The 59,025-nt window shown below is 32.2% G+C and overlaps 3 protein-coding genes, 1 long non-coding RNA gene and 1 pseudogene across 8 annotated transcripts in view; all 5 read right to left on the minus strand.

Moving 5' to 3' along the window:
- The window catches only part of LOC112492216 (elongation factor 1-alpha), an 11,520-nt gene extending 1,071 nt beyond the window's left edge, over positions 1-10,449 (minus strand). The window contains exons 1-4 of one of the 5 annotated variants that reach the window (XM_048478162.2): positions 10,281-10,449; positions 10,047-10,092; positions 694-1,051; positions 1-155 (exon numbers count right to left, since the gene is read on the minus strand). The exon at positions 1-155 is cut by the window's left edge and continues 1,071 nt beyond it. In XM_048478162.2, the coding sequence (XP_048334119.1) occupies positions 1-155; positions 694-1,044 (506 nt within the window). In that variant the 5' untranslated portion in view covers positions 1,045-1,051; positions 10,047-10,092; positions 10,281-10,449. Of the gene's footprint in view, positions 156-693; positions 1,063-9,369; positions 9,629-9,756; positions 9,910-10,046; positions 10,093-10,280 lie in introns of those variants that run through there. The other 4 variants (XM_048478161.2, XM_048478163.2, XM_060815968.1 and 1 more) reach the window with 4 other exon arrangements.
- Positions 10,450-25,484: 15,035 nt separating this feature from the next.
- LOC125423563 (protein RETARDED ROOT GROWTH, mitochondrial-like) lies at positions 25,485-27,131 on the minus strand. Its single transcript, XM_048478167.2, has 2 exons — positions 26,253-27,131; positions 25,485-26,108 (listed from the first exon to the last, which is right to left on the minus strand). Exons 1-2 carry the CDS (start codon positions 26,543-26,545, stop codon positions 25,919-25,921), a joined length of 483 nt encoding a protein of 160 aa, XP_048334124.1. The 5' UTR covers positions 26,546-27,131; the 3' UTR covers positions 25,485-25,918.
- Positions 27,132-29,980: 2,849 nt separating this feature from the next.
- Positions 29,981-31,202, minus strand: LOC125423578 (uncharacterized). The gene is made up of 2 exons (XR_007242293.2): positions 30,923-31,202; positions 29,981-30,746 (listed from the first exon to the last, which is right to left on the minus strand). It is a non-coding gene; the product is annotated as an uncharacterized LOC125423578 (long non-coding RNA).
- Positions 31,203-38,059: 6,857 nt separating this feature from the next.
- Positions 38,060-39,864, minus strand: LOC107422490 (elongation factor 1-alpha). The gene is made up of 2 exons (XM_016031944.2): positions 39,415-39,864; positions 38,060-39,094 (listed from the first exon to the last, which is right to left on the minus strand). Exons 1-2 carry the CDS (start codon positions 39,862-39,864, stop codon positions 38,060-38,062), a joined length of 1,485 nt encoding a protein of 494 aa, XP_015887430.2.
- Positions 39,865-40,721: 857 nt separating this feature from the next.
- LOC107422489 (protein LIGHT-DEPENDENT SHORT HYPOCOTYLS 4-like) lies at positions 40,722-58,397 on the minus strand (annotated as a pseudogene).
- Positions 58,398-59,025: the final 628 nt, after the last annotated feature.

The following is a 59,025-nucleotide window of genomic DNA, read 5'->3' on the forward strand; positions in this document are numbered from 1 at the left end:
GGAGACGTCCCAGCCAGGTTGTTCCCTTCCGAACCTGGTATGGGAACAAAATAGATACTGGCCTGGTCGAAGCCAATCTTCCCCAAGGAGGAAGAGGTTGACTTTACAACTTTATCATACCTCTCCTTTGAGTAATCGGGATTGGTTGCATCCATCTACGAGGAAAAAAAACATTAAAAATAAAGACCACTCAAGTATTATGGAACAACTATATATTTAGCAATTGTTCAAGAAATAGCAGCTATTTAGCCCAAAAAAAAAAAAAAAAAAAAGAGATAATTTAACCTCAAAGTTCCTTTTTTGTTTTTTAATGGAAAAAAAAAAAGTAAAATCATTTATACTTTAACCTCGACATAACCTATTAGAATAAGCAAAAAAATGTAGAACGGTTACAAATAATTAAAATCACAAAATTGAAATTAAGAAACATATACACCAATATGACATGCGCGGATTTCAGTGAAAAAAATATGACACCCGGGGAGAGGACATAGAACCCGCTAGTTCTTTGCTTGAAACCATACCACTAACATATCTTCCAAAAAAGTGAAAACCCCCTATAATTTCACAAACAAAATATCTAATACACTTGCCAATAGTTGCAGGAGTCAACACACCATTATCCTTGAAATGGACACTTAATTTTACCAAGTTTAATCAAGAAAAATAACATTAAGAGAGTACAGTAATCACCTTGTCAACGCAACAGATAATCTGCTTGATACAAAGCATATGAGCAAGATACGCATGCTTATAGGTCTGTCCAGGAAGCTCATAAGTCTCTCCATTCATGGAAGTGCCAACTTCAAAACTACTAACGGTGGAATCAACAGTGAGAATGGCACAGCCAGCCTGTAAAATGCCTTTAATCATGTTCTCATTAAAGTAAGGATGCCCAGGAGCGTAAACGAGAATGCATTGGTACTTGTCCTTCTCAAACGCCTCCCCCTGAACAGCCTTGGCGTTCTCCAACAAAGTCTCGTTCATCTCAGCAGTAATGGGACCGATGACCATAATGTATCTTTTGGCCTTCTCACTACCCATTATTAACCTGAAACTGAACTGCAATAGATTACTAGGAAATTCCCGATCAGATGCATGAAATGACAAGCTCAGAATTATCTAATCCGAATATGAACGGATAGAAATGAGGCCAAGAGTAGGGGGTAAAAAACTGCAACACAGTCATATATGAGCCCACAATTGCAAAATACATTAATATAAATAGTAATAAAAATATTTCTTAGGAAACTGCAGAAAATTTTAAATCTAACCATCATACCGATTATTCATTTAAAAAAAATATATCTATATATATTGAGAGTTAATGTGGACATGGATAAATGTATTTTCAACTTATTCACGTAAAAGTTCAATTAGAGTTTATCTAGAGTTAATTTTGCTTTTTATATAACTAATATTGTGACACATGTATGACCATGATAAAAACTCTGGAAAAATCCAAGAGAAGCCTTTTGAACAACAAGCCTTTTGGCTTGTGTAAGAAGCTGTAGAAATTATGTATGTGAGCAACAGATATAAAAAAATAGAGAAAACAAGAGAAAACTCTTCCTCCCTACTTCAATAATTAAAATTCTTGCAAATATTTGTTAGACTTTATATATAAAAATTTATATGTGAGGTTGTTGTGATGTACATCTTGTTGTGTGATTAACTTTCATTATAGGTACACCTTGCTGGCTAAACAACCAACATTTTTGGTATCAAACCATCTATCTGGGTTGAAGAAATTTGAAAAAAAAAAAAAAAAAAAAAACAAAGGTGGCCTTTGAAATTTAGCCATAATCATAAGTGGTTCATGTATGAGATTCCAACAAATTTTAATATCAACTTTTAATGGGGAAAATTATGACATTTGGTGTGTGAAGATGAAAACTTCATTTGAATAAGTTGGATTTTTGGTGTGTGAAGACGAGAACTTCATTTGAATAAGTTGGATTTATGGGACATGGCAGAAAGTGGGTTTTTCGAACTTAAGATAGAAAATTATTTGACTAAAGCTCAACAAAAAGAGCTGAAGGAAAATATATCTAGTAATGCAAATGTTTCGTCCATGTCATATAGAGCTGTATTCAACTTAATGTTTTCCCAAATTATGAGATCCAAGAAGGCTAAGGAAGCATGGGAAATTTTAGAATAAGAATTCTTAGGTGATTCAAAGGCTAGAACTGTGAAACTTAAAACTCTTAGGAGAGGGGTTTGAAAATCTAAAGATGAAGGAAAATGAGACCGTAAATGAGTTTTCAGCTAAATTGATAAATCAGATGACAACTTATGGTGAAGAAATTTCTAATAAAAAGAATGTAGAGAAGATATTGATGAGCTAATTGCCGTAGAAATTTGATCCAATGGTTGTGAAGTCCCACATCAATTGGAAAGGGGAACGAAGTACCCTTATAAGGCTGTGGATACCTTTCCCTTATGGACACGTTTTAAACCCGTGAGGGTTGGGTTGTAAGAGGACTTCTCAATGCCAAAACGGACAATATTCACATGCGGGTGGTCTGGACTGTTACAGTTGGTATCAGAGCTAGTTACCCGGGCCAGTGGGACTGGCAGGTGAAGGAATGGGACCCCTAACCACTGAGAGGCCTTTTAAAACTGTGTGGGCTAGGCCCAAAGCGGACAATATCTCATGTGGGTGGACTGGGCTGTTACAGTTGGTATCAGAGTCAAACCCGAATTGGTGTGCCAGCGAGGATGTTGGGCCCCAAAAGGGATTATTGTGAAGTCCCATATCGGTTGGAAAGGGGAACGAAGCATGCCTTATAAGGCTGTGGATACATTTCCCTTATGGACACATTTTAAACCTATGAGGACTGAGTTGTAAGAGGATTCTTCAGTGTCAAAGTGGATAATATTCACGTGCGGGTGGTTTGGACCATTACAATGGTGGCTGTGGTGGAAGGGACAAAAGATATTGCTAATTTGAGTGTTTTATGGGCTAATGAGATCCTTGAAACATTAGAGCAAAGGTTGTTAAGACATTATGAGAAATCAGTATAGAATGTCTTTGATTTAAGCTCAATATAGACTCTAAAAGCAATGAAAATAGAAGCATTGACCAAGCATGGAAAATAGAAGTAGAAGATTTGGTACAAGAGATAGAGGAAGAGGTTTCATTGATAGAAAGAAGAGTAAAGAAAGTTCAACTTCAAAGTGTAAAATATGCAAAAGAAGCAGCCATAATGAGAATAACTGTTGGTTTAAAGGAAAGGCACAATGCTATAATTGCAAAAAATTTGGACATTTGGCTAAGGATTGTAGATTTAAGAATACATAACAAGTTGGTTTTGCGCTATGGAGAAAGAGAAGGAAGGAGGAACAAGCTTATTCTATATATGTCAAACTGGTTCAAATGAGAAGAATAAAGCATGCTAACCAAGTAGTAGTTGGACAAGTAATGATAAAACAAGATGGTTTTTGGATAATGGTTGTACAAACCAAATGATTGCAAATGAAGGCATTTTTCATGATTTGGTGGCTTTTCAAAATTCCCGATTGAGACTTGGCAATGGTGCCTTGGTGGAGGTGAAAGGAAAAGGGTCTATTGTTGCTCAAACAAAGAAAGGATCTAAGTATATTAGAGATATCTTAATTACTCGTTCCAAACTTGGACCAAAACTTGTTGAGTGTTGGACAACTTGTGGAGAATGGTTAATTGTTGAAGTTTTAAAATAAACATTACTCCATCTTTGATAAAAGTAAGGAAAGGCAGCTTGTGTTGTGGCATATCTTAAAATGGAAAATCGAAGCTTTCCATCTAACTTTAAGCGGCTAAAAAATTCAGCTTTGAAGGTAGATGTGATGGGAAATGCATGGCTTTGGCATTGGAGATTTGGACACCTTAATTTGGAAAATCTAAAGCTACTTTCTTAAAAGAATATGGTGAAAGGGTTTTCAAGAATTAGAGACAAACATGAAGTGTATGAAGGATGTGTACTTGGAAAGCATCATCAACAACCAATTCCCAAAGAAGTAGCTTGGAGAGCTAAAAAGACCATTGGAGTTGATGCATACGGATGTTTGTGGAACAATGCAAACAGCATCTCATGCATAAAACATGTATTTCAAAATTTTTATTGATGATTTTACAAGGATGACATGGGTTTACTTCCTAAGGTAAAAGTTTGAAGTATTCACAAAGCATTCATTTTATTAAGATATGGGGGAGTGATAGAGGTACTAAATATACCTCAAAAGAATTTTGAAAAGTTCTGTAAAGTAGAAGGCTTGAAAAGACAACTCACAATTGGTCATATCTGACAACAAAATGGGATATTAGAGAAAATCACAAAGTAATGGAGATGGCAAAATCTATGTTGTTTTAGAAGAATACAAAAAGAAGCTTTTGGCAAGAAGCTGTTTGCATAGCTGTATACTTGATAAATATGTCTCCAATAAAAGCCTTGTTGAACAAGACTCCATATAGAGCATGGAGAGGGAAGAAACCATCTGTCAATCGTCTAAGGATATTTGGATGTGTTTGTTATGCTCAACTACTAAAATAAATAAATAAAAATAAATGTTGGATGAAACAAGTGAGAGGCATATTTTTTTTAGTTATAGCTCAATGTCAGAAGAGCAATAAGTTATACAACTTGAAGAACAACAAAGTAATCATAAGTTGATATGTCATATTTAATGAGAAGACAAGTTAGAATTAGGAAACACAAGAAATTGACAAGAATATTGATGTCCCAATTTTTATTCCAAAAAAATCAGTAAATGAATAAGAAAATGATGAAGAATGTGATGAAAAATCAAGCCAACCAAGCTCAACAACGTCATCTTCAAACAACCCCTCAAGTTTGAGTTCATCACCAAGCTCAACACTAAAGAAAATGAGGAGTATGAGTGCTATTTATGCAAGATGTAATTTCTGCATTGTAGATTCAAAAAATTCAGAATTTACAGTTGTAATCCAATGGCTACCCCTTTCATGTGCAATGAAAAATTAATGAAGGGTAATGGTGAAAAAAGAGTAAATGAAACTCATTATAGAAGTCTTATGGGAAACTTGCTCTATCTCACTGCTACAAAGCCTAATGTCATGTATGTAGCAAGTTTGCTATGAAGGTTCATGAGTAACCCTAGTTAAATATGTTATGGAGTTGCAAGAAGAATGTTAAGATATATTCAAGGCACTTTAGAGTTTGGAATCAGATTTGAAAGAAAAGAAGAAATAGAATTGATTGGCTTTAATGATAGTGATTAGGGAAGATGTGTTGATGATATGAAGAGCACACCCGGACATGTATTTTCACTCGATTTAGGAGTTTTGCATGGTCATTGAAGAAGCCAGAAAATGTAACTCAATCTTCATCCAAGAAGCTGAGTATGTATCAACATCTCTTGCATCTTTAGAAGTAACTTGGCTTAAAAGAATTTTAGAAGACATTGGTGAAAAACAAGTTGAAGCTACTCAGTTGTATCGTGCGAAAAAATCAGCAATAGCAATAGCAAAGAATGTTGTTTTTCACAAGAGAACAAGGCACATCATAATTCAACATCACTTCATAAGAAACACAGTCGAAAATTGTGAAATTTAAGTTCAATACTGCATGTTCGAAGATCAAATTAATGACATTATGACCAAAACTCTTCCTAATGACAAGATTCAAAAAATAAGTTGAAGCTACTAAGTTGCATTGTGAGTACAAATCAGCAATAGTAACAGCAAAGAATGTTATTTTTCACAAGAGAGCAAGACACATCAAAGTGTAAAATTTGCAAGAGGAGCAGCCATAATGAGACTAATTGTTGGTTTAAAGGAAACTCTTAATGCTGTAATTGCAAAAAAATTGGCATTTGTCTAAGGATTGTAATTCAAGAATACATAACAAGTGGAGAGAGAGATGGAAGGAGGAACAAGTTTATTCTATACATGTCAAAGTGGTCCAAATGAGAAGAGTGAAGCATCCTCTGAAGTGTATGAAGGATGTGTACTTGGAAAGTATCATCGACAACCATTTCCTTAATAAGCAGCTTGGAAAGCTAAAAGACCATTGGGGTTGGTGCATACAAATGTCTGTGAACCAATGCAAACACCATCTCATGCACAAAACGTGTATTTCAAAATTTTTATTGATGATTTTACAAGAATGACATGGGTTTATTTCATGAGATAAAAATTTGAAGTATTAACTGTGTTCAAGAAATTCAAGATGCTGGTTGAAAAACAAAGCATTCATTTTATTGATATATTGAGGAGTGATAGAGGTAATAAATATACCTCAAAAGAACTTTGGAAAGTTCTATGAAGAAGAAGGCTTCAAAAGACAACTCATAGTTGATTATAGTTCACAACAAAATGGGATACTAGAGAAAAAGAATCAAAAAGTAATGGAGATGGAAAAATCCATGTTGTTTGAGAAGAATATAAAAAAGAAACTTTTGGCAAGAAGCTGTTTACATAGCTGCATACTTGACAAATACATCTCCAACAAAAGCCTTGTTAAACAAGACTCCATTTAAAGCATGGAGGGGAAAGAAACCATCTATCAATCATCTAAGGATATTTGGATGTGTTTGTTATGCTCAACAACAAACAACAACAAAAAAAAAAAAAAAAAAAAAAAAAAGAAAAAAAAAGAAAAAAGAAAAAAAAGAGTCAAAAGTTGGATGAAACAAGTGAGAGGTGTATTTTTGTTGGTTATAGCTCAATGTCAAAACAGCTATAACTTATACAACTTGAAGAACAATAAAGTGATCATAAGTCGAGATGTCATATTTAATCAGAAGACAAGTTTAAATTGGAAAACAAAAGAAATTGAGAAGAATGTTGATGTCCCATTTTTTTTCCTCCCCAAAAAAATCAGTAAATGGAGAAGAAATGATTAAAAAAAGTGATAAAAAAATTCAAGCCAACCATGCTCGCCAAAGTCATCTTGAAACACCCCCTCAAGTTTGAGTTCATCACCAAGCTTAACACTAAAGAAAATGAGGAGTATGAGTGATATTTATGCAAGATGTAATTTCTGCATTGTAGATTTAGAAAGCTTTGAAGAAGCTACCCAAGAAGAGTATTAGAGAAAAGCCATGGAAGATAAGATAGAAGTCATTAAAAAACAAAATTTGGAGTTAGTTAAAAGACCAAAGGACAAAGAAGTTTTTTGAAGTTATTGGAGTCAAATAGATCTATAAGGTGAATTGTAATGCTAATAGCATAGTGCAAAAAAACAAAGCAAGATTGGTAACAAAAGGGTATGCTAAAAAACCCATAATTAACTACCATGAGACCTTTACTTTGGTTGTTAGATTGGACACCATTAGACATCTAATTACACTTGCATCTCAAAAGGTTGGTTATTAATCAACTTAATGTGAAATCAACTTTTTTGATATTCATTTTCAAAGAAAAGGAAGAAAGGTTATACAAGTTAAAGAAGGCTTTATATGGATTCAAACAAGTTCCAAGCGCTTGGTATGGAGATATATCAAGATGATGTGGGAAGTTTTTATTTGCCAGAAGAAGTATACTGAAAAAAAATATTAAAAAGATTTCAGAATTTACAGTTGTAATCCAATGGCTACCCCTTCCATGTGCAATGAAAAATTAATGAAGGATAATAGCGAAAAAAGCGTAAATGAAACTCATTATGGAAGTCTTGGGGGAAACTTGCTTCATCTCACTCCTACAAAGCCTAATGTCATGTATGCAACAAGTTTGCTGTGAAGGTTCATGAGCAACCCTAGTTAAATACATTATGGAGTTGTATAATGAATGTTATGATATAATCAAGGCACTTTAGAGTTTGGAAAAGAAAAGAAGAAACAAAATTGATTGGCTTTAATGATGGTGATTAGGAAGGATGTGTTGATAATATGAAGAGCACATCTGGATATATATTTTAGCTGGGTTTAGGAGTTTTTGCTTAATCATCGAAGAAGCAAGAAAATGTAACTCAATCATCATCCAAGAAGCTGAGTATGTATCAACATCTTTTGCATCTTTAGAAGTAATTTTGCTTAAAAGTATTTTAGAAGACGTTGGAGGAAAGCAAATTGAAGCTACTAAGTTGAATTGTGAGAACAAATCAACAATAGCAATAGCAAAGAATATTGTTTTTCACATGAGAACAAGGCACATCAAGGTTAAATATCACTTCATAAGAAACACAATCAAAGATGGTGAAATTTAAGTTTAATACTGCAGGTTCGCAGATCAAATTGATGACATTATGACCAAAGCTCTTCCTAATGAAAAGATTCAAAAAATAAATTGAAGCTACTAAGTTGTATTGTGAGAACAAATCTGCAATAGCAATAGCAAAGAATGTTGTTTTTCACAAGAGAACAAGGCACATCAAGATTAAATATCATTTCATGAAAAGATGGTGAAATTTAAGTTTAATATTGCAGGTTTGAATTGCAAGTTCAAAGATCAAATTGATGGCATTATGACCAAAGCTCTTCCTAATGACGAGATTCAAAAAATAAGTTGAAGCTACTAAGTTGTATTGTGAGAACAAATCAGCAATAGCAATAGCAGACAATGTTGTTTTTCACAAGAGAATAAGGCACATCAAGATTAAATATCACTTCATAAAAAACACAATCGAAGATGGTGAAATTTAAGTTTAATATTGCAGGTTCGAAGATCAAATTGATTCCTAATGACAAGATTCAATACTCTGTAGCAGCATTGGGAGTATGAAAAATGCACACTAGGAGGGAGAATGTTGAAAGTCAATGTTCACATGGATAAATGTATTGTTAACTTAACTATGGTAATGTAAAAGTTGATTAGAGTTTATCTAGAGTTAATCTTGCTTTTTATGTAACTAATGCTGTGACACATATATGGCCATGATAGAAACTTTAGAAAAATTCAAGATAAGCCTTTTGATATTGGCTTATGTAGAACCAATGGAAAATATGTATGCGAGCATCAGATATCAAAAAATAGAGGAAACAAGAGAAAGCTCTTCCTCCCCTGTATTTTGATATTGCCAATATATGCCTCAGTTTCAATCTTTTACTCTTTGCATATATTTTTCAGACTCTACATGTAAAAAATATGTGTAAGGTTGCTGCTTTATATATATATATATATATATATATACATCTTGTTGTGTGACTAACTGTGACTGCAAGTCACACCTGGCTGTCTAAAGAGCCAACAAATTAATTAAATCAAATCAAATCACTAAAATAGTCAAAACTAAAAATGTCAAGTTTTTATTTGACCAAATTAACTGGTGTTATAATTTAGAAGGAGCCCTATGAAAAAAGAAGCTTCAAATTCAAAAACCCATAACATCTAAAACAAGCACAGCCAAAAAAATAAAAACAAAAAAGCAAAAATCCACTGTCACATCAGGAAGGAGAAGTTAAAAAACGAACATGAATGAAACATCTGGCAGACTATACTAAGACAAAACCCATGCAAGCCAGAAAAGGGTAACCGGCCCGGCCTCTTATCCAGGTCAGTGGCCACCCTGATGCCTCGCTCACAACCTACTGGCCGACCTGTTCTCCTTAGTCAAAGGTGGAAAAGGTGTCACCATCTCGCAAACGTATCTTAAATCGGTTACCCTGCGGCGGGCGGCTTGCCGGTTGTGGTATCGTGGCCGGCGGCCGGAAATTAGGAATGGGTTTATGCCTGATATTCGGGTCGGATATCAAAATCCGAACAGCATGCTCCAAAGTCCCAAAAAAAAAAAAAAAAAAACAAAACAAAACAAAAAAAAAAACAAAAACAAAAACAAAAAACAAAAAAAAAAAAATTACCCAACCAGCAACAGCCGCGTTACTGGTTACCCAAACAGCCAAAGGAACGAAACCAGGTCCGGCTAACCGATCCAGTTCAGGGCAGAATTCTTACTCTTAACATATTCTGACGGGAAATAAATTCATTTTCCCTAATCATATATTCCATTATCAATGTGTGTGTGTGTGTGTGTGTGTGTGTGTGTGTGTGTATATATATATATATAAATAGAAATCTTTTCGAAAAAGCAAAACTAATATAGCAATAATAAAAAAGAGCCAAATAGACGTAAAAAGAAAAAGAAAAATACCAATCCAAGCAAAAATAATATGTGAATGGGCCAACACCGTCACCTTCTGAAATCAAAAGATCAATATAACAAAATTTAGAATCAAAACCATGCCTCTGAACAATATGAAAACGAAAAATTCGAACTAACGTACAAAAACAAAGAAAAAACTCCAAATTCAAAAAATCTGTAGCATCTTAATTAAACAAGCAGAAAGCAAAACAAGTCAAATGAGATTAAAAATGTCTGGCTTACTTGGAATCCTTGCTTCTTGTTGTTTTTGAGGAGAGAGAGACTTGAAGATAATGCACTGCGAGAGAGAGAGAGAGAGCGAGCGATACACTTTGTATATAGCTGCTGTGTTTTTTGTTTTCTAATTTGTGGCTAGCGGCCTTATATATGGAGAAATTTTTATGTAGACGGTCAAGATTTTGGTAGATCTGATATGTGGAATCTTTCACTCCCGTTAAGCACCCCTTTTTATCTGAGAAAAAAAAGTTTATTAATTATGTGGCACGTGCACTCTGGCAAGTGTAATAAGCCCCTTTCTTGCTGTAATCGTCTCTTCAAGATTTTTTTTATTATTATTATTATTAATTGGGAATTTGGAATTAGGAGATTTTTCTAAGTTGATATTATTTTTCCATTTCTTCTGTGCTGTTGGTAGCTTCTAAAGCATATCAAAGAAAGGTCTTGCCAAAGAAAATGGAAGGGTGAGGTGTATACTGCTTGTAAACTGTTTTAAACGAAGAAACTTTTTTTTTTTTTAAAAATTTTTTTTTTCTCATTTTTCATGTACACTACTCTTTGTCTTTGTGTGCGTGTGCGTGGCTGAAAAAAAAAAAAAAGAAAAAGAAAAAAAAAACTTTTTTTTTTTTAAGGTTATGGTGGCCATATATGTGCCAGAATTTTTGTGAGATTGTAGAGGAACTTATGAAATTGGAGGTGATGATGGTGAGAAAAAAAAATGAAAAAGCAAAAAAAAAAAAAAAAAAGTTATGGAGGAAAGGAGAGAATATGCAAGCAAATTGGAAGTCTCTTATGACAACTTGACTAGTAAGTTTTAAAATTTTCGGCTTGTGTGTTAAATGACTAGATAACAGAGTTAAAACGTGCAATTGGACAACAATAATTTGAGTGACGCTTGCAGCGCGCCCTATAATATTTTTCATTAATTATGAATAAAAAAAAAATGTTCATTGATTTAACAAAAAAAAAGGGAGTTGATAATTTTCAGCATAAAAACAAAGAGTTGATTAATTTAACTAAAAAAGATTTGGGTGACACTTTGGGCACCACCAATTAAATGTAACTGTAAATGATTTTGTTTGATATTTCTTTTATTTTTTATTTTTTTTAATCAGAAGAATACAGATGAACTTGACCAAAGATTACCGATGAAGAAAAAGGGTAATACTCACTTGAAAGTCCAAGTTCTGCACTTGTGTCAGCCAAAAATACAAATCAAATAAAAAGTTAATAACCAAAAAGGCCGGAGAGTTTCAAAGAAAAAAATAAAATATAAAAGTAAAAGAGGCAATTTTAATGAAAAAAAAAAATATATATATATATATATATATCTTTCACATTTAATGTTATCGTTAATTTGGCTAAAAACAACAGCAAAGGAAGTTTTAAGCTGGAAATTTTAATGGCTGCTATAGGCGTCGTGGGAGAGAAAACTGCAATAGCAGTGGGAGGGTTTGGAAAAATATTTAAAAAAAGAAAAGGATTAAAAGAAAAAAATAAAAATAAAAATCATTTACATTTAATTGATGGGCTCCAATAAAAAGATAAGAAAAAAGTTTTTTTTTTTTTTTTTTTGGGCGCGAAATTGTTGATGACATGTCAAATGTAGTTAGAAAACGCAGAGGAAGGCAATGGCAATAACTAACAAAGAGTTGACAGGTGTAAAAAAAAAAAAAAATCTCTGGAAAAGTTAGAAAGGTGGGGTTGAGATTTGAGAAGGAGGAGGAAAAGACAGAAATTACGTGGGAGTCTCTCAAGCTTAGTAGGTATAAGATTTTTCCCCTCTAACAATTTGCAAATAAAATTTCCACGTTGGGGCTTTGGATAGGACCGAAAGAGAATCTTTGTTGGATTTTAAGAAAGAGAAAGAAAAAGAAATCAATAGATTGTGAAATTCATATACTATTGGCCGAGTGAGAAGAAATCAGAGGAGAAGTCTTCAGATTGATGGTTAGTTTTAAGTTTCAGGTTAGGAGACATTGATACACGTTAAAAAAAAAAAAAAAAATGAATAACGAGTGAGATTCCTTTTTTTTTTTTTTTTTTTTTTTTTTTTTGACAAGAATGAAAAGAGAGATTGATGTGCAAGAAAATATTTCTGGTGCAAGTGGAGTATATACACCCTCCATAATACACACATGCATATTAAATTTAAAAAGCATGTATATTAAAAAGAAGAGTATATAGTTCGGTTGCAGTGAGAAAGAGTTAGACAAATAAAAAAAATAATATTTATAGTCGATATGGCTCAGAGTAGCAGATGAAAAAATACTTGGAAGTGGCACCATTATGTATTATCATTCAATAGTTCTCTGATTTATTAATTGAAAATTTACAAACATACACAAAATGCAATATTATAGTCCATTTATTAGAATAATGACGAAATCGAGTAGAGTTAGTTTTTTTTTTTTTTTTGGTCTTTTTTTATAGAAAAATATGATTTTAGTAAATTGGAACATATATTTGAACTAATCGATTTAAAATAAATAAACATGCTGCTTTTTTTTCTACGTGAGGTAAAAGGAACAAATAATCTTCAAAGTTATGTTAGGGATTAATCAAAGAAATTAAATGGAAAATTAGAAAAAAAAATGAATCTATAATTAAAATTAAAAAAAAAATTAACTTCTCTACAACGAATTAGGCATTATAATGCTAAAAAGTTATTGATAAATATTTGTTACGATCCCAATTTTCATTTTTAAAAAAATATATATTTATTAGATTTAATTTAATGAAATTGGTTAGTGATAGTTAAAGTAATACTCTCAGCTTCTAGCCATTGTTGTCATATGGTTAAGTGTTACTAGTTTATGGGTTTTTTAATGCCTAATATGTAGGGATTCTTGATGTCATGTTTTTCTATTTAAGATATAATAAATGAATGTAAAAGAGGTACTTATGATTAATGAAATCATGGATCATTGATTGATCTAATAGGAGTACGGACTCTCTCGAAAAACCTATTCTATCCATCCACTTAATTTTATTTTCTATGTTTTTAAATAAGAAAGAGGTAGGTTTATAACTTTTAGTATCAAGGTTTGATAATACTATAAAGTTTATAATTAACAACAAAAATCTGATTTTTGTTTTAACGTGTAACATATAGGTTAGATTAAGATGTGCATACATCTAATACTGATAATTGATTAAAATTGCCGAATCAATGCCCATATAGTTGATTGACGAATTTTTATTTTAAAATAATATATTTATTGTTTTATTTATTATATTCTTTATTTAAGAGAGAACAAGTAAATATAAAAGTGGTGTTTGTGAAATTGTTATTATGACATTGCAGTATTGATTAATATAGTGGGAGGTAGAGTTTTCTCAAACAACCTTTTGTATCTTTCCATCTAATTTTATTTATTTATTTATTTTTCTATGTTTTCCAATTACAACTAGTAAGTTTATAACAATATTATAGTCATATTAAGAGATTATAATTATAAATGTCTGAAATATTAAAAAAACAATAAATGAGAAAAATATTAAAATACGCAAAATTGAAAATGAATTTGAAGAAAACAGTTATAGACTGTGGGGAGAATATGGGTTGAGAAACCTACGAGGAAATCTCGATTGACACCAATTCCAGTTAAGACTCAATTTTCTGACATTGGATTGACATACTTTCCATTTTAAAAAAGAAAACTTTAATGGCAAGTGGTGAGACCAACCAATAGCAGTTTGATAGTCCAAATCTTCACGTTTAACTGTATGGATAATTGTTGAGGAAGCGGCACTCCTCATCTCTTTCGGCTACACCATATAAAGCTTCGAAACTCGTGCGAGTGGGACTACCGTCCGTGAATTTTCACGGCGGCTGGCCGTAGATGTCCGAGTTGTTGTTCCTAAATGACGCTATTGTCCTTAGCCTTTTAAGACTCTGGTCAGGACGGTAGGACTGGTACATCTCCCCAATAAGGACATTCTTGGAAAAAAAAGAAAGGAAACGATGTTTTTGCCGTTAAATCTAACGGAACGATATAGGCCCCATTTCACGCAATTTTCTTCCTCAGCTCCGCCCACTCAACTGGCGTCCAATAAAAAAAAGGCTGGTAGTTGGTTTATTTTTTATTTTTTATTTATTTTTACTCTTTTTAGTTTATAATACCAAAGAGAACTGCACGATACTTGGATAATTTCGCTTTTGAAGGTATATGTAAAAATAGGTTTAATTTTGAGCCTAAATTCCCTTTCGACAATTCAGACCGTTAATGTTACTTTCTAGATTGAACTCAAGATATCCCTTTCCAATTTATCAGAAATAAATTATGAGTTAAATTGTGAAACCATTAATTTTATTATTTTTATATATATCGTTTAAGGAAAAAAAAAACGCAATTATGAAAAAAAAAATGTTCAAGAAAAAACAAAAAATTTATCAGTCAAACTTAAGTGTTCAATTTCTTTCAAAAAAAAAAAAAAAAAAAAAAACTTTAGTGTTCAATACGAACGGCCATACCATTGTAGCCTGTGCCATATATCTTTCAGAACTTGCTAAGAAAATAAGAAGTGTGGCAAACTGCTTATATGGTAGTGACTTAGCATAATGGTCACAGAATCAAAGAGTGGGTGATTCTCATCTCTCACCGACCTCAGATTCAGAGGGATTGTAATTTTTCGTTGCACAACATTGACGTCTGACATGGAAATGGTGGAACCTATTAAATTATTCGATTTTTTTTTCTTCACATTTTTTACTTTCTTGCATATTTTCACACGCTACAAATGCATTAATTTCTATACATTATATAGATGTCAAAATATCAAAAAAATAATAAGAAAATTAATAGGTTGCCATATCACCTAACATAAATTAGCAATTATGTAGGAGAACATATCTTTTCTCTTTTTTTCTTTTTTTTTCTTTTTTGGGTGGGGAGAAGGAGAACATTTCTTACACAAATGCACAGTTTAAGATATGATCTTGGTCATTTACTATGGAAATATTAAATATTATCACATCCCAATTAAGATTTTAAATTTAATTCATTATTTGTATTGTTATTAGAATTTTTATTTTTTCCCAAAACACTGAAATGTATCATCCTATATTTGTCACCTTATCATAATTTTTATTATAATTTTAGAGATAATTCTATAAACAATCAAAGTTCTAAAAACTTTAAACATTTGAAGGTAGATATTTTGTCTCATTTTTCCTGTTTCAATTACTGTTTTAAAATCTTAACTCATATTAAAAAATAACTATTTTTTATTTAAATTTATTTTGTTTCTTAGTTCATATTTTTAAATGAAGTGGTATAATAGCATTGATAGATAAGGATGAAGACTGAAAATAAGATGGAAGATCTACATCCTAAACACTACTCAAACCGTTAATGTTAATGGTTTAACCAATAAAAATTGCACAATGACCAAAAATAAATAAAAAGGAACAACAAACAAACAAACAAACAAACAAAAACAAAAAAAAAAAAAAAAAAAAAAACCATTATATACTTAATGGCAGAACAACTCAGGTAGGGTCCGTTGGGGCACGTAGCCCATTGAAAAACACTTCAAAAGATTTAGTATATACCTACACATATGCCACCCTGAAAATGTAAATTATAGCTGCGCCAGTGCCGCATGTTGCCGCTTACAAATTGCCAATGCTTCATGTTAGCAACAACAACAAAAACAACAAAAACTAAAAATAAAAAAGCTGCTTTTTTTTTTCTTAATTCATTATATATTTTTAATTGAATGCTGCTCATACACCTCAACTATTTTTAAAATATATACATATATATATTGTTGGTTATGTGATTCAAAGAAGTCAAAGCTGGAGTTATTTTTCTGCATAGTTGCTGTCATCAAAACTATGTCGTTTCAACCTTATATCATTAAACAAAACTGTGAGTTTTGGCTTGGTGGTTTAAAGAGAAGCTGGCAGTCACGTAAAGGCTTTCCAAGAGTCCTAACAGCAATAGAGATATGCAGCAATAGTTCTACAGCAGCAACAGTTCTGCAGCAGCAACAATTCTGCAGCAACCGTTTTCTTTGATGTTAATATTATTTAAGTTCTTTTTCTCTTTCCCTTTAAGTTTTTTCTCTTTAGTATTCTCTTGGATGAGAGTTGTGAGGTGAGAAGGGTTGTAAAAGGGGATTTTGGGTCTGGTATATGGGTTTTAGGTGGAGCTTCTAAAACAAAGAAAGAGAACTAGATAAGCTGTAAAATACATTCAGTTATAGTGCATTTGAACTCCTTGTGGAGCTCCGAGGACGTAGATTCAATCTTGAATCGAACCTCGTAAATTCTGTGGTGTTTTGATCTAGTTTATTATTTAATTTCTTGAATGTTTGTGTTGTTGAAATTGTAACAGTGGTATCAGAGCAATACATTCAAGGATTAGAGAAATTAATTCCTGCCTGCAACGTGTTTGATAAAATTCCTAAGAAGCAACTTATGGGTTCAAAAGTTGAACTTGAAGTATTCAATGGCAAAGGGGATTTTCTTCTCTGGAGGCAAAAGATGAAGGCTATTCTAGTCCAGCAGAGAGTGGCAAAAGCACTAGACAATTCCTTCCCTCCAGAACTGACCGAATCACAGAAGAAGGATATGGATGAGATAGCTTATAGCACCATAATCCTCCATCTTGCAGATAGTGTTCTGAGAAAGGTAAATGATTCAGTTACTACCTTTGCTCTTTGGAAAAAATTAGAAGAATTATATTCTATAAAATCTCTTCCCAACAAAATATATCTTCTAGAAAAATTCTTTGGATTCAAGATGAATCCTTCTAAGGATTTAGATGAAAATCTAGATGAGTTTAATAGGTTGTGCTTGGATTTAGCAAACTGTAATGAGAAGTTTTCAGATGAGCACCAAGCTGTGATTTTACTAAATTCAATTTCTGAAAGCTGCAAGGAAGTAAAGAATGTAATTAAATATGGGAGAGAGGTTCTAACTACTGAAATTGTAATAAGTTCTTTAAGATCCAAGGAATTGGAGATGAAAATTGAAAAACAAGAAAGTATACATGGAGAAGGACTTATTACTAGAGACAGAAAAGGTAGTAGAGATTCTGGAAAGTATAATAATAATTGGAGAAGCAAATCTAGAGGGAAGAGTAGATCTAAGTCCAGAATAGGAGGAAAAAGATGCTTCTATTGTCAAAAAGAAAGGCATTTTATCAAAGATTGTTACAAAAGGAAGAACAAAGAAAGCAGAGAAAATAGAGAAAGATCTGAGGAAGATGGAGATGCTGCTCTAGCCAGCAATGAGAGTGAAATTGGTGATGTTCTTGTTGTATCAACTGATCAAGCAAGTCAAGAATGGATACTAGACTTAGGCTGCACCTTTCACATGTGTCCAAGAGAGGATTGGTTTAGGAACTACAAAAGGATCAGTGGTGGACAGGTTCTATTGGGAAACAATATGGCTTGCAATGTGGTTGGGATAGGCAATATCTCAATCAAAATGGCAGATGGAGTGGTTAGAATATTGAGCAATGTGAGGCATGTACCAGATTTACAAAGAAATTTGATTTCTGTTGGGGTATTGGATGAAGCTGGATACTCTTGCAAATCTGAAAATGAATAAATGAATATTTCAAAGGGAGCTTTAACAGTTATGAAAGGTATCAAGAGGAATGGACTATATGTTCTTCAAGGGCAAACAATAATATGCTCTATGGCAGCTGCAAGTTCAGAAACTCATGATGAAACACAACTATGACATAGAAGATTGGGGCACATTAGTGAAAAGGGGCTTCAAGTACTGAACAAACAAGGTTTCTTTGGAACAAATAAGATCAGTAAAATAGAATTCTGTGAGTATTGCATTTTGGGGAAGCAACACAAGTTGAGTTTCAAGCTAGGCTCACACAAATCAACCTCAATCTTGGATTATGCACATGCAAATTTGTGGGGACCTTCAACAACACTAACTCATGGAGGTAATAGGTATTTTTTATCTATTGTTGATGATTTCTCTAGAAGGGTTTGGTTTTTTCTTTTAAAGCATAAAAATGAAGCTTTTACAAAATTTAGATTCTGGCATGCTTTAGTGCAAAACCAAACCAGCAAGAAACTCAAAGTTTTAAGAACTGATAATGGTCTTGAGTTTTGCAATTATGAATTTGATAATTTTTGTGAAGAAAATGGCATCTTGAGACACAAAACAGTTGCATATTGCCCTCAACAAAATGGTGTTGCTGAGAGGATGAATAGAACCTTTTAGAAAAGGTTAGATGTATGCTCACTAGTTATGGTTTACCAAAGCTTTTCTGGGGTGAGGCTATTATGACAGCAGCATATTTAGTTAATAGATGCCCTTCAACAGCTATTGAGTTGAAAACTCCAGAAGAAAAGTGGAGTGGTCACCTAGGGGATTATACAAAATTGAAAATTTTTGGATGTGCAGCTTATGTACATCATAATGATGGAAAACTTGAGCCTAGGTCTATTAAATGTGTTTTTCTAGGCTATCCCGAGGGAGTTAAAGGATATAGACTATGGGTTAGAGACTCAAAAAGCTATAAAACAATTATTAGTAGAGATGTTTTGTTTAAGGAAGATATAATGCCTTGTTTGAGTGACCAAGTTGCAGATTCTAGTAAAACGCCTACTAAAAATACGGTACAGTTTGAGGTGGAGCCTTATAACCAGCCAAGTAGTAAAGAAACTCAAAGCCAGTAGGTGAAACAGGTGAATTTCAGGAAGTACAACCGCTGGAAGTAGTAGATGTACCTCAAGGAGAGACAACACCTCAACAAAATCAAAGATCTGTCATCTCACAGCAGTATAATCCACTACAACATTACCAACTTGCCAGAGATAGAGAACGAAGGGTGGTAAGAACCCCAACCAAATTTAATCCTTCTGATTATAATATGTTTGCTTTGGTTTCATATCAGGATCTTTCAGAAAATGAACCACAGTCATATACCGAGGCAGTAAGAGGTAAACAAGCTAAGCAGTGGCAAAATGCCATGTTAGAGGAGTTAGAATCTCTACATAAGAATCAGACTTGCTATAGGTTAGACTAAACCAAAAATGACTCGAATTGTAGTCATTTTTACCACTGGTGAAAAAATCTCATCAAAGTCAATTCCTTTCTTCTGAAGAAATCATTTGACCACCAATCGGGCTTTGTGTTTCACCACTTTTCCGCTGCCATCTTTCTTGAGCTTGAACACTCATTTATTCTTTAGTGCCTTTTTTCCTGTTGGAAGCTCAACCAACTCATAAGTATGATTTTTCTGCAAGGATTTCATCTCATCTTGCATTGCTTGCAGCCATTTTTCCTTCTCTTGATGAGAAATAGCTTCATGGAAACTCTCTGGCTCCCCCTCTTCAGTAAGCAGAATATACTCAGATTCTGGAAATCTCTTTGATGGAATTCGGCCTCGCTCAGATCTCCGAACTTGTAAACCACTGGTTTCAGGAGGTGTACCATCATCTGACCGCTGTGATGGCCCTGCAGCTGCTTGAGAGGATTGAGTCTCTTCTGCTCAATATCCCCTTCTTCCTCCTGGTCTGCTTCTGGTATATCTTCATGCACCTCATTATCTTCTGTGGCTATTTATGCTGGTGCTGAATTAGGACAAAAATTCTCGACACTAGAACTACAATTAGGAGACATTCTGGGCTTTTCAATGTCTTCCATTGTCTGGTTTTCATGGAATACTACATCCCTGCTTCTAATAACCTTCTTTGTTTTCGGGTCCCATAACCTGTATCCGAATTCTTCATCTCCATATCCTATAAAGATGCATGGAGTAGATCTTGCATCTAGCTTCTGTCTGAGCTCCTTGGATACATGTACATAAGCTAAACAACCAAACACTCTTAAATGAGAGTAGGAGGGAATCTTACCCAACCACATTTTCTCCGGAATTTCAAAATTCAACGGTACTGACGGTGATCTGTTGATTAAATAGCAGGTGGCACGAACAGCTTCTCCCCAGAATGGCTTTGGCAGCTTAGCCATACTGATCATACTTCTGACCTTTTCCATAATGGTTCGGTTCATTCTTTCGACTATTCCATTATGTTATGGGGTGCGAGGGACCGTCTTCTCATGTCGAATGCCGTGTCTTCTGCAGTAGGCATCGAACTCCTTGGAAGTATACTCGCCTCCATTATCTGAACGGAGACATTTCAGCTTCTTTCCTGTTTCACGCTCTACCATGGTATGAAACAGTTTGAAGTAATCCAATACCTGGTCCTTTGTTTTCAAGAAATATACCCACACCTTCCGTGAAGCATCATCAATGAAGGTCAGGAAATACTTGTTGCCACCTAATGATTCCACCTCCATGGGACCACAAATATCAGAGTGCACCAGACTAAGCAACTCTGATCTTCTCGATGCAAAGGAACTGAAGGAGACTCTATGTTGCTTACCAAACAAGCAGTGATTACAAGGATCTAGCGTAGCATCCTTGCAAACAGTGATAAGCTTCTTCCTTGTCAAAGTGGACAATCCTTTTTCACTCATGTGACCGAGTCTCTGGTGCCACAGATTTTGAGATGCCTCTCCTTCTGCAATATTGAGGCTATCTGCACATATCTTCACATGAGTCTTGTACAGCGTTCCACAAATATGTCCTCGGGCGACAACTATGGCACCTTTCGTCATTTTCCATGTGCCTTTGCTGAAGTAGTTGTCATAGCCTTGCTTGTCTATGGCTGCTCCCGAAAGTAGATTAAGCCGAAGATCTGGAACATGACGGACATCCTTCAAAGTGATTGTACAACCAGCATTCGTTTTTACCTGAATATCACCAGTTCCCATAATCTTTGCGAAACTGGAATTTCCCATCTTTACCGTACCAAAGTCTCCTGCTTTGTACGTTTTGAAGAAATCTCTGTGTGGAGTGACATGGTAGGATGCTGCAGTATCGACTACCCACTCAACATCTTGGGTTGTTATATGAAGGCATGTCTCTTCTTCGGTGGAGCAGAGCACCACTTCTCCTGTAACAGTGACTAGTGTCTCTCCATCCTTCTTCGGCTGATTACCTTGGAGTCTCTGCTCTCTCAACAACTTTCTGCAGTTCTTCTTCATGTGACCCTCCAGGCCACAATGATAGCACTTATATGATGATTTTCTGCCGTCTGTAGATCTGCCTCTGCTCTTGCTCCTACCTCTCCCCCTATCACGACCACCTCTTTGCTGTCTTCCTCTCTCTGTGACGAGGGCATGTGACTGATCCATGCCAATGTTCTTTCTCCTGGCCTCTTCATTAAATAGGGCATCCTTAACCATAAACATAGTAAGTTTGCCATTGGGGGCCGAATTGCTGAGAGAGACTACCAATGTCTCCCAACTGTCTGGAAGAGAGCTTAGAAGTAGGAGGGCTTGATCCTCATCCCCTAGTTGATAATCCACAGCAGATAGTTGATTTACCAAGCTCTGGAACTCACTGGTATGCTCGGCTACAGAAGTTCCACTCTGTAATTTTAAATTTACCAATCGCTTAAGCAACAGGGCTTTATTCCGAGCAGTCTTGGCCTGGTACATGTCCTCCAATTTTGCCCAGAGGGCATATGCATCCGTTTCCTTCGCTACATGATGGAAGACACTGTGATCGATCCATTGCCTGATTTGACCGATCGTTTTCTTGTTTAATTTCTTCCATTCTGCTACTTTGCTGGGATCGGGGTTTTCTCCTTTAGCTTCTATAGGATCAAACAGATCCTTACAATTGAGGAGATCTTCCATCCGAGGTCTCCAAAGTGTATAATTTGTGGCAGTGAGCTTAACCATAGCTCCCGAAGATGATTCTTCCATTGACATTATGGCTTGACCAAAAAAAATGGAGCTGAATTTGGCAAAACGGAGTTAACCGTTGCGTCCGGAACTGCCGAAAATGGTGGACTTGACTCTTCCGGGGTCAAAATATAATTACCAAAAATTTTAGGGCAAAACTGTAATTTCACAAAATTTCTGGGTCAACCTGCAAATACAGAAACTTCAGGGATCAATCTGTAATTTCCAATAGTTCAGGGGCTGTTCCGTAATTACAGAAAATATTGATGACGTGCCAGATTGTGCTGACGTGTCAACACGTGGCAGATGACGTGTCGGCTGGCGTGGCGGACGGCGTGTCGGCTGGCGTGGCAGATGACGTAGCAGCTTGGACTGACGTGTCAACACGTGGCAGATGACGTGTCGGCTTGCGTGGCTGACGACGTGTCGGCTGACGTGGCAGGGTGCGCTGACGTGTCTGCTGACGTGGTCGTCTTCAACCTCCAGACGGCGCGTGCGCCGCATGAGGCGCGTGACTTGTTGCAGAAAACTTCAGGCAGCGCGTGCGGGCGCGTGAGACGTTGTCTTTCTCTCCGGAAAACTTGTGTGTTCTCGTCTCGTCAGGTACTTTCACCTGGTATTGTCAAATTAATTATTTGAGCAACTTTTCGAAACACCAACTTGAAGAACAGTGGCTCTATTTCTTCAAATTTTGAACCCAAGCTCTCGACCTGGAGCTCTGATACCACTTGTTGTGGTTCTCTGACCACTTTAGAGAAGAAATATGAGAAGAAAAATAAAAAGAATTCTATTACTCTCTTGGAAATAGAATACAAAAATACAAAAATTTCTCTCTTGGATTCTCACGTGGAATCTCTCCCTACACTCTCAAATTCTCTCTGGAATTGCTCACTCTTCTCTCAAGCTCTCTCTGGAACTTAGACACTCTCTCTCTCGGAGTTTTCTCTCAATATTCCTCACTTGGGATAATATTGAGCTTGCTCTCTTGATTTTTTTTGCATACAACGGGATGGAGCCTATTTATAGGCTTACAAGGTCGGTTGCATGGCCTCAATCTTCAACAGCCTCTGCAGAGCCCACAATTGTTGAACAATCCATTTTCGGTGCAGCAATGGTGATTGTCAAAAATGGTGGCTGTCGGTGCAGTGATGTCAAGCATGATGGCTGTGTAATCTTCATACTGTCGGTGCAGTGGTGGTGCGGCTGGACTTCACACTTATCTTGCATAAATATGAAGGTAAATTACATGAAAATGTTGGTCACTGAGTCTAATTTTTTAGAATTTGTCTTCATCTGGATTTTTGGCAACATTTCCTGCAAATGTTAGAAGAGTCTTGAATGCTGTCTTCACTTTTGCATCATCCTACTAGTTACACATGAAAGTAACTGAAAAGTGAGGTCACTTCGAATCTAATCCTTTTGAAATATTTACAATAAAAAATCTTAAAATGAATTACCTAAAAAAATTTAGTGTTTTTGGAATATCATGGATGCTGTCAAATGTTTCTTTCACGCTATTTCCTAAGTAATGGATTGCTCCATTAAAGCATCCAATCAACGAAAAACTGCCATTGATGATAAAACCATTTTGTTTTCTTACAAAAGACAAACCCTTTATGAGACTTGGATTCCAAAGCCATAATTGAAGCAGTGATATGTACAAAATTTTCTTATTAGGTGATGTTTGGATTTTACATCAAATGAAGGGTATCAAATTTGTATAGTTCGCATAGCGCTCATTATATAATCTTAAAGTCTTTTATAGTTTTATTAAGAGATTATGATTATAAATAACTGAAATATTAATGCAAAAACAATAAATTAGAAAAGTAATAAAATAAGTAAAATGGAAAATGAATTTTTAAAAGTCAGCTATAGATATTGTGGGGCAGAATATCGGAGGTGGCACACGTACATTTTGAGTGGCTAAATTTGTAAATGAGCAGATAATATTAAAAATTTAAAGCCAAAAATATTTGGGAGTCAAGGATAGTGCCCCTGGGCCCCCTGGGCCCGTGTAATCCGCCATGCCGGTTAGTCAGTGCAATTTACAAGGATTGCCATTCAGATAATTTAAGTATAAAAGATACAACAGCAATTCCTTGGTTATCATTTATCATCCATTATATATTAATAAAATCATTTTTTTCTATAAAATATTCTTTTATGCATGAACCAAAATAAAAAAATAAAAAGAAAATTTCTTTCATCATAAAAAATGTTTTTTGAAAATGCAAGAAATAAACTTTTATATATATATATATATATATATATATATTTTTTTTATCATAAAATAAACTTGTATTTGTCTAGACGAGCTATCATCGCCAACCATGACAGAGACATTCTCCATCAATAAGTGGTGGGCGCATGTACATTACTCTTAATAGTCCTTGATAAAGATAAATAAATAATTGTGAAGAGGGGAATGATATGTTCTTCAATTTGGTTATGGATCAATTTGAGTTCAAAAATTATTTAATTCAATAAATATGACCATTTAAAAATTTGTTCGGTATAATTTATACTTCTGTTTTTTCAAAGTGTTTTATAAAAAAATTATTTTTTAATAGCTTTAATTAGAAGTATTTTTTATTTTCAAAAATACCTTTTAAAAATTATCCAAACACTTTTAAAAACATATTTTTAATTTTAAAAATTACTTTTAACTTTTCAGAAACTTTGTCGAAAAATGCTTCTTTTTTTTTTCTTTAAAAAAAAAAAGTGTAAGTTACCCTTCGCAATTTTTTTTTTTTTTTAATTCTAATGTGATGCAAAAAGGCCAAAGACGGCTTCTAAATAGTACAGGGCCAACAGGGAAAGATAGTGTAAGAGAAAAAACAAAAAGAAAAAAAAAATCTAATAATGAAAATGTGATTCCATATTATATCTTCATAAGGCGTATTGAATGTGTAAATTGAAATCCAAAATTTTAAGAATTAATATAATATTATTAATATATATTTTGATAATGTAGGACTACATTTTTTTTTTTTTTTTTGGAACAAAAATGTAAGACTACATATTTGGTGGTCTATACTTTTAAGAAGAATATTTAAAAAATACTTACTTAACCGTATAGAACCATTATATTCAAATATACTTCAACAAACAAAACCAAAAAAAAAAAAAAAAAAAAAAAAGGGAAAAAAGGTACTAATCCAAGCAAAAAGATGTAAATGGGCTTTTTAGCCAAGCAAAAAGATGATTTTTTTTTTTTTTTAATCTTTTATTCTTCCAAACAACTCCCACTGCTGCCCCTTTTAGCCAAATTACCGACTAAACCATTTAAATATTATATATCAAACAACTACTTAGCAATTGCACTCCAAAAAAAAAAAAATGACAGCTATTTGGCAAAAGAATAAGATATTTTAATCTCAACATTCCTATTAAAAAACAAAATAAACTAAAAGTAGATAGATTAACCTCAATATAAACTACTAGAATTAGCACAAAGATGTAGAACGGTTACGATTAATTATATAAAATCAAAGAAATTAAGAAAGACGTGCACAAATATGACCTCGGGGGATAGAAAATTGAAACAAACTAGTTCTTAATTGCTTGAAACTATAACACACTTGGTTTTCTCTCCATAGGAAAAACTAAAAACATCTTCCAAAAGAAGTAGGAAACCCCTATATATATAATTTCATAGAAAAAAGTATGTTCTTAATAAATTCGGGATGAGCATGAGCTTCATTGAAAGTGAAATGGTACTTGTCAATCTCCAACTCCCACATGCCATTGTCAATGCTGATACCACTCCCACGTTCGGCCACCCGGGCATAATTGAACGGATTGTGGTTCATCTCGGCTGCTTCTTGTTGTAAATATATATAAATATATATATGAATATATATGTAAACAGAGAGGCTAGTAAGAGGACTGACCGCATGGGTTATATGCGGACCAAAAATGTGATCAGAATGGCAGCCGTTCGATTTGCACAGCTGGCAGGAACGGCCCAGATTGAAGGCTTCCTCACGCGTGAAATTTTGGCCAAAGCTCTCCCCTCCGCAGCGCTTCCCTTTGCATTCGCACCTCTCTTCTCTTCTCCTCGCACCAGCTTTACCAAAATTCCAAAATAGCTTTGCCAAAATTTCAAATGAAAATTCATTAGCTTGACCCCTCAAAATATTTTTTGGACACAAAAGGAGACAGACCTAAAGGGATATATCAAAGAAAAATTCCATCCCACACGTGAATTTATAGAAAGAACTGAAATGGCGAACCTGGTACAGAGAAAATAGGCTTTGACAGGAATCTTTCCTGTATCCTCATCTTCCTGGACTCCAAATCCATAGTTTTGACAAGAGTGTGGATCCTCAGAATCAAATTCATCGGTATCAACAAGGACCCGAGATGGGAGTGCAGAGAAACGTCTTAAACTGAGGAAATGGTAAGTGGGTCTTGAACGATTTGAAAGATGGACAGGCTTGGAAGAGAAAGAAGGGTTTAGAGCAAGAGATTTGGCTGCAGCGGTTATGTGGTGGAGAAGAAAGGAAGCTCGTCTCCACCTGCCCATTCACTGAAATGCTTTGAAAAAGGTAAAATCGCTATGTTCGTTTATCAAAGTCCATGCAAACCAAAAGGAAGAGTTCGGCAACTTTCAATGGCGTTTGCAGAGCTTGTTCACATATACATATATGTGGGTAAGTTGGCAACTAATTAAAGATTGAAAGACGAGATTGCAAGCAGAGATGGAGAATATGGAAATTGATTCCTCACACTCCAAAATGGAAGAGTTTTTAATTATTTTTATTTCTACAAATTGGTAACTGTCCTATTCTACATTTGCAGTGATATACATTCAAGACAAAAACTGGAAAAATTATTATAATTGATTGAAATAATAAAAAGAAACACACTCTTCTCTTATTTGTAGAGAATGGTGGTGCGAGGAGAAGAGAAGAGAAGAGAAGAGAGGTGCGAATGCAAAGGGAAGAGCTACGAAGGGGAGAGCTTGCAAAGGGGAGAGCTTTGGCCAAAATTTCACACGTGAGGAAGCCTTCAATCTGGGCCATTCCTGCCAGCTGTGCAAGTCGAAAGGCTACCATTTTGATTACATTTTTTATCCGCACATAACCCACGCGGTCAGTCCTCGTATCAGCCTCTCTTGTATATGTAAATACATGTGGATAATTTAAAAGATCATAAATAAAATTATATAAAATAATTAAAATAAATTAGAACCTATATATTTTTGTATTATTTTTTTTTTAAATTTAATCGAGATCTGTGTTGTATTATAATGTTTTTAAAATATTTTTTGTCCACCGATGCAGGTGTTTCATGTTGATCGTCTTCTAAAATACAATGACTTCAAAGATATTGGACACGACACTTCTAAAATTTGTTTTTCGGACTTTCAGTATATCTTCATTTTACCACTAACTCTTAAACTCAATTTTTTTTTGGAAAAATTATATTTTTCTCTCTGTTTTTCACGTAATTTTATCAAAATTCTTTTCTCTATATTTTCTGAAAACTGAAAGAACGTTGAAAGCAACGTTATCCCCCAAAACCTCTCAACATCGAGCCCTTTCTTCCTTAAAACTCTCAACCCACATTTTCCAAAATTTTATTTAATTTATTTATTCAAATAAATATTATTTCTCAAAACCCAACAAACCGAAAGGGACCAATACACATGGGCCCAACACTATAAAACTTCTTTCTCAAACCTCTTAATGACATGCTTGTCGATACGTCGAAGCTTGTATATACATTGGCCAATTGTGGTTGACCTGCCGAAGCCAACATGGCCCATGACCACAATGTTAACATTGATGTTCACCTTGCCCACAATATATAAATGAGAAATTGAACTACAAGATAATACAAGGAAATTCCCTATCAGGTGCATGATATCACAAGCTCAAAATTATATAACACAAATATGAACTACTGATAAATATGGGACCAGAGTACCCAAAAAAATAATAATAATAAATAAATACAAAATTTAATCTAAATTTGATATGGGTTTATGCCATATATCGGGTCGGATATTAAAAATCCAAATGAACGTTCCTTCAGAGTCAAAATTTTCTTCTTTTTTTTTTTTTTTTTTTGGTGAAAAAAAGAATTTACTCAACCATTAACAGCCTCGTTGCAAACATCAAAAGCCCAAACAAGAATACAGTACTAAAAGGGGTATTTGGCCCAATGCCCACCAAAACTACTGGTTAAGGATATTTATCCCTTTCTTTTTCAGTATTTTTTTATCTATGCTCTATTTCCTATTTTACCCTCAATAAAACCAAAATTCCTTTATTTTCCTTTCCTCCTTCCCGAAAGCTATGTTCCACCTCTACTTTCTTTTCCTCTATGAAAAAGCAGTGCAAATCCTATCAAAATTCCACAGAATTGAATTTTTCTACGAAAAATAAAAATATAGCCATAGAAATCTAACAAACAAACAAGAAAAAAATAATAATAAAAAAAAAAGAAAAAAAAAAAAGTCTTCTAAGCCCACTTGGGGCCTGACACTGCCATTGACGAAAGGTCGTCGGCGGTTGTGGTGATGACGGCAGGAGAGCTAAATAGTGATTTCTGTAGATTTTTTTCCAATTAATTTAGAAAATTTAGAAATCTGTCTCTAATCAGAAAATAAAAATTTGATAATCTTTGTGCTCCGTTCAAGTTAGGGGAAAAATAGCAAACCCTTACATTAATTTTTTTTTCTTTTGATATTTCATAAGGCTAATTTGAAAATATTGAAAAATAAAAAGGTAAAATAAAAAATTCAAAACGAAAAGGATGAATATACTTAGAGCCTTCAAAAAAAAAAAAACAAAAAGATATTGGATCAAATTCCCCAAGCAAAATCCAATAGAAACTATCTAGAATAGTGCATATTTATTTACTTGTAACTCTTCTTATCCATGTCTCCTGGTCAACTTCCAGAGGCTTTTTTTTATTTATTTTTTTGTTATTTTATCAATTAATATTAGAATCTAAGGCTGTAATATAAATATACTTCTTAAAGAAATGAACAGTACATAATGACATCTTTCTTACATTGCGGCGCAAAACACACTTTCTCTGTTTTGAAAGTTTCCTTTTTCTATTTCCAAAGTTTTACGGGTTACCCAGACGGCCAACGAAACCCTGTCAACCGGTCCAGTTCGCCGCATGAATTTTTTAATCTTAACAACATATTTGTTTTTTCTTCCAAATTCCTTAACTTTGATACATATATATATATATATATTTGATAGTAATACACTTTAACATATTCTACTTGAACAAACAAAAGGAAAATTCATCAATTCCTGAGGCTCTGTTTGAACTTAGGAAAATGCTGTGAGGAAAAGGGAAAAAAAAAATGTGAGGATTTTGAAATCTTTGGTTGTCAAATATGGATTACTATTTTTCTCCCAAATTAAAAGGAAAATTGGAATTCTTTCAGAAAAAACGAAATTCTCTCCTTTCTTTTTACTCTGTCTCTTTCTTCTCTCTCTTACGTGTTCTCTCTCCTCTCCCCCTCTCACTCTCTTTCTCAGTCGCCCTTTTCTCTCTCTATCCTCTCGCTCTCTGTCTCTCTCAATCTCTATCAGTCTATCTCTCCTCTCTAACTCTCACAATCTCTCTCTTTCCCTCTCTCCTCTTTCTCTATGTCACATTCTCTCTCTCTCCTAATCTCTTTCACAATCTCTCTCTTTCTCTCACGCTCTCTCGTCGCTCTCTCACAATCCCTCTCTTTCTCTCTCGTCGCTCTCTCTCTCTTTTGCAATCTCTCTCTTTTCCTCCCCCCCCCCCCTCTCTCTCTCTCTCTCTCTCTCTCTAACTGTTCTTAGATTTTTCTTTCTCTTTTTTTTATTTTTGAAACACCAAACATGAGAAAAATTTGTACATCTTTCTTTTCCTTTTTATTTTCCTCACCACCTTATTTGGTCTAAACAGAACTAAAAGATTCCATTGTCTGCATGCATATTAATAAAAAGAAATCTTTACGAACAAACAAAACTAAGAAAGCAATAAATAAGCCAAAAAGACGTAAAAAGAAAAATACTAATCCAAAGCAAAACATTAATGTAAATGGGCTGATACCGTCACCATCTAAATCAAAGATTAAAGTAATCAAAATCATATTGCTTCGGAACAATAAGAAATCAAACTTGCTGCCCAACGACCATTTGATTCTCTCCGACATTCCAGATAGCATCATAGCCACTCCGTCACTTGTCGACTGCTTCGTCGGCTTTGATGCTAGCCAATCAAGTAGACGAGACGTTCTCCCTATCAGCAAACTAAGGGACATTAAGTTCATGAGCATATTCAGGTTCAAGGTCTGGTGGACAACCCATTAGGAATTGGTTCAAGAGGCTTGACGAAAGCCTTTTCAACTGAATTCCAAAGCCTTCTTTATCTTCACACTGGCGATATCGATGATTCCATCCTTTCACTCATGTTAAGGACGCCATGAACGAAAGTTCATTTGGGAACTTCCAGGCTTTTGGAGGAGAAAACCCCTCGGGACATTTTTGGTTGGGGCACGTGGGATGCATTCTACTTTAGGGTTAGGCGTTTTGGAAGGAATTAAAGGATTCGTTTGAAGGTGTGTGCCTACCTAGGCTTGTCCTGATCGACAATGGATGGCAATCCCTGGATCATGATTAGGATCCAATCACTCAGAACTTGTCCAAAAAAATAAAAAATAAAAAAAAGAAAAATACTAATCAAGCGAAAACTTGCATGTGATGGTCTAACTCCGCCACTATCTAAATCAAACATTCATATAACCAAAATTAGAATCATCAAAATCATGCCTGAATAGTAAGAAAAATGAAAAATTGCTAACGAACATTAAAATTTAAATTAAAAAAAAATCAACTAAATCTTTAACATGTAAAAGACACAAAAAGCAAAAATAAGATTAAAAAATTTTCTGGCTCACTTGAGTTGGATCTTGGATGTTTTTGAGAAAGGAAGAGAGACGCGATAGTTGAGTTGAAGAAGAATAGAGTGAGGAAGCGGCAATTTTCTCTCAGCTAGCTACATTATATAATGAAAGGTGACTACTTCCCTCGTGTATATATTGAGAGAAAGAAAGAGAGAGAGAAGGCAATTTTATTTAGAGAGAGAAAAAGAGAGAGAGAGATGTTATGCATATGTAATATATTGAAACAGAGAACAGACAGTTAGAGAGAGAAAGAGATAGAGAGAGAGAGAGAGGCATTGGGAAGTGGTCAACTTTATAATTCCTTGTTGGAAAAACTTTTTTAAAATTATAAAAATAATAATTTATATATTAAAGGTGATAACTTCTCTCATCTATTGAGAGAAGAAAGAGAGAGAGGAGAGAGTAGACAAATGTGTTGAGGGGAAGAAAGAAAGGAGAGAGGAGGAAGATGTTATTTATATGTCATATTGAAAGAGAGAAGAAAGAGACGGAGAATAGACAAATGTATTGTGAGAGAGAAAGAAGGAAGAGAGAAGAGAGATGTTATGCATATGTGATATCGAAAGAGGGTTAGAGAGAGAGAGAGAGAGAGGGGAGACAAATGTATTGTGAGAGAGAGAGAAGAGAGAGAAAGGAGAGAGGAGGGAGATGTTATTTATACGTAATGTTGAATGAGAGGACATAAAGAGGGTTAGAGAGAGAGAAATATGTGAGGGAGGTAGTCAACTTTACAATCCCTTTTGTGAGAAGCTTATTTTAAATTATTAAAGATAAAAATATATATTTTTAAAGCTGACTACTTGTTTCATGTACTGAGACTGAGAGAAGCGAGAGAGAGAGAGAAGACAATGTTTTGAGAGAGAGAGAGAGAGAGAGAGATGGAAGAAAGGAGAGAGACGTTACGTATTGAAAGAGAGAAGACAAAGATGGTCTGAGAGAGAGAGAGGCGAGAGTAGACAGGGGTTGTAGGAGGTGGCCATTTCCGAGGTTTAAAATATTTGAAAGTTTTTAAAATTTTTATTTTTAAAAAAAGTTAAAATAAAAATAAAAATAGGAAGAAATTTTATAATATTTATTAAAATTTTTAAAATTTCGTTCAAATTTTTTTAAAAATTTCTGTCAAAATATCTATATCAAATTTTTAATAATTTGGTTAAAAAATTCATAATATCCGCAGAGATTTTAAAAATTTTCATGTAAATTTTAAAAAATTTCTATAAAAAATTTAAGAATATCTATCAAATTTTTTGATTTTTTATAGAAAAATTCAAAAATATTATTGATATTTAGTAAATTATTTTATCAAATTAACTGTAATGATAATTTTTTTTAACATTTTAATTGTTTTTAAATATTTAATGATATAAATAAAACTAAGTGAATTGAATTCAATAACCTTAATAAATTCTATTTATTGAAATATATATATATATATATATTTTCTATACATTTCGTATAAGATGAATTCATTAGAATCACATAATTACAAGTTTACAATTCATTATATAAGAATGAAAAATAATAATGTGAAAATATAATATTATATAGAATTGATATTGATAACATTTAAATTAAAAATATTAAGCAAATAAACAAAATAATAGAATATATTATATTAAACATTAAGAACAAATATATTTAATAAAATATCTTTATAGTTGACATATTAGTAATTATATAAAAAATTATTAAGGATATACATTTTTTAAAAATTATTTTTCACATTTCACATCTCAAAATTAGAATAAGAAAAATATTAATAATCTTCAATTATCTAAAAGTTATATGAGTATTGTGATAATATTTATGAACTATAATGTAATTGTAATAACTATTTTATCTTAATTAATAAACAATTTATCAAATATAAATATATTGTATATTTTTATTAATAATAGTTTATTTATGATCTTTGTTGCTTATTATAAATTAAATTGATTAACATAAATATAATATCTATTCAATATTTTTGTAATTTTTATAATCAATTTGGTAATTGATTGTTTAAATAAGCTAATGCTAAAATTTTTTTTTTAAAAATTCATTTTTTAAAATAGATTTTCCTCATTTTTTGTAAATTTTTATCGATATTCGATACTTTTCGATATTTCCATGAAAATTTTTATATTTTGAACCTTGGCCATGGCTACCTAAAACTTTTAATTATTTTTAGATGTATGGTAATTTCCAAAAAAAAATAATAATTTCAAATAGATGATTGGCCCCGTAATGCAATGTTTATCTTTCCTATATATATATATATATATATTATTATCTTTAGCAAGTATTTCTAAATCATAATTTAAATTTTATCAAAAAAATACTAAATTTATTTAATTAATAGATACTAGGATAATTATGTAATAAGAATTAAGTTACAACTATTCTTGTTTTCAAAACTTATGTAATAATTATTTTAATTAGTTTTAACTATGATTTTTGGTATTAATTTATTTTAATTTTCAATTTTTAATTTTTTTAGTTTCTTATTAATTATATTATTATTATTATTATTATTATTATTATTATTATTATTATTATTATTATTATTATTCAGTGGAGCTTTATCAGACTTTATTTTTGTGTTTTAATATATTTTTTAGCTAAAATAAATACATCCTATAATATAATTATTTATATCTTGATAATCCATCCAAATGAAAAATTTGTATGATATTCTTACAGAAGTACCATTCAAATGTTCTTTTCATATAAAATTATTATAAAAATTTAATTACCAATTTTTTATTTATAATATTAGGTAATTTATTGTTTCTTAAAACATAAATATATATTTGTCCCAGAGCGTCTAAATATATAAACATATGGGACTTACCATTACATTAAGCTCATTAAATTCATAATTTTCTATTTTTAACATATGGTTCCCTTTTTATAATTTTATATTTATAATATATGATTACTTTTTAGATACATTCCTGGCTCTAGAGAGGAGAGAGATGTTATGTATATGCAATATTGAAAGAGAAAAGAGAAAGAGGATGGAGAGAGAGATGAGCATTGAGAGAAAGATGTATATGTAATTGAAACATTTTTTTAATTATTAACAATAATAATATATTTTTAAAGGTGACCAGTTCACTCATGTGTCGAGAGAAAAGAGAGGGTGAGAGGAGACAAATGTATTGAGAGAGTGAGAGAAGGAGCGGAGAGCGGTTAAGTTAGTTACGTATATGTAATATCGAAAGAAAGAAAAGAAAAGAGGGTTAGAGAGAACCATTAGTATGGGACAAAATTTTCTTAATCTGGAAACAAAAATCTCCTTCAACCCAAACTTCTGCCTTCTACTTCTCATTCTCAAAGGTGAGACAATTAAATTACCCAAATGGGGGAATAATTAAATCAATTCAAAACAAACAGAAAAGTTATGAAGAAATAGTGAGTTACAGCCCGCCCATACACATATATATATATATATATATTTTGTTGACGAAGGGAGGTGGTGAGATTTCTGAGTTTTGTCGAGAAGAGAAAGAGTGCTTCTGAAAGAGAGGGTTGCCTGGTTTGTGAGAGAGGAAAGAGAAAGAACAATGCAAATGGAAGAGGAACTCATTTTTCAGATTTAATAGTGCACATATTTATCCTCAAATTTAAAGTTTTTGGACTTGGATTTTAGTTTTTCTTTAAATTTCAATCCAAAGTTGAAGAAGTGTTTGTGAGAGAGAGGAACTTTGCATATGTGAGAAAGGAGAGAGACAGTTTTCTTTGTGAGTGATGTGCTCTCTTACGTGGAAAAAAGATTCCAATTGGCATAAAATGAATGGAAGGAGTACTGAGCACTAAGTACTTCAGGAGTACTTGAAATTTTTCTGAGAGAGTGGAGGAAAGCAGTCACCTTTACCGTCCCTTGGGAAAACCATTTTTTAAAAATATATGTTATCATTGTAATTAACGCTGAGATGGGATGGGACCCAGAGAAAGCACAGAAGGAGAGAAGCACACGTCTCTCTCTTCAACATTACACAAAACATCTCCTCTTATCTTTCTCTCTCATCCAAAACATCTCCTCTCCTCTCTCTCATTGTTGAAAGTGTCTCTCTGAAAGGTGATGGCGGGCCGATGGTAATGCAGTGTGAAGCGGCGAGAAAAACTTCTGTGGGACAGTTGACATGGTAAGACCGCCAACAGAAAATGACCACGTGTCATTTTGATTAAAAATATAACTTTTATTTCTTTTACTTTTTTTTTTTTTTTTTTTTAACTCCACCCTCTCTCTTCCTCTCCCTGCTTCATCCCCTCTTTCCTTTTTCTTTCTTCCCCTTTGATCGTCCCTATTTTTTTATTTACTTTTATTATATATATATATATATATATATTTGGTTCCTATTAATTTCTTTCGCTTTCCTTGCAGCTTCTTAAAAATCCAGTGGGCTTCACATTGGTTATTCCGAGGAAATGAGGTGGGTAAGGCCAAAGCAACGTTGTTAAGCTTCTCAGCGCGTTTGTTGGGGGATTATAAATTACTCAAAAAAATTAAAAAAAGTGTTTGTTGGGGATTTTAGGGCTATTAGGTTCTAGAAAAGTTTGACTGTCAGACAAATCAACAAAATACGTGAACGTCTTTTGACACCTTAGAAAAATAAAAATAAAAATAAACGTCTTTGACTCTTATGAGACAAGAAAACCCAAAAAAAAAAAAACAAAAAAGGAGTATATGGCTTTTATTTTTTATTTTATTTTGTGTTATTTTATTTATTATAATTATTATTATTTCTATTGAGGAGCTCCTTGCATCTGCAGATTTTTTTTTTTTTTCTGTGATCATTAACAACTTGCATAGGAAGAAAGACAAATCATTTATTTTTTCCTTAATCTAGCAAATCATGGGTCCTCCCCTAGTCATACTTTATTGAATATTATTTAAAAAAAAAAAAATGAAAGCACCTAACTCTATATATCCACAAGTGCGTCTTGTAAAACGATACATAATATTAGTGTTCTTATTCATTAAAAAAAAACCAAAACAAAAAAGGGGTAGGATGCTATTAGTGTTTGAATTTGTCTTAACAATGTTGAATCAATATCATTATTACTATATTAAAGATCTCTTGATTTTTTAAAAATCACTTAACTAGTGTTTCTTCTAGAATCATCAAGTAGATTATTTTTTTTTAACAACAAAATCACTAAAAATGATTTTAAAAATTTGTTTTTTTTTTTTTTTGGCCAAACACAATTGGAAATGTTTTTATCCTTTTTGCAGCTTTTTTAGGCCTCCAAAAATCACTGTTAAATAGGCTTTAAATATTTTAGTTAACAAGTTGTTAACAATGGAATATGATTACAACTTATTAACAAGTTAAAAAGTTTATTTTTGGAATATATTTTTTATTTACTAAATATTTATTATTTGTTAATATTTTTTCATATTATTTTCTTATGCAGTGATTTATTTGTTAGAAAAAAATATAAATGAAATGAAAACCTATATTTTATTAGTTTAAACTTTTGGGATCAGTGGTATTTCAATATGGTATCAAAATCAGAGATTCAAAAAGTTCTGGGTTCAAAACTCAATAACTCCACCCAAAATAAAAATAACAAATATAAGGACCCAGAAAAGCCCAAAAAAGACCGCAGGAGATGGGGGAAGGTGTTAGAGAAATATATAAATGAAATGAAAGCTTACTTTCTATTAGGTTAAGTTTTTGGGATCAGTGGTGTTTCAACTTTATTTATTAGGAGCTAAGGTGGGCTTAACATGTATTGTTAATGATTTATTAGGCAAATAATGAGAATATGTATATATTTATGTGAGAGAGAGAGAGAGAGGGGGGTGAAAATTAAGAAGCATATATAAATTACTTTGTATCTTTGGCAAATTTTTCTTTCTTAATTTCATTGTAAGAAGAAAACTTGATACGGCTTCTTTCAAGAAAAACAAACAAAAAGAAAATGTAAGGAGTAGTGACAATAATTTTTATCCATTTTTATAATTAAAACTAATTTTATATTGAAATAGTAATTTTGAGTTGAGATCTACTAGTTTTTTGTTTGGGGCAGTGAGATCTGCTAGTTTGATTGGTAAAATGAAGATTAAACAATGATTTATACGATATTATTGGCTAATATTGGTGATTTAGTTAGAATTTATCATAACAAGTCGATAGATTAATTTTATTTAGTTGTTGATTTTATATAACTAAACTTTTATAATAGAATTATATTTTATTATTTGAATACTTTTTTTTATGAAATAATTATATTTTGTGTAACAAATTCTGAAGAGTCCTAAATTAGGACATAAATAGTTATTTATTTTATACATTATATGTTTTAAATTTTCATATTATTTTGTCCTTTTTTAATTTGTTTTTTTATGTTAGTCTGATGTATTATGATAGTGACATGCATATTGAGAGAAAAGTCTCACTATATTCTTAGTTACATTTTTATTTTTTAATACTGCCAAAGTACATTGAACAAAAAAATATATAGAGTCCCATCCTATTGTTAAATCCTGTTTATGCCCTTTTCTTATATGTAACATTTTAATTCATCTATTTAATATTTAATTTTGTACACATACATTTTTATTTTTATTTTTACTAATAACCATTGATTAAGTATAGTTTTTTGTTGGTTTTATCTATTTAAATATTTTATAAAAAATAAATTTAATTTAATTTTAAATATTAATGAGTTGTATTAGTTATGTATTATTATTTAAAAAGTAGTTAAATTATGTGTTAGATTTGGGCATTGTGGTCAAGGGTTGCTCGACATCCTGTTTGTTGTATTGTACTTTATATTAGATGGCATAGAACTATTTTAAATTTAATCTAACCAGTTTTAAATTAGATCTAACTTTAATTAGATAAAATTTAAAATTGTTTTATCTATTCAATTTAATTCAACGCAATATAAATGTCTCCAAAAATACAAAATAAAAATACGAACCAACCAAACAGAAAAAAAAAAGGTAAAATAAATAAAAGTACAACAACAATAACATAATTATTAAAAAACATTCTTACACACCTTCAAACCAATAAAGGCATAATTATTAAAAAAAAAAAAAAAACATTCATACACACCTTCAAAACAAAGGAAAAATATTTCAAAACCTGGTCCTGGTCCTTCTACACTACCAAACATTTCACGTTCAATTCAGTTAATGTAATGTAGAGCAAGCTGCACCCCTGCTGCAACAAATCCATTAACCAAAACATTTCCAAATTTCTTACCTCCGTTAGCTATAGCAGCCCAAAATTTCTCTCCTCCATTAGCCATAGCAGCCCCAAATTTCTTACAACCCTCCATGAAAGCAGACTTTGTGCTCTTACCTTTATTAGGATATTCCTTCTTCTCCACACTTTTAACAACCCCAACACCAACAATCAGTTCCTTGTCACGGATCATAAACCGTCCCAGTGGTAGACACTCGCCGAGAGTCTCCACAACCATTGGCTTTTTGGGAATCATCTCCACAATCGCTGCATCACCCTTCTGCAAAAATTCAGGCTCTTTCTCAACCTCCATGCCGGTGGTCGGGTCAATCTTGCTATGGAATTTCTCAATCTCTACAGCACCACTACAGCTGCAGAAATCAATAATTGGCGTATATCCTTCAGAAATCTGGCCTACATGGTGGTTGGTGATAATGATCTGGGATGTGAAACTAATAGCTTGTTTAGCAGGATCATCTTTAAAGTTGAATGCAACATACCCACGCCTTAGATCCTTTGGATCGATCTTCTTCTTCAGTTTGAAACTAACATTGTCACCAGCCAAGGCCTCTTCAACAGCCTTTTGATTAATTTCAATAGACTTGACTTTAGCGGTGAGTCCAGTTGGGCCAAATGTGACCTTCATACCCGCCTTGAGTGTTCCTGTCTCTACGCGACCAACTACGACGGTTCCAATTCCGCCGTCGATCTTGTAAACATCCTGAATTGGTAGCCTAAGAGGCTTGTCAAAGGGTCTCTTAGGCTTCTGAATCTGGTCAAGTGCTTCAAGGAGAGTTGAACCCTTGTACCAGGGAAGGTTATTCGACCTCTCAATCAGGTTGTCCCCTTCTAAACCTGAGATGGGAACAAAACGAATCTTGACTGGGTCATAGCCAATCGTCTTCAAGTAGTAAGAGGTTGACTTTACAATTTCATCGTACCTCCCCTTTGAGTAAATGGGAGTGGTCGCATCCATCTACAATGAAAAAAGAAACATTAAATATGAACACCATTTAAGTGTTATCAAACAACAATTTAATTATTAGCTGTCCAAAAATTAAAAAATAACAGCTGTTTAACAAAAGAAGAACACGATATTTTAACCTCAATCTCCTATGCCAAAAAAAAACAATAATAATAATAATATGAATATATATATTTTTTATTTTATTTTTTTTGAAAGAAAAAAAATATATATATACTGGGTTCTTTGCTTCCAAAAATACCACTAAAATATCTTCCAGAAAAAGCGGAAACCCTCATAACAACCCTTCACAATGAGAGTACAGTAAAAACCTTATTGATGCAACAGATCATCTGCTTGACACCAAGGAAGTAAGCAAGCAATTCAGGCTCAAAAGTACCAACTTCAAAACCACCAGTATTGGTGGAATCAACAATGAGAATAGCACAGTCAGCTTGCCAAGCCCCGGTGATTATGTTGTTGATAAAGTCGGGATGCCCACGAGCATCAGTGACAGTGAAATTGTACTCGTCTGTCTCAAACTTCCACATCGCCTTATCAATATTGGTGATATCACGCTCACTTCCAGCCTTGAGCTCGTCAAGCACCCAAGCATACTTGAATGAACTCTTGTTCATCTCAGCAGCTTCCTTCTCAACCCTCTCCATAACACGTTTGTCAATTCCTCCAAGCTTGTAGATAAGATGGCCAGTCGTGGTTGACTTGCCAGATTCAGCATGGCCCATGACCAAAATGTTAATGTGGAGCTTCCCCTTACCCATTATAAATTTGAAAATAAACTGCTGCAATAGAATACAAAGAAATTACCTTTCACATGCATGAAATCACAAGGCTATAAATGATAGTACAAATACAGACATATTACTAAAAAAAATTTAAAAAAAAAAAAATAGAGTAAAACTGTAACACAAACATATATATTTCAGGCCAGAATTGCGAAAAACATTGTTCAATTGGAAATCAAAGTTCTTAAACTTTCCTTAAGGAATGTTAGAGCAGAGTACTCAAGAGCAAATAAATGAATTATTTCAATTGAAAAAATCAAAAGTTTAATCTAAAAAATTCTTTTACGAAACTACTTGAAAATTGTAAAAACCAAAATTCTCAAGTTGTTATCTAACCAAACTATATGCTACAAACTAGTGTTAGAACCTAGAAGGAGATCCATTATGAGAAAGCCCCAAATTCTAAAACCCATAACATCTAGAACGGGCACAGTTACAAAAACATAAAAATAAAAAATAAACAGGAGTAAAAAATAAAAATAAATAAATAAAAAAAAAAGCAAACATCCTTGTAGAATTGAAAAAGATATTTGTACCCATGACTCTTAAGTAATAAAGTTCTCTGTTTTACTCAAAAAAAAACAAAAAAACAAAAAAACAAAAAAAAAAAAAACAAGAAACGAGAGACCCGCCCGGACCTCTAACCCACGGCGGCGGACACTGTGATGCCGCTCACATCCCCACCGATCGACTTGTTTCCCTTTCGTCAAAAGTGATCGAAAAGGTCTTCTCCATCCCTATCGCAAGAGTATGTTCAATCGTTTAGCCTCCGGCGCGTGGCTTGTCGTGTACTGCTCTCGGATATTAAAAATTGGAATAGCATGCTTCGGATTTAGCCCGCGGGGGCGCGTGACTCGTCAGTGGTCTTGCCCGCAGCCAGTAAAAATGGGATTATGCATTTGGTATTTGGGATCGGATATCTGAAATCCGAACAGCACACTGTTCTAATTTAGCCTGCAGGCGTGTGACTTATTAGTGGCGGTGCCAGTGGCCTATAGAAATGGGTTTCTGCGTGGGATTTGGGTCGGATACAAATGGGTTTATGCAATGCCGGCAGATGAGAAGCTTGACTACTTTTATTATTATTATGAGGAGGAGGCCTTTTGCGTTTTTTCTTTTCATGGCTAATACCTCTTGCTTTGGCCTGTGAATCACGAACTCCTCGCAGATACAACCTCACGGCTCTTGCTGCAAAAGGATTAGCCTCCGGTCTCCCTCCGTGCTCTTCAAAAGCGGCGCGAGGCGGCCGACGAGGGCGTCGAGGTTCCCCCAGGCTTGGCGTAGAGGGTAGGGACAGGGTGCCGGTGGGTTGGGATGACCGAAGAAGGGACGGAGCTGTTGGATAATATGCAAAAACGTATTTAAAATTGGAGACTTGGATACAAATTATTTATTATTTACTTTTTAACAGGAGCTGCGTGTGAACCTTAGTCTTCCCGAATTGATCCAACCTCCCCCATGCTTGGCGTAGAGGGCAGACACAGGGTGCCGGTGGGTTGGGATGGCCGATGAAGGGACGGAGCTGGGTGTGAACCTTAGTCTTCTCGAATCGGTCCAAGTACCTGAGGAATTCCAGCACGTGAACTCCGCTGAAGCGGTAGAGAGACAGCGGCAACCTGTGGTTTCGCAGGTATTGACCAAAAGTATTCCAGTCTCTTCGTTTCTGGTTCTCATAGTGGCTCATCGTCGAGCTCGGCGACTATGACAATGAGGATGACGGTGACAACGCTGATGCTGCCTCGGCTCGTGCCGCGGCTGCTGCCGCTGCCGCTGTTACTGATGATGCTGCTGCTGCTGATGGTGGTGTTGATGTAATTTGTTTCTGGATTTGAATTGGTTTCGAATTCTTGAAGTGACTCCATGGTATATAGAATTAAAATCCGAATAGCACATGTCAATTGTGGTTGACTTGCCAAAGTCAGCATGACCAATGACAACAATGATAATATTGACCTTCTCCTTACCCATTATTAGCCTGAAACTGAACTGTACTAGAATACTAAGAAATTATTACTCAAATATGAAATGATAAAAATAAGGACAGAGTATCCAATAAATAAAAAATAATAAATAAAAATTGAACACCCCAACACAACACAAACATGTATAGTGCAAAATGCATACAATTGAAAATGAAAGCACTTCCAGTAAAAAGATATCAATTCTGAAAACAAAATCCATATAAAGAAACTTAAGATTAACAACAAGTTTCAAAGGAAAAACCCAAACTTAAAATAGAAGCCCCAAATTCAAAAACCCATAACATCCGTAACAAATTACAGCTACGAAATTAAACCAAAAAATAATAATAATAATAATAAATAAAAAAGCCAAATATCCTCTTCTTAAAAAAAATTAAAAAAAAAAAAAATCCCACTATCACATAAGTTGCAGAAGTAAACAGGCCAAAGCAAATAAACTTAAAAACAAACAAAAACAAAATAACTTTACCCAAAAAAAAAAAAGGGTAAAATCAAAATAAAGCCAAATATCGTCTCCTTGAAAAAAAATTTTAAAAAAAAAAAGGGAAACATTGTTATAGAACCAAAAAAACTGCATGGCTAAAACAAAATCCGTCCAAGCCGGAAACAGGAACGGGGCCCGGCCTGGGTATAGTCCACGGCGACTGCCACCATGCCATTCATATCCCAACCGGCCGACCCTTTACTCTTCGTCAAGTTGAAAAAGTCTCATCCATCGGATACCGCCATCGTCAACCCGGTGTCGCAGACCAATCAATATGCTTGCGCCGTCGTGGCCTCTGGGTGGTGCTGTCGGCGGCCGGAAATTAGAAATTGGTTTTAGCGTTGGATACCGGGTCGGGTATTAAGAATCCAATCCAAACCCGTCTCCAAAGTCGGAATTTTCTCTATTTTCAAAAAAGAGGTTAAACCAACCACCAACCGCCACGTTTGGCTTTACCCAGACGGCCAACGCAACACCGTCCCACCAATAGGTCCATTAAGCCCGGTTCTCCGCGCGAATTCAAACAAAGTTAAAGGTCTCTTTCTTACATAATAATATATATATATATGTGTGTATATACGTACAGGAGTTTTGTCCAGGAAGCGAGTTTGATCCTCCAATGATGTGAGTTATATAGGGGGATATAACTTGGATTTCTGTGTGGTATGTTTCAAGCAAAAAAAAAAAGGCACAGTGGTCTGTTACACCATCAGGTTTGCGGTTGCTATTCTTAGATTTCTAGAAAAAAAAATTTGATTGGGATTTCCCAGCTGCATAGCGGCCGAGGGGCACAGACTGGGAAGGAGCGATCCCTTCGAGCATCGGATCCAGATGGATCGAACTGGGAACGGTCTCTTCAGGGGCCTTCCCGATGTTGAACAGTCTAGCTACTCAGATCCACGGAGATGAGAGAATAACTATACCACAGAAAATCTTTTCTTTTTTCTTTTTTTTCTTTTTTTTTTTTTGGGGCGTGTGAACAGAAAATCGTTTCTTGAACAGCAAAATTCTGAGCAATTCAAAACCCAAAAAAGAAAAGGTATTAATCCAAGCCAAAAAAATGTCATGGTCTAACTCCGTCACCATCTAAACCAAACGTCCATATAACCAAAATTAGAAGCATCAAAATCATGCCTGAATAGTTAAAAAAAATGAAAAATTGTTACGTACATAAAAAAGTAGGAAAAAAAATCCAAATTCAAAAATCTGTTACATGTAAAAGACACCAAAAAAAAAAAAAAGTGAAATATGAGTTTAAAATTTTTTCTAGCTTACTTTAGGCTGGTTCTTGAATGTTTTTGAGAAGAAAGACAGAAGCTTTTACTGTGTGAATAGTTGAAGAAGAATAGAGTGACAGACGAGGCACTCTTAGCCGCTGCATTTTATAACTTGGGCAATTTAGGATGCCATCCAAGGGGACTACCGTCCGTGAATTTTGACGGCTAGGAATACATAGCCATGGGGTCTGCGTTTGATTTCGTGTTATTTTATCCCTGCTGTTTTCCTTCTTAAATGACGCTTTTATCCTTACGACTCAAAACTTCGATACGACCCACCACTTTAAAGACACATGTCAATTGGAGAAATAAGCGAGTGTGTTAGCGTATGTGCACTAGCAGTCCTCTTATTAAAATTCCCACCAAAATAAAAATGAAAAATGATGGTTTTATTAATTCTTATTGTTAAATCTAACGGAAACGTTATGAGCCCCACTTCTTGAAATACGCTTCCACGACCCCCCTCCTACCAGGCTGACTTCCAAGGGGGAAAAAAGGAAAAGAAAGAAGCAATGTTGGATTTATTGTGACTCTTCCATACTCCAAACATAAAAATACATGTTTTATTTTCTTTTTGTCCTTTTTGGGTAATATATAAAAAAAATGTTATATATATATATATATGATACAGTTTTAATAAAAGGAAAACAAAAAACAAAATTTCCATGCCAATCTTTAGCGTTCAAATAACAGCTATCGGATCATGCCACATAGCCTCTGTATGCTCTCAGCACTTACCGACTGAGAAAATAAGATGAAATGCATTTCTATATATTAAATTGATCAAATAAAATATCAAAAAGTTAATAGAAAATAATAGGGTGCCATGTCAGTATCACCCAACATAAATTTAGGAATTCTGTAGGAGAATGTTTCTATTCTTTTCATGTTATTTTATTATAATTTTATTTTATTTTATTTTGTTTTTTGGTGAAGAAGAACATTATATATATATATATATATATACATTTTAAGATTTGATCTTTTAAAAATTATATCATTTTTTATATACATATACATTTGAAGATTTAATCTTTTAGAAACTGTATTTACATTTACAATAAAAATTTTAAATATCGTTGCATCCCAATTAAGAGTTTAAATTTAATTTATTATTAATTAAAATATGTCATCCTATCATCTTTAGCACGCTATCATATCTTTTATTATAATTTGAGAGATAAATCTAAGCATAATCAATTTTCTAAAACTTTAAACATTTCAGTGTGAATATCTGGTTCTAAAATTTTATCTCATGTAATAAGAAGTTATTTTTTACAATTTATTTTATTTATTTTCTTAATTAATATTTTTAAATGATATGATATTATTTTTTAAAATCAATAATGTGATATTATTGATGGTGAAGAATAAAGAGTAGAACAAGGAAATAGAACATTCACACTCAAACCATTAATGCTAATAGAGGTATTATATTTTAAATGTTTCGACCAATGACCTAAAAAAAAAAAAAAAAAAAAAAAAAAAGAGGAAGAACCAAAAAAACCATTGTATGTGCTTAAGGATACACCAAACTCAGCTATACCGTCAATGGGTAAGAATGTCGACCGGATGGGACGAGATCAGTTTTTAAAATCCATCCCCATGCTCTTATGGAAATTTTCATCATGTTCCCATGATTTTTTTTGTTTCTTTAGAAACGGGATGAGGACGGAGATTTTCCAATTGGGAAGGGAACGGGATGATTTTTTCCATTTATTTTTTTTTTTAATAATTGATATAATTTTTAAAAAAAATTTATATAAAAAAATAAATTATTTATGAATAAAATGACTAAAATATACTAAAAATATAATAAAATACATAAAAATCTAAATTTATAATTATAATAAAATATATCTTTAAAAAATACAATAATAATCTAAATATATAAGATATAAAAAACAATAGTAATAAGTAAGGATATATGAGACAGATTCTTTGTTCTTCAGTCCCCCAATCCGTCCCCAAAATTTAGGTCTGGAGAATTTATTCCCATTTTTGGGGAAAAAAAAAAAAAAAAAACTGCCCCATCAGTGGGGGCACGTGGCCTGTTAAAAAACTTTTAAAAAAGATTTTAGTATATGCCCTTGCAAAGTGCCATCAAAATGTAAATTTTGGCTATGTGCCCCTTGCAAAGTGCCAATTCCGGCTCCAATATTTTGTCAGCTTTTTACTTTTTTTTTTTCTTTTTTTCTTTATATTTTTAATTGAGTGCGCTTATACAAATTCACTACTTAAATTGTGTATATATATATAATTATATAAGCCACATTATCTGGGGTAAAAGTGAAATTAGTATTTTTTTTTTAAAAATAAATATTTGGGTTAATTACCAAATATTTTTTTCAACCCTTTATATCTAATTTATGACATCAATAATACATTTTCTATCTTATTAAATATCATCATTTTAATTAAAATTTATATTTTTATAAAAATTATAATGTTTTAATTTTTTTGATAAATTGGAAAAAAGGGAATTTCATCTTCCATCCTTGAATTCAGAATGTGGGAATTGAGAACAGCGTCAAGTTGTTAATGTTAATAGAGGTATTATAGTTAAAATGTTCCAACCAATGAACATTGCACGATGACAAAATAAATAAATAAAATAAAACAAAACCGGAACAACCAAAAACAAAAAAATAAATCATTACATATAATAGCCCATTAAAAAACTCCTAAAAAGATTAAAGCACATACCACACAGGTGAGTTCTGCGAGGCACGTGTCCCATTATAAAACTTTTAAAAACATTTGATAGGCCGATCAAACAGATTTAATATATAATTACAATTTTGCCCTCGAAATGTAAGCTTTGGCCGTGCCCCTGTGCCCCTTTCAAATTGCCAATTCGTGCTCCAATATTCTGCCAATTCGTGCTTATACAAGTTCATTATTTTATATATATATATATATATATATATAGTGGGTTAATTACCAAATATATTTTTCAAGCCTCTATATCCAATTTTTCACATCAATAATACATTTTCTATTTTAACAAATGTCATTATTTTACTTAAAATTTCTATTTTTCTATTTTTAGTTTGACTTGTAACTATAGTTAACTAATCCGAAGTAATTAAATTTAAATTTCTTTAGTCGAAATTGTATACATAAATTTTATTTGGGTATGATAATTATTATTTGTAATATGTCAATTAATCTATTATTTAAGTTTATATATATATATATTTTGTATTTTTAAGTAACTTTGAGTTAATTAATTGTTCACAAAGTTGGAAATTTTATTTTGCCTTGAAGAACATATATATTTTTGTATAATTTCTATTAAATTTATGAGGAAGAATAACGTTAAATGTATTTACCGATCTCCTAAATTATTTACTATATCTATACTTGTTATTATTTAATTAATTTATATTTAACACTTAAAAAATAACACCGATAACAATAATTTTGGTGCCAAATTTAGTATCATACCCATCAACCCCGTGGTACTAATAATTTTAACTCTCTTGAAACTGACAGTTTATTTTTATTTTTTTATACTTTTCTGTATGTATGGAAGGTGGTTGAACCCATAATCCATTTAATTGAGTTCCACATATTACCATGGCAATTTAATTCAATAATGTTGCGACTACAATGATCAAAAAAGAAAAATGATATGATTATTATTTAATACAACTAAGAATGGATACTTTGAAATGGAATAAACTTTGAGGTCCTTCCTTAACTAAATTGGTTATATTTGTACATTCATATTATGAGCTGAGATTGTCCTCCGGTCATCCAAAAGTGCCGTACCGATCAGATTTTGATTTTTCCGTAAATGACGCTATTGTCCTTGCTTTGGTAGACTGATATGACGTGTACTCCATTGCAGATTGATCTAGGCTGTTCGATTGGAAACTTTGTAAAAGTTGAATGGAGCTGGCTAGGGATATATCTATGTGTATATATATATATATATATACGAGAGGGAGGAAAAAAATAAAATAAAATAAATAAACAAATAAAAAGATTGGTTCCTTCTCATGGTTTCTTCTCGGTTCACCGGAATTTCCAAGCTGAAAAATATTAAATTACTTACATATATAAAAAAGCAAAATCAGGCCAGAAAAATACGGGGCCCACCACAGACCAATGGACTACTGCCATGCGTTATTCGCAGCAAAATCCGGTGCCCATCTCTTACCCGTGAACGTAGACGGACCAGGTTACAAAAGAACAAAAACTAGGCGGTTAACGTCGTCGTTAGGTGGGACAAAATTTTCAACCGTGTGGGAAGATTTTTGTCCAGATTCGATAATATAGTTCCTTAAAAGAGCCTCGAGCTCTGTTTTCAGATAAAAAAAAAAATGTAAATGGATGGGTTTATTTATTTATTTATTTTTTTGTGGTAATAAAATGGGTATTTTAGTTAATCCCACGACTGTCCGGATCAGCGAAAAGCTAAAAAATAAAAAATAAATAAATAATGAAAATATGATTCTATATTTAATTTTTATAAGACGTGTTAAATTAGGGATGTCAATGGGACGGGGCGGTTTTTAAAATTTCATTCCCATTCGGTAGAGAATTTTACATCCCATTTTCGGGATTTTTTCAGTTTTTTTAGGTGCGGGGCGGGATCAGAGATTTTGCGGACGGAGACGGGACAGGACGATTTTCCCTATTTTGTTTTTTAATTGATATTTTTTTTAGAAATTTATATAAAAAAATTATTTTATGATTAAAATATAAAAAAAATGACTACAATGCAATAAAAATATAATAAAATATATTAAGGAACAAATTTATAATCATAAGAAAATACATATTTAAAAAAATAAATGAAAAAAAAATTTATATAAATGAAATTTTATAAAAAAAATTAATAAATAAATATATATATATACATATCGGGACGGGGTTATTATTCTCCGTTCCTGGTCCGTCTCCAACTCGGTTTTTAGGTATTTATCCGGAGCCCATCCCGCATTTTCGAATTTTCGAAGAAAAACCACCTCATTAAAGACGGTACACCGCGGGTATCGAACCATGCGGGCCAAATTGCCATCCCTATGTTAAATGTGTAAATTGTAGTCCAAAATTCAAACCGCATGTGCCGTTCGTATTTAGACTGTGGGGCGCGTGGCCCGTCAATGGTAATGCCCGCTGCCGATAGAATGGATTTTTGCCAGGCATTTGGGTCGTATTCTAAAATCCGAACATCACTCGTAAAGGCATTTTAATTATTTCTAATACACACACACACACACACACACATATTTAATAAAGCTGCTGCGTTTTATATCCGATCACACATAGCCGTGGGTGGAATCTATCAGTGTATGGGACATGGTAAGTAAAATTTTGTTGACGACATTGTCCTTGCATGCAATTCTCTGCAGGTCACTGATAAAGACATTCTAACCCTAACCAGGTGTTTGGTGCTAGGTTTGGTGAATCTGGAAGTCCAGATCATTGTAAAAATAGGTAGGTCCCATATAACCCAAGTCAAATAAATGAGTAGTCTGGGTTATCATCTTTTGTGGAAGTGTGAAGGTCCCAATATGGAGAAATTATTATGTAATCATAAATCTTTATGAGAAGGTTCAAAAGAAAGTGGAGAAAATGTGTAATTCTTGACCGCATGAATGAAGCGGTGAGGAGGGGTTTGCGCCCACGTTCATTAATACAATGTCTTTTAAGAGCCTTTGACTCCGTTTTCAGATATTAAAAAACAAAAAAAAAAAAAAATATATATATATATATATAGTATACGGGCGAGTTTATCTAATTTATTTTAGGTTATAAAATTGGTTGTTTATTTACACCTACTTCTCCTCGGATCAGCCAAAAAGATTGCATTTACCTGATTCGACTTTGGAAAAACGATATATAATGAAATAACAAAAATAGAAAAATAAAGAAATAAAAGCAAAGAAAAAAGAAATAAAAAATGAAACCAAGAATGAAATTAAAATAAATAAATAAAAAAGTTATTTCATATATATATATTTATATTTTTTTTATTTCATTCTTTATCTCCTTAGTTTTTTCTTTTTTCTTTTTTTATTCATGCGATTCTATTTTTCTATTTTGTAAACAAAACTTTTATGTCCAAAATTGTAAAATATATATATATATATATATATAAGTATAAAATTGTTATTTAATGAAAAAAATAAATAATTTACAATAAAATTATTAAAAACTAAATAATTTGGAAAATAAATAAAGCAAACTAAATAAATAAATATTAAATTGATTTGACTCTGGTTATGTAGGCATATAGTCAATAAATTCTGCAGGAAATGAAAGATTTATTGATTAAAGACCCAATCAGACTAAATTGGGAGGCGCCTTCAGTAGTTAAGGGGTAAAAAGGTAAATAAATACAAAAGTATTTAAGAAACTGAAGAAAAACAGTGAGGGAATCATGTGTCCATGTTCTTACCCATCATGGTGATAAGGCATGATTTATTTTATTTATTATTATTATTATTTTTATCGTTACAACAATTTATTTTTATTTTTTCTTTTTTTCTTTTTCTTTTTCTTTTTATTTTTTAGAAGAACAAAATGAGAGATTGATGCGCAAGAAAATATTTCTGGTGCAATAGGAGTGCATACTCCCCTCTCTAATACACACATACTTGTATATTAAATTTGAAAAGCATGTATATTAAAGAGAAGAGTATATATACTTCAGTAGTAGTGAGGAAGAGTTAAACAAATAAAAAGTTAATATTTATAGTCGATACCGCACAGAGCAGCAGATAAAAAAATATTTGGAAGAGGGGCACCATCATATATTGTCATTCTATAGTTCTCTAATTTATTAATTGAAAATTTACAAACTTATACAAAATACAATTTTTTTTTGCAATATTGTAGTCCATTAATTAGAATAATGACGAAATCGAGTAGAGTTTTTTTTTTTTTTTTTTGGCTTTTATTTTTTGTAGAAAAATATGATTTTAATAAACTGGAACATATATTTGAACTAATCAATTTAAAATAAACAAACATACTACTTTTTTTTTTTTATTTCTACGTGAGGTAAAAGAACAAATAATCTCCAAAGTTATATTAGGGATTAAACAAAGAAATTAAATACAAAATTAGAAAAAATAATAAAATGAATCTGTAATTACAATTAAAAAAAAATCAACTTCTCTACAATGAATTAGGTATTATAATGCTAAAAAGTTATTGATAAATATTTGTTACTATCCCAATTTTTATTTTAAAAAATATATATTTATTATATTTAATTTAATGAAATTAGTTAGTGATATTAAGACTAATACTCCTGGGTTTTAGCCATTATCGTTATATGGTTAAGTGTAACTAGTTTATAGGTTGTTTAATGTCTAATATGTAGGGATTCTTGATGTCATATTTCTCTATTTAAGAGATAATAAATGAATGTAAAAGGGGTTTTTGTGATTAATGAAATTATGGATCATTTATTGATCTATTGGGAGTTTGGGTCCTCCCGAAAAACCTATTCTATCCATCCACTAATTTTATTTTCTATGGTTTTCAATTATAAAGTAATAGGTATATAATATTTGATATTAGAGCCTCATATGAAGAAATACTATGTAGTTTATAACTAACAACAAAAATCTGGTTTTTGTTTTAACACCACTTCACCAATTAAACTATGGAAACGTGCAACATATAGGTCAGATTAAGATGTATATACGTCTAATACTGATAGTTGATTAGAGTAGCCGGATCAATGTTGATATAGTTTATTGATGAGGATGTCAAGTTTTGGAAGCATGGTGGAATGTTACAATCTCAATTTTTATTTTAAAATAATATATTTATTGTTTTATTTATTATATTCTCTATTTAAAAGAAAACAAGTAAATAAAAAAGTGGTGCTTGTGATTAATGAAATTATATTATTGATTGAACTAATAAGAGGTTGAGTTTTCTCAAAGAACTTTTTGTATTTTTCCATCTAATTTATTTTATCTTTTTTGTTATGTTTTCCAATTACAACTAGTGAGTTTGAAACAATAGTATAGTCATATTATGAGATTATAATTATAAATGTCTAAAATATTAAAAAAAATGAGAAAAAATATTAATATATGCAAAATTGAAAATGAATTTGAAAAAAGTTATAGACCGTGGGGAGAATATGAGTTGAGAAACCTACAAGGAAATCTCGATTGAAGTTAATTCCAGTTGAGACTCAATTTTCTGACGTTGGATTGACATAATTCCCATTTTAAAAAAGAAAACTTTAATGGCAAGTGGAGCAACCACTCAGATAGCAATTAGATACGTCCAAAACTTCACGTTTAACTACACGGATAATTGTTTTTTGCATCAATATTTTCCTGTGCAAAACTTCACGTTTAACTGCATGGATAATTGTTTTTTGTATTAATATTTTCCTTTCTTTGAAAAGTGCACCATACTCTCTCTCTTTCCTTCTTTTTCTAAGTTCCCGTTTATGAAAAATAATTTTTCCTTTTGTCGACGTAACCTAATTGCTTTCATGGCCAATTTTAAATTTACGGATACTCAATATTTTATTTCAATTTTAAATACTCACTAAAAAAAAAGTAATTATATTTAAAATACTTGAACCGATAAATATAACTTACAAAATGACCAAACGCTTTCCCCTCCTTCGTAGCAGCAAACTTTTTTACCTTCAACTCCATAACAAATGCCAAAAATAACAATCCGGTGGCAATAATATCATCGTGGTCTAAAGCTCACTACAATGTTAAACAATAATTCATACTCATATTTTTTCCCCCCAAAAAAAAAAAAATTGTATTTTAATATTCTCTAGTTTAGAAAATTTGAATTTTTTACTCAAACATTCTAATTTAAACTTTTAAATTTCAATTTATTGTATATTGGTAAAATTGAATATTTGGATTTTTAGCACATGGAGATTAAAGATTTAAGGATATTTAGATGTCTATAAAGCTTAAATTGCAATAAATTATAATTAATATTGGTGAATATCACAAAATCGTTAATCACTGTTAGCCAAAAAAATAAATTCGATCAAAATGCCCCAAATTAAAAATTGAGATTTTAAATTCGAGGGCAAAAAGTGTAAACTTCTCAAATTAGAGAGTATCAAACTATAATTAACCAAAAACAATTATATATAGGAATAAATTTATAATCAAAATCATGCCTAAAAATTAATTAATTGCATTTTAATTTCTTTTAATTTGGAAGAATTACATTTTAAATCTTTAAGTTTAAAACATCACAGTTTAAGTCCACAAGTTTCAATTTGTTGCCTTAGGAATATTTTTACTAATCATGATTACTTGGTTGGTCTTACTTTATCAATATTAAAATATAATTGATTGTAATTCAGGTCCTCCAGTAAAAATCTATTGCAATTTAGATTCTTAATAGTTTTATAAATGTACATTTTAATACCTCCAATTTAAATCCCACGCTAAAAATTTTGATTGGACCAAAAATACAAAGAACAATAAGAATATATAAGAATCTGTGCCTAATAATTTCTTGTATTTGCTTTGTATGATTAACATGAAACAGCAGGTGCAGGGGCGAAACTACATTGCCCCCTGAAATTTTTTAAATTTTTTTATACCATATATGTCTTCTTAATGATATTTAGATAATATCTTTAAAAAGGACATCTTGGTCTCCCAAATAAAATAAAGATATTATCTAATAAGCTGAGGCTTTGACGCTTTCCATGAATTTTCCTCGCTTACTTAAGGCTTAAGCACAGCTTTTTGGCTTTTATTTAAAATAAAATAAAATAAATTAAAAAAAGAAGACCCCCAAAATTACGATATTGTTCTCTCTTTGTCCGTACTGTCAATTTGAGCACCTTTATTAAATTTAACATTTCCACATATATATACTCTTAATTAAAGTCGTGAGGCTGACCAAAGTCCCAAGACTTTTACACTGTCAAGACTTCTACACTGATGAAGTGATTCCAAACCATCGATACTCATTTGATTACATGTTTGATTTTCATAATTATTATTATTATTTTTTTTTGGCATCAACTAATTATATGTTTAAATTAATTGAAGTCATTAATTGTAAGAATTCATTTTTTATTTAATGATTTTAAGAAAATTACACTTACTTAACCTTCCATAAAAATAAAAATAATAAAAAGTTGGCAGTAATTCAAAGGTTCCAAACAGTCAAAAATAATTAATAAAGATATTATTTTGTATCTTTTTCCTGGCCATCCTTAAGTGGCAAAGTTGGAATCCCCATCCCCATGATAATATATATACAGCTTACTAAATATGTTTAGTAATTTGTGGGAGGAATTGCAGTTGACCTCTCCCCCCAAAATAAATAGCGGCAAGTCTTTGACATTCTCATTTTGAGAAGTTAATTAGCTAGAATTTCAAGCATTTTCTTATCACCGAATAATTTATCAATTGATCTCATAATTACTTAGCTCAATAAAATAAGATCACATGATTTTATTTATTTTGCAATATTAATACCACATGAAAAATGTAAATTATTTTTAATATTATTTAATATTAATATTAAAAGAAGCATTATTTAGTATTAAAATATTTTATACTACATACTATACAATACTGATGTGTCACCTTATTTTTCTCAGGTGGTGGTTAACTTAATTTTTGATAGATTAAATTTTGGTTCCTATTGTCTTCCACTTTCCTTGCATCTTCTTAAAAATGCCACTGGGTTTGACATTGATTATTCCCAGGAAATGAGGTGGGTAAAGGATAAAGCGACGTTTTAAAGCTTATATATTTATGGGGGATAATAAATTACCCAAGAAGAAAACAAAAAGTATGTTGGGGATTTTTGAATTATTAAGTTATAGAAAAGTTTAGGTTACCCAAGAAAAAAATTAAAAAGTATGTTGGGAATTTTTGAATTATTAAGTTATAGAAAAGTTTAGGTTTCAGACTAACCAAGTAATACGTCTTTGACTTCCTAGAAAAATAATAATAAAAAAATGTCTTTAACTCTTCTAAATTAAGAAGAGAAAATAAAATAAAAGAAGCAAATGTCTTTATTTTTATTTTATTACTATTATTAGTACTATTATTATTGTCTGGCATGCTTTGAAATATTAATTTTTGTTTCGAAGTCGCGTAGATCTAACTTTTTGAAACCTTTTTGTGAAGAGAGGAATGCCATCACCGCCCGCCATGACAGAGAGAGGAATGCCATCATCGCCGGCCATGACAGAGACATTCTCCATCAATAAGTGATGGCCACATGTATATTACTCTTAATAGTCCTTGATAAAGATAAATAAATAATTGTGAGAGAGGAATGTTATGTTCTTCAATTTGGTTATGATCAATTTTGGTTAAAAAATTATTTAATTCAATAATTATGACCATTTAAAAATTTGTTTGGTATAATTTATACTTCTGTTTTTTCAAAGTGTTTTATAAAAAAATTATATTTTAATAGTTTTAATTAGAAGTATTTTTTATTTTTTAAAATACTTTTTAAAAATTATCCAAACACTTTTAAAAACGTATTTTTAATTTTAAAAATTACTTTTAATTTTTCAGAAACTTTGTCGAAAAATATTTTTTAATTTTTATTTTTTTCTTTAAAAAAAAAAAAAAGAGTACGTTACCCTTCGCAATTTTTTTTTTTTTTTAATTCTAATGTGATGCAAAAAGGCCAAAGACGGCTTCTAAATATTACAGGGCCAACTGGGAAAGATAGTGTAAGAGAAAAAACAAAATAACTAGAGAAAAAATAAAAAGAAAAAAATCAAATAATGAAAATGTGATTCCATATTATATCTTCATAAGGATAATGAATGTGTAAATTGAAATCCAAAATTTTAAGAATTAATATAAAATTATTAATATATATTTTGATAATGTAGGACCACATTTTTTTTTTTTTTTGAAAAAAAATGTAAGACTGCATATTTGGTGGTCTATAATTTTAAGAAGAATATTTAGAAAATACTTACTTAACCGTATAGAACCATTATATTTAAATATACTTCAAAAAACAAAAAAAAAATAAAAAAAAAGGGGAAAAAGTTACTAATCCAAGCAAAAAGATGTAAATGGCCTTTTTAGCCAAGCAAAAAGACGATTTATTATATCTTCATCGATGTTTGTTGGTCAAGTTCATCTGCATGCTTCTGATTAAAAAAACAAAAAAAGAAAAACAATGAAAAAGATTAAAAGGAAAAATCTCTCACATTCGATTTTAATGATTTAGTCGGTAATTTGGCTAAAAGAGGCAGCAGTGGGAGTTGTTTGGAAGAATAAAAGATTTAAAAAAGCAAAATTTTTTTTTTTGTTTTTGTTTTGTTTTTTGTTTTTTGTTTTTTGTTATTTGTTATTTGTTTTTTGTTTTTTTTAAACCTGTGTGTGTTCGGGATCGAATTTTGTGGGGAAGGAGAGCCTGGGGGCCCAGCCACACTAGCACCAAAAAAAAAAAAAAAAAAAAAAAGATGATTTTTTTTTTTTTAATCTTTTATTCTTCCAAACAACTCCCACTGCTGCCCCTTTTAGCCAAATTACCGGCTAAATCATTAAAATCGAATGTGAGAGAGATTTTTCCTTTTAATTTTTTTCATTTTTATTTTTTAATCAGTAGCATGCAGATGAACTTGACCAACAAACATCGATGAAGCAAAATTTTTATCACTCAAATTTTGTTTCCTTTTGTTTTGTGGTAATAATTTTTTTTTTCTTGCAAGAAATAAAAGAGGCAACTTTAATGTAACAAAATCTTACACATTTAACATAATTTTAATCGGTAATTTGGCTTAAAAAAAAAAAAGAGGAAAGGAAGCTTTTAAGCAAGAAATTTTAAGGGCTGCTATACTAGGGAGTGGGAGAGAAAATTACTGTACCAGTGGCAGGGTTTGGAAAAATAATTCAAAAGAAAAATTAAAATAGGAGGAAAGAGCTCCTTTTTTTTTTTTTTTTTTTTTTTTTTTTTTTTTTTTTTGGTGGGAGAGGAAGGCAACGAATGAATCAGAGGGTTGAAATATTAAAAAAAGATGAAATTTTTTAAATAACAAAATTCAGAACCGCATAACAGTAGCGGGTGAAGTTTGGTTGGCAGCCTAGTAGGTATAATTTTATTGACGATATTGCCGTTGAAGAATAAAAAACATTATTTATCCTGAATTTTTATAATTTTAAATTTCTGGTTAAATCTAATTTTCTTTTGAGTTACATTTGAATATTATAAGAACTCCACCTATTAATTTTTGTTATTTTTATTCTGTTATTTCCCTAACCATAAAGAGCAGCAACCTTCAAATTTTTTTTCGCCTTCAGCAGCATGAACAAAATAAAGATAATCTAGAATAATTTTGATAAAATTTCTAGGCTTGGGTTTTGTCCTACTTTAGCCATTGACCAAACCTTTGACTTGCTTTGCCACCTCAGCTGTACACCAAGCCGGATTGGATTGAGAGAGATTCTCATTGGATTTTAAGAGGGAGAAAGAAAAAAGCTGTGACCAATAAAAATATTAAAACCGACAAAAGAAAAAGATTATTTGTGCCCTTTGTTGAGGTATTCAATTTTTTTTCTTTTCGTTTTTGGTTTTTTCCCTTTTAAATTACGTATATTTTGTTAATTTCAATAATTAATTAATATTAATTAAAAATAGTTAGCTATTGTATAACGAAAGAAATATATATAAATAGAAAATTGAACTCAAGTTAAAGAGTGGCATTATTACCTCAAGAACTATTTGCTCTTCCACGGTAAAATCTTTTATGCTTCCTAGTTATAGAAGCTGACAATTAAATGAAATGAAAGTCGTGTATTAATTGACAGTCACTAGTGTTTAAATACAATTACAAAGTATCTACATAAGGTAATAAACTACAAAGGAAAAATATTAAATAGAAAATGCAATCAAATATATTATATGATACACTAAATATATATTTATATATATATATATATATATGGACAAAGAAATATTAGCAAGATGAGATATTACCCTTAACACTTGTTTGCCCTTTTAACTCATCGAAACCTTAAAATTCTTTTGCAAAACCAGTAACTAAACTCCCGCAATGCCACTCTGCCTACAAGCCCGTCCTTTGCAAAACCAGTAAACGCTATCATATATAGGGAATTGGTTGAGTGGGTGCAAAAGTAAAGAGAAGGTCAATGGCTAACACAAGAGGTTAGAAAAACCAATCATTTTTCCAATTAAACTTTTATTTATTAAAATAAAAAATCCAGTAATAGACTAAGAGGAATACAAACTAATAATGATAATAAATTAATAAAGTTATGTACAAAAATTAATAAAAAAGCTTATATATAGAAAATATATATCAAAATTATTTTGACTATAATACATTCGGTTTGGGTTGGATAAATTAAGTTCTGATCAATTCAACCCTATCTATATAAATCAAGCCCAAACTAACCAAAACTGTTTGGATTCGTTGAGTTGAGCGGGTGGGTTTGGGTTTTGCCCACGCCTGCCACTACCCAATTGAATTGGGTAGTGGAACATGAGAATGATAATGACATGGATGAGATGCCGCCGGTATGGTACCCTGGTTTTTATTGCTTCTTATTTGTTTGTGTTACACTTCTGCTCTACATTCATGGAGCAGAGCAAGCTAATTCATCCATCTGCAAGTGAAGGAATGGGCAATCAGTATTATACATGGTACTACAGCAGGATGCGTATGAAACTCACCTTGTCTGGCAAAGAATCCCCGTTCTTCTCACAGATATATGCAAAAGATGATGGTGTTGTTCTCTGAATCAAGCTCAAGAGACCTTTCATTGATTTCTCCCACATTTCTCTGCATACAAGATCAAGTTTACCTTTTAGATAATTTTCAAAACGATGGTCGTTTAAGATATTTCATACATCATATTATAACTATAAAACCGAACAAGAAAGGGGGGGGGGGGGTGTGGGTGTGGAAGGTTGGCATATAATAAAGCAAATAACTGGTTTAACTCCAAGACAAACTTGATCTGGGGGGGGGGTGTGGGTGTGGAAGGTTGGACATATAATAAAGCAAATAACTGGTTTAACTCCAAGACAAACTTGATCTTCCCAAGTCAGATAAAAAATAAAATAATAATAAATAAAAAAAGACGAGGAGGGTAGTTCAAATGATCGAGTACTTCTATTTATGTCTAGACCAACATGGATTGGAGTGATGGGGACAAAAATTTTGGATAGTTTATAAAATAGATGATTTGTTTTAAAAAAAATGTTATACTTATAAAAAGAATCTGGATGAAGCAAAATGATAACATAAAAAATTACCAAGGTTTCTTTTCTATAATGCTTTACAGCAGAAGTTCTATTGCCCTGTATCCAAACTTTGAGTAAGTATTCATAAAAACTGCAATCAATAATTTGAGTCAATCAGAATGAAGTGACAAATATAGTATAAGAATTTTGCGGCTCACAA

Source organism: Ziziphus jujuba, chromosome 3, assembly GCF_031755915.1.
Source record: "Ziziphus jujuba cultivar Dongzao chromosome 3, ASM3175591v1".
NCBI lineage: Eukaryota > Viridiplantae > Streptophyta > Magnoliopsida > Rosales > Rhamnaceae > Ziziphus > Ziziphus jujuba.

What these genes read in the sequence shown, in the direction of transcription:
- LOC125423563 (XM_048478167.2), bottom strand. Translation starts at nt 26,545, where the DNA reads ATGGGCAGGTGGAGACGAGCTTCCTTTCTTCTCCACCACATAACCGCT. An exon ending in GCCTATTTTCTCTGTACCAG is followed by an intron (nt 26,109 to 26,252) that starts GTTCGCCATTTC and finishes ATTTTGGCAAAG; the next exon opens with CTATTTTGGAATTTTGGTAA.
- LOC107422490 (XM_016031944.2), bottom strand. Translation starts at nt 39,864, where the DNA reads ATGGGTAAGGGGAAGCTCCACATTAACATTTTGGTCATGGGCCATGCT. An exon ending in TGATCTGTTGCATCAATAAG is followed by an intron (nt 39,095 to 39,414) that starts GTTTTTACTGTA and finishes TTTTCATTGTAG; the next exon opens with ATGGATGCGACCACTCCCAT.